General features: G+C 41.0%; 3 protein-coding genes and 2 long non-coding RNA genes across 6 annotated transcripts; all 5 read left to right on the forward strand.

Moving 5' to 3' along the window:
- Positions 1-624: 624 nt before the first annotated feature.
- Positions 625-23,179, forward strand: casq1b (calsequestrin 1b). Of its 2 annotated transcripts, XM_070993234.1 has the most exons (12): positions 625-1,010; positions 15,819-15,851; positions 18,281-18,374; positions 20,268-20,368; positions 20,492-20,603; positions 20,698-20,771; positions 20,861-20,991; positions 21,167-21,212; positions 21,308-21,362; positions 21,439-21,539; positions 22,160-22,234; positions 22,471-23,179. In XM_070993234.1, exons 1-12 carry the CDS (start codon positions 774-776, stop codon positions 22,738-22,740), a joined length of 1,329 nt encoding a protein of 442 aa, XP_070849335.1. In that variant the 5' UTR covers positions 625-773; the 3' UTR covers positions 22,741-23,179. The 2 variants fall into 2 exon arrangements, with proteins under 2 accessions (XP_070849335.1, XP_070849336.1); XM_070993235.1 differs by lacking the exon at positions 15,819-15,851.
- A 2,164-nt stretch (positions 23,180-25,343) lies between these two features.
- LOC139351731 (uncharacterized) lies at positions 25,344-26,165 on the forward strand. Its single transcript, XR_011603589.1, has 3 exons — positions 25,344-25,401; positions 25,508-25,598; positions 26,111-26,165. It is a non-coding gene; the product is annotated as an uncharacterized lncRNA (long non-coding RNA).
- A 3,310-nt stretch (positions 26,166-29,475) lies between these two features.
- Positions 29,476-30,811, forward strand: LOC139351391 (complement C1q tumor necrosis factor-related protein 3-like). Its single transcript, XM_070993267.1, has 3 exons — positions 29,476-29,635; positions 29,731-29,859; positions 30,175-30,811. The coding sequence occupies exons 1-3, from the start codon at positions 29,497-29,499 to the stop codon at positions 30,453-30,455; spliced, it is 549 nt and encodes a 182-aa protein (XP_070849368.1). The 5' UTR covers positions 29,476-29,496; the 3' UTR covers positions 30,456-30,811.
- A 10,219-nt stretch (positions 30,812-41,030) lies between these two features.
- LOC139351763 (aggrecan core protein-like) lies at positions 41,031-51,421 on the forward strand. The gene is made up of 12 exons (XM_070993769.1): positions 41,031-41,094; positions 41,201-41,291; positions 41,779-41,946; positions 42,042-42,170; positions 49,120-49,161; positions 49,278-49,319; positions 49,762-49,791; positions 50,118-50,150; positions 50,257-50,366; positions 50,525-50,644; positions 50,727-50,838; positions 51,136-51,421. The coding sequence occupies exons 2-12, from the start codon at positions 41,219-41,221 to the stop codon at positions 51,201-51,203; spliced, it is 927 nt and encodes a 308-aa protein (XP_070849870.1). The 5' UTR covers positions 41,031-41,094; positions 41,201-41,218; the 3' UTR covers positions 51,204-51,421.
- Positions 48,556-49,010, forward strand: LOC139351394 (uncharacterized). The gene is made up of 3 exons (XR_011603576.1): positions 48,556-48,627; positions 48,734-48,824; positions 48,972-49,010. It is a non-coding gene; the product is annotated as an uncharacterized lncRNA (long non-coding RNA).
- Positions 51,422-62,776: the final 11,355 nt, after the last annotated feature.

Consider the following 62,776-nt stretch of genomic DNA (forward strand, 5'->3'; position numbering starts at 1 on the left):
CACAAGCGAGTGTGTGCATGACTCTGCGTCTCCATTTGTCTCCATCCATCTGTGCCCACAGAGAACATCTACCCTTTGACCCTCTGCGTGGACGCCATCTTGTCCACAGAGCTGTCCCGCAGAGGCCTTATTTTTAGCGAGAGTCCGACTCCTCCGCAAAACTTAATATGGGAATGGCATCTTGGAGCTCTTCTTTCCTCAAGCTCTCGTCGTACGTCGGTCCATGCCGTCTGTCCTCCAAGACACTGAGCTGGTATCTGCAGCTTTCCAAACACCCAACACAACCGCTGTCCCTTTTCATGGCCACGACTTCAAACAGGTGGTCGCATGACCTAAACACAGCTCCTCCCATGTTACCACCCATTTGCTATTTTTCTGACGGCTGCTCGGGAGCCCCCACCCCCACCCCTCTCACTGTAAGTCCTACTTTTTTGGCAGCCTGTCTGGTTTGTACATGGCTCTTGCATGAGTGGGATCGGTGTCTCGCTTACTCACATACCGATTTGCGTCCTGAAAAAGGGACCCTCCCCCTTTCTGTGTCGTCAGCAAAACCACGTGCATCTCTTTTTTAAAGGGAGGGTGTCACTGTCAGACCTGCTCCTCTCTAGCCGGTGGGGAAAGGAAGCAGACTTTGTTCCTAACTCCCTGCTTGACACCAACTTGCAGTAGGGACAACGTTAAACCTTCAAAGTGTATTTTTTCCCCGTCTACCCCACGTCAACAGTTAAGGCTGTGAGAAGAGGTGTTCTTGCGACCACCAGGTGACAATAGCCATGAAGTGGGGCTGGGTGTTTTTGGGGGTCTTCCTATCTTTAGGAACCCTGTCCTGGGGGGAGAAGGGCTTGGAGATCCCCGAGTACGATGGCAAAGACCGTGTCCATAGCCTCAGCGCCAAGAACTACAAGTCCATCATGAAGAAGTACGACGTGATGGTGATCTACTACCACAAAAATGTGGATGGGAAACGCAGTGCCATGAAGCAGTTTCAGATAGAGGAGCTGGCTTTGGAGGTGGGTCTCCGCCAAAGCATGACAGTGGATGGATCTGTGGCCCATGTGGGGGAAGGGTCACAGTGGGAAGAGGGGAAGGAAGGTAAGGGTTTCACATGGAGAATTTGGCTCCAGTTGGGGAATCCTGGATGCTGTCATGGCTGTCGTACTTTAGGGTTGAGAAGGAAGGCGAGCGGAACAGGTGGAAATGATGGGATGAGGTCAAGTTGAGGGATTCGTGGACCCTTCAAGCGTGGCATCCTGCCAAGTATGACTGGACAGATGCTGCCTTGAAGGAGGCAGGCTGGAGAATGAGCGAAGCACTGATGGGTGAATACATATTCAAACACTTGCTGTCTGGTTATCAATTAAGTTGTTATTTAGTTGGCTTGTCTTGACCCAGTTTACCTGAAGAACACAACCTGTTCAGCATAGCAGCACATGTATTTATGCCAAACCATTTGCTCCAAGGCCGGGGCTTTAGTGCAATCCCACAAAGTGGAAAATCACACAATCGCCTCCTGTGGTGATTTGCCAGGTGTGTAAAGGTGAAACAATAGGCAGGGCTTGAAATTCTCTTTCTCTTGTACAAATGACTGTTTCCCCTCTATAGGATGGCAAGCGTTTGGCATTGCTTTGAGTGCGGCCATTCAGAATAAACACTTTTGTTCTTTGATGTTGCCCGACAGCACTTTGTGGTGCCCAGTTTATCAAGAAATCCCCGGCCTTTAGCCACATCATGCTGGGCAGGACACCCAGCATACAGAGCTACAGTCAGCCAGAGCACAAAGAGCCTGCACATCATTTTATTTTGAAGCTTTGTGGTTTCTCATTAAATTGTTGAATTGGACAGAAAGTCAAACCCAAGTCACACGACAGCTACAGCAAACATGCTAACCCATTTAAGACTGCATCACTTAAGAGTGTCTATTGTGCAAGTCCTTCACTCAATGGCTCTCACTGCAGGTTTAGACCAGGCCAAACACTCTTGTCATGATCATCACTAACCGAAGTCTAAAATTCAATGCATGAGTGTATTTCTGTGTTTCTGTGACTTTACTTCATTGACACATTTGTCATTCATCATACTTTATTACACCATTAGCATGGTACATTAATCAGAGCGCATGTAGACCGAACAGAACATTTTCAAATGATCCACTGTTGTTCTGTCATGCTTTGTTAAAGACCAGAACAACCGTTTTTTTTGTACTCCCTCAGTGTTGATTCTGCCCGCAGATATGGTGCATCACATTTCCAGCTTGGTTTAGCTGCCAGTTAACCAGAGGCTCTATTAGTAAATAGAGGCTTGTGACCAGTGGGCCTGCAAAATCACACTTGTGGGGGTCGGGGGGGTGGGTGCCTGCTTAAATTGCTCCAGTGGTGCTACTAAACAGTTGGCAATAGAAAAAGTTTGCATCTTCAGAAGCTCTTATTGGATAAAAACGTATAAGCGACTCTCTACCAGCCGGCCCACAGTTGATGCACCTGGGCCCCACTGTCAGCCAGTGTATTCACCACAGCAACCCTCTGCCCGTCAACGCAGCAGTGTCTTCTTACAGAGACGCAGTGTACCTTACACCAGCCTCCATAAGTCACCTCTGTAAATAGCCCAGCACAGCCCTGCATGCTTAGCAAGAGGCTAAAAGCCCTCCTGGGATGGACGGAGAGTTTAGGGCCATATCTCACCTCAGCTACTGCTCCCACTGCTCTGTCAGTTCTCTCAGGCAACACAATCTATTCTGCTCTGTGTTACTACACACCCTCTGGGTGCAGGCTGAAGTCCTAAACCATCATTTACACACACAAGTCACTGGATCTGATCAATTTCCTCTCGGTGCTGCCAAGTTGTGCTTCTTGGCTTGAGAAAGAGATGCTTACCGGAGCAGGTCCCTGCTGGACTGCTACTCCGTTACTGACTTCCTGCCAGTTGTGACCAGTCAGCCAATCAGGATAGAGCACAAGAGGTGCTCAGAGGGGATGCTTAAAATAGCTGGTCATTACCACCTATGAATCAGGAAGTATGAATTATTAAAGTGCAGAGCTCAGGGCATCAAATCTAAACTGCCTTTGTTTCAAGCTTGGACCATACATTGTTTGATAGGATGTGTTGATGTATGCTTCTAGTTGCTGTGTTTTCATAAAAAAGTAATGTCAAAAGGTTTATTACACATTACATTTGGCTGTATTAATTTGAGCAAAAGGTGCTTAGAGCCATTTCTTCGGCTTTTCTCTTATAAATACAGGAAAATAAATGGTCTTCCTTAATTATTCAAATCACAGCTTCCTCTTTGACGCCCAGCACATGAACAGAAACAGAATAAGTTATATTTAGCAAATTAGTCTGGAGAATAATCTGCCAGGGGCTGCCAAAAGTAGATCACTGATGATGAGTGATGATGCATGAAAGCATCAGATGGTTGCTATCAAATTAAATCCTTGTCACTGTAAAGATTTCTTACTCCATTGTGGGTGGACAAACTTATTGAGCTTGAGGTTTTTCTTTTCCTGAGAAGGTATGGAGATATGATGATAGCGGCAACATCTTTGGTGTGCTGAAAGCTTGCAAAAAGGCTTATGTCGACGTGTAGCCTGTAAAGAACTTGCTGAAGTCAGAGGTAACAGTTTAAAAAGAGCGATGAGAAGGCGAAAATGCAGACACGACAGAAATCCTGACAGCTTTAGGACAGGTAGCAAAACCTCCAAGTGTAGCGATACTCTGACACACGTCACCAACAAACTCCCCACTCACCCTGTCCCTCTTAAAATATGTCCAACATGCCACCTTTGACCCCAGCTGGACTTGACTTAGTCTGTGAAAAATAATCCAGTGTATCCTCGCTGCTTCCCACCGTTAGCGTGACATCTGTGGAAAATGGGCACCATGTAAATATGGTCTACGGTAGAAATCTGTTCAGCAATATCATAAATATCATTGTCCAAATTCAAGAAAACTGTCTTTCCTGCAAATTTGAGGTCTTAGTTTGAAGGAGTATAGCATCGGGTGGCTTTAGGCTAAGCTGTAGGTGGGTGATTTCAACATTCAAAAAACATGGCTGAGAACATAAAAGCCTGTTGAGCTTGAATATGAAGCTAGAACCCTGGGAACATATACCCTCCTCCAGATAAGGAGCTGCAGGAGCAAACAGAGTTGGCATGAACCTCCCTGCGGTGCAATCAAAGTGTCAGGCTATAATGGTGCACCTGATTGAATCTGATTGGATGTTACTGGTCAAATGACAGCCACACTGCTGCTGGAAGAGCCAGTGATTGTGGAGCATGAATGAAACAGCTGATGGCGATCAGTTAAGAGAAGCTTGGCTTCAGCGTCTGCCTCGGCTAATTCAATGTTTCGTTTGGTGAGACAAAGCTGAATCAATGGACCACGGACAGTATTTCACATTGACTATGATGCATTAATACAAAATAAGGATTACCGCCATTATTATGGGTCAAAATCTTTGGGTCTATCACAGAGTGCAAATTTACTGAGACTGACAAAAGCAGCAAGGTCTCAAATTCCAGAAGCTGGAAGCATCAAATTTGGGGAATTTTCTTGAAAATAACTCCAAAAAATAATTGCTAATTAATTGCCGACTTGATTAATCGACCGATCATTGCAACTCTACACCAAACTCCATCTGCGCCACTTAGGGTTCCAAGTTACCATCTCATCAAATCTGTGTGTTTTTTGGCTTCACCAAATGAAGTTTCTTTAAATAAATGAGATAACTTTTCCCTCCAGAGAAAGTCAGTCTTGAAGAAAGTTTAACTTGTAGGTTGTTGCAGTCAGACAGTTTGTGTGCTTGAACCTGAAAACAGGGTCACATGTTGATAAATTAGACAGAAAGACACGAAGATTTAAAAGCTTTCATCATGTTTTGAATGTTAAAAATATGCATCTTAATGGGAGTCGCAACAGCAATCTTCTGCTGCTTTTTCCCTTCTACGTCTGTCGAAGTTTTCACATGCAGCATAGCAACAGGGTTTAACATAGCTCTCGCCGTGCAGTTTTTCATTCCCATTTCAAATCTAGCGGAGTAATCACATGCAATCTGTGCAAAGCAACAACAGCAATCTGTTTAATAAACTGGAAGCACGTTCGGGAGGCACGAGGTAGATTTGACAGCTCCGATGAGTCGGTCTTAAGATAAGCCCGCCTCACCTGCAGCACTTTAGCCAAAAATATCTTCCATCAATATGACTCAGGCCAAATATTATGAAGCAGAAGTCATCCGCAGACATGATTAAAGACTAACAAGCAGGGGGCAGAATTAGCAACCATGTGCCAAAGGCTGTGATTAAATGAATTTCTAATTTTGAGAATGCTGGTCTGCATATTCATTCATCCTCTCTCTCTCTCTCTCTCTCTATTCAATTCAATATGCTTTATTGGCATGAATGTCAAGCGAACAACATTGCCAAAGCATCAAGGTTAATACAATTGAATAATGAGACAGAGAGAAAAAAAAAGCACAATTCATTGAGTGAAATTAACCAAATGAGTAAAAAGAAGAGGAAAATGTCAGACAACAGCAAAAGTGAGTGTAATTAGAGGATATAAGAGGAAGTGCGTCTCTGTCTCGCCTGTCAATCGGTGACCACAGACAGGACTTCTTGTGGTCGCTGAGTCTGTGTTGGGATCAGGGTCTGCCTCTGCTTTGTATCTCTAACAGTAAGGAAAACAAAGCCTAATTCTGCCTCGCATGCATCTCTCTGTCCCTCTCTCCCTGTCTGGACTCTGACCTTTGGCATACTGCGCACTGTAAATACCCATGCTCTTCAATCACTGCACTCCACACAGTTCAGATTGCACTGATCTTTTTCTTGCCACCATCTTCACCAGCATGCCACCACTCTCGCACTCACACTATGTTATGTCACCCTGTGCACCATTCAGTAAAAACTGCATGAGTGAATAGCAGAAAGCACCTTGTTGACCCTCTCTTTAAAGTCTCACCACTCTATCTGCAACCCCCAGTTGATTAGACAGTTGAAGAAAAACACGAAAAAGAAGAAACAAGCACAGAAGCACAAAATCTACCCAAAGATGCAAGTTAAAGAATATATATATATAGCACCACACGATTGCTCAATTATGGCAAAAGGCATTATCACCACATACTGAAGGCTCATTCAAGATTACTTCTGACACGCTTTGAGTAGAAAAACCCATTTTCCAACACTGCAGGGTTTCATCTGGATGTTAACGCCATCAGAGAACTTTTCTGTACTGGAGAAACGGGCTGAAAAGAGCACTGCAGAGAATGCTAGTAGGGATGGCAATGCTGGTGTGCGGATGAAATGTCTCAACAGGTGTGCAGATATTCACGGTTGAAGCCCACTAACTTTGGTGATCTCTGGACTTTTCCTCTAGTGCCACCATGAGGTTGACTTTTTGGGTTTTTGAACCATTTTTATATCGCTTACTGTTCTCACTGCATTTCGGTTTTTCTGAGCAATGAAACTCTTTGCTCTCACAGGACTTAACAACGCTCATGTTCATGTTAATGAGTTGCACACTGATACGTTCATTACAAACACGAGCACGTTCGATGAATTTGAGTGGAGGTGCGCAGAGACCACCCTCTCCGGTCTCTGATGGTGGCCCACTTATTTTGCCTTGCACCCGTGCGTGATTGCCTTGTTCACGCGTCCCCAAAAGAACTGAACGTGGGAGTGAAACACTCAAGGTTTAGAAACAACTGGTTCAAACGAGCCAGCTGTGAATACGCCCTGAGACAGATTCTGGATTTCTGTAGCACATTTTCACAGCAATATGAAACAAGATATTTGATTTTTCATATCTACCAGACACATAGAGAACAGAGCAGCAGTGAAATGAGCCTTTATCTGTGGATCATTTTATTGCTATAAAATGAAGAGAGAGAGTGAAAATTACAGGGCTCTGAACATATTCCTGCAAGGAAACAGATGAAAGAAAAGATGATTCGAGGGCTGTTTTTTCTCCCTTTACCCCCTCGGTCGCAGTGACATAGGCGCACACAAGGCGAGCCAACAGGTCTCATGATGTGCAGGGAATCTTCATGGTTTGAAGGAGGCTTCTGCCTTGTCTTTTCTAATCTCCTTCCATCTACTCAGAGATCTGGGAAAAGGTCAGACCGTCGCTGTGGTAACCGCTATCCAAACTGACTGTCTGAGCCCTCCTCCTTTCTTCCGGCACAATAAATTTCATGCCTACATTTTTAATGGCGGTGGAAAGTCTTGATGGAAAGAGAGGAGGAGTGGGGCTAATAGTTTATGTGCTATTTTAGGCAATGCACCTTAGTCCACTGAATCTCCTCAGTTTCTCAAAGCTATGCCGCTGTTAGATGTCCCTCTGGCATAAAAAAACACAACCTTGACTCGACAAAGAATCATATATCCGAATTACTTTTGCTTAGTTATTAGTAACATTTATGAGAGAGTACTTCTTGATTTTGATAATACATTGTGTGGTTGTGACAGATGCTCGGTACTTGAAATGGATCATTTCCTACACAACTAAATCATGTCTACAGTCATCATGTGTGCATTCAAGACCCCTTTGACAGTATTCTTGTTTTTTAAAGAGTCAAATGACAGGAAACAACCAACTGACTGACCTATAGTTAGCTTAATTAGCTAACTGGTTACACCTGATAAAATTTGGTGTCATGCTAGCCACCAAAGTTTACGGTTTACTAGCCGTTGGGCTAGAAATGAAAAGCCTGCCATTCTGGAATCAAGGATCCATTGCAAAAAAATTTGAGCTGCAAATATGCATTTATGCTATGCTAGTACAGTAAGCTAACAGAGGCAGGAGTTGGTGGTCAGTTGGCTCATGTTGTTAGCAACCAGGCTATTAGCTGATGCTACTGTAAACAGAACAAACTGGCCAGCTTTGCAATTCTCTTAAGTGTAATTCTTCTAAATCAGGGTCAGAATTAACCAGTGTCCTCTGCCACTCGTCCTTCCCGTGCATGTGAACTTGACAGCCAGCCGGCAACTATTACTGACTCTGATTTTAGGCGACAGACATTGTCACCCCGCATCCAGAATGCATAAGTAGGATCGGATCTCGTTACCGCAAGTTATCTTGGAAGCAGGCTGGGCCAACAGGCCATGTCGCCAATGGCCCCTTTACCTCATGAACTCCACATCAGGTACTTCAGCTTCAAGCCACTTCATTTCCTCCAGGATATACTTTCAGACTGTCCAGCATCATAGAGCTCCCCTCGCTCCTCAGCTGCACGTGTCAGACCTGTTTCACTTTTACTGATTCAAATAGCACAGCTGTCACCACTTAACATTTCTCCATTATGCGACACTGTTGTCAAGTGTGAGAGCATCACATCTTGGTAGATCTCCCGCATTCGCTGCAACTCGGCGGCCCAATTCACAGTGTGAAAGACGTGCTAAATTAAGACTAATTTGTCAGATGTGATGTCATTAAATGTGACGGGAGTTATGTTTAGATAAAGTACCCTTGGTGTTATTCTTCAATGACACCTCATCAGTGTTGATGGGTAGAGATGTTTGTTTTCGGACTGGACTACCGTTTAGGCCTGTCCAGTTCGGTCCGTGGCAAAAGCCACCTGTTGTTTGTAGAGGATTAATAATAGAAGCGTTAGCCTTTTGATTTTGAGGGTCTCAGCTGTTGGTGAAACAATATATTTTGCTGCCTGATGCATGTCACAATATGGATCATTGTAGAATATCTTATTAGATAGTGCTAAGCTATCCCTAAGATTGGTTAGTACGCCTTTTTTTTCTTCCTTTTTCCTTTCAAAATAAAGGTATAACACTCATTAATCACAGGAATTACTGTGCATCTGTGCACAAAGAAACATACATGACCAGCACAATATGAAACGAGAGGTTTTTTGTACTGAATATGATGAACTGCAGTTCTCAAGTCGCTTTATTGTACCAAACCTTTACTGTGCATCTCTTCACCCTTTCTGCGGTGCATGAATTGAGACATTTTGTGTGATTCTTTAAAATCTATTTTAGAGCATAATCATAGTGGAACCAAGCCCCTTGCTGCAGATGAATAGCCTCCACAGAGCACATCTGCAATCTCGCTTGGTAAAAACACTTAATGGCTTTATCATCGCTAGTGCTACATCAAGAAGCATTTGACTGCAGTAGGCCTGGATTTTAGGTGTGGCTGTCACAGTATCAGTACTCCCAGAAATTCTACTTATTAGCATATACACCTCTCTGTAGCGTCCACAGAGAGTGAAAGACGTTTCAAATTCTATCAAAATGGTATAAAGCAGACAATGTGCTCAACATGAACATATTGTGTGCTGTTCACTGCCGTCATGTGGCAGTGTAAACTGTTACTGCTGTCATCCATTGCTTATATAAGCTGAAGTGAGCAAAAGCGAGTCAGTAAACCTGAACTGTATGTTTGCTACTCTGCCAGATGGCTCACCAGCAGCTTTAGTGCAAAACTTCATGTGATACTGAGCGTTTTCGCTGCATGAGCTTCGCCTGTGAAGGATCGCCAACCTTACAACTCACGTCATGAAAAAAGTGAGATTAAACCAGGTGAAAGTTTCATGAATACTCCAGGGACAGCAGATGCAACAAAAACAAAATTTTCTAAAAAATCTTTCAATATAATAACCGGGGATATTTTGTAAATATCAATAAAAACACATCTGTAGAGAATGCGTACTCATAAAGAAAGAAATAAAACTGTAAAATAGATGAAAATGTAGTCAACCAAATGTTGACAAAGAGAATGTGTGCTGCTGTAGATTTTCCACATTTCTTCAGTGTTAGCTGAGGTGAGACTCAGTGTGGGACCGTCAGCAGCTCCCAACAACCATCCGAAATAGTTCCCATGGTGCATGGCAGACAGCCCACATGCTGTTTCTGTCATGCTAAATTTACCCCCGCCACCCCCCTCCCTCATCTCCACCCCTGACTGACTGTTCTCATTAAAACCCAACAAAGCTTGTTCAAGAACCAATATGTTCTGACGTAGAAATAGCAGATATAAACATTTCAGTGGATGGCTGCCAGTTGAAAATGGAGGGGATGATTGCTTGAAGTTATTGTGAACCCAAAATACAGTTGTAGTAAACAGCCCATACACTATATTTGCACATGGTGATATGCAGTGCGTTACAGTATGTGTACTTTCTTGCTGTACATAATGATTTATAAATGATCCTGCTGTGCTCACTTACTCCATCAGCATTACACTTTTTTTGCTTTTCTTTACTGAATGTTCTTTTCTGCTTCCCTCCTCCTCCCTGATCTGTATCAGGGATCACTTATTCATGGGAGAAAAATGTCAAGGAAAAGCAGCGGCTTGAGGTGCGATATGAAAAATTTAAATGTGCATTTTGTGACGTTGAAACCTTGACTTACATCTTCAGTCCACAAAGTGATGGACCTGAATAAAGATAGCACAGATAGTACAGTCCATAAGTACTTTACATCGTGTGTAACTGATCTCATCGTATCTGCTTCCTGGTACTTTATGACCTCATTTACTGTAGTCATCCAATATTCTTCCTACTTCCTGCAAAGATAACATCATGCTATATATACATATACTGTATATATACGCTGTATAGAAATGTGCATATAAATGCTGAAATGTTAAGATAAAAGCATGCTAACACACTCACTCACAGGCAATGTTAATATGCTTTTATTATTGTCATTTTTTTCTCTGGTAAACTGACGGTTTGATAGCAATTTAGTTAAACGTTGTGATTTTGTGGTGCATATTCCCACAAACAACAGTGAAAAAAAAATTGCCACAAACCAAGCACATCATGCCACCTCATCTGATCCAAATAACTTCTGTCAAACCTTTCTCCGTTACTCACAAAAAAACAGCTTGACAAACACAGGAGGGACTCTGAGTTTATCAGATGAGATTATTTATTCTAACATGGCTTATTGCTGTCACAGTGAGTCATTCGCAGATGGTCTCAGACACTTTGCTCCTCACAATTTGATGTAGTGAATCAGCTCTGTGAGTTCTAAAAGCTTTCCGTGCGTTTCATCATATCTCCCATGAGACCTTGTTGTGCCATGAAAAAGTGAAAATGGTAAACTCAAGATTTTCTCTGGATTCAGTCTCACACATTAGATCAGAGCATCTTATCTCTGTGCAAAATCCTCGATGGTCTCCTTCCAAAGAGTGCAGTTCCACTCGCTGGTGGCAAGTCAGAGTGTGTGTTGACTGTTGTATCTGAATCTTTCATGACCACCCCGGCGCAGTGTTATGTAACAGCCTGGTGTAGAACGTCCTGATGTGTTACAGCAGCCATTACTAATTTACTATCTGGCTGGGGGGAAAAGCTGGCTGAACTTCTACTTCTGCACAGATCCCGGGACAGATGCTCATACTGGATGATGGGAAACCTTACTGCTTTGAAAAACTCTTAATGTTCCTTTGTTTTGCAGATACAGCTATTTTTCAGGTAGTAGACCAGATGTTGGAGTAAATGTAGGAAAGATGATAATGTTGTTACCGACTGGTTTGTGTTTGAGCTATGGGCTAACATGTTAAAGCACCATAGCAGTGTTTTTGTAGATCATCACACATACTTTTTGGTATATAATTCCAAGCATACTGTTGGGTTTTGACCTTTTTAATGCTCTTCCCACTCAGCGGCCATTGGCTTCCACTATTTTTATTCCAGGGTAAAAATTGATTGCTTAAATCTCAGCTCACAGGACTGTTGATTTGTCCAAACAATAGATTTTCATGAACTATATTTCAAACAGGTCAGGTCAAGTCTGTGCAAGTGATTTTTATTCAAGGTCAGAGATCCAGAATGGTGATTAACAAAATGACATTTAACATCACATCTCTTGTGATTGGCCAGCACAAAACTGAGACAGACAAGCTCAGACAGTTCGTCCATATTTAATCCTGACTCAGACATTCTTACAACTACATTTACACATTGGTTGTGGAAATTGTGTACAAGACAAAACGAGACATATTCTGTGATTTAGGAGCTGATAGGAAATTGTCCTCTGTAACGTTTGTGTGAGCTCAGCAGCAACAACTCACAAAACTCTCTGCTGCAGTGAATGCAGCCAGGACGACGATGTCAACAAAATAAGCCGCATTAAAACCACATTTAACTGGGAACGGGAACACTGTGAACGATCTCCAGCTACACTGAATATTCAATGTGAATTTATTTATTCAAGGGACAACTTGTTTCAAAGTAGAAAACCTTGTAATTAATAACATATTGCAGCCTATTATGGGCTGGTCCTGCCTGACTTGCCGCTTGGCTGTGGATTGTTTTACAATAATTGGTAATAAGAGGATTAAACTTGCAATATACATGGTCATTGGTTCACCTATATTTATGGCATAAACCAACCATTTCAGCACACATGCACACTGTATCTGTACATTCACAGATGTGCAGTACATGCACTCAAATATTAATGAGAGCATGCTAACAGCAGAGCTAGCTGTCTCTGCAGCTGGTGTGGAAGCTCTTACAGTGTGTTCGTGTCCTCTGGGTTCTCACTGAGTGACTTACATCATAAGGTGACGCGCACAAACAGAAACATGTTACTCACCATCAATTGCTCACTTAAGAGGCGCACAAGGCCTGCATGGGTACGACCGAACAAAAAAGACCCAGTCTCAGTCAGAGGCTCAGATTTAGACCAATGAGAGAAGAGGGAACAACAAGGCAAATTCTTACTTTAATGGTTTATTCAGCCCTTTTCAATGTCTCAGGGCTGGAGGGGCGAATGACACACAGGGCAGAGAGAGGGAAGAAGGACAGTGCTGGGTGGATGGATGAATAAATAAAGATCAGGCTTTTGTCAAATCAGGAAAAGGCCCAGTTCTACAGGATCTGCAGGCATTGTTACACAGATATATAAAATCAAAGCCTGAGTGGTTGTTTCCACATAACTCTCAATGCTCGTAACGCTGTGATGAAAGAGTCCAGAGTGTCTCCTGCTATCCAAACAGACTAAGCTCCACCTTTCGCTGGTAATGGAAAGAAATAAGCAGGTATGGAAATTACATAGGGGATGGATGGATGGTTGCTGGTTGCATAGCTGTTATGAATGTATGGATGAATCACATGCAAATTACTGTGTTACCTACTGATTTCCTGTTGCACTGACCCATATCTGTGTCGGACAAAAAGCCAGTTGTGTGTGAGGAGAATGGAAATGCCTTGAAAGAAGTCTGTGTGACAGATCAGGGGCCAGAGGGTGACTTTTGAAGTCCCGAAATCTTGGCATCTCTGAAATCTTGGCAACTGGTGAAGGACTTATTGATCCAACCTAATCAAATGCCAACAAATACAATACTGTCATCTTGTGGAATAGACCAGCGCTGTCAAAGGAACATTATCGAACGTTACTAACCTCCCTGCTGATCCTGGTCCCAAACATCACATCATGTTACTGACAAATGGAAGGAGTGTATTTGGGTGCATGTTTGGATATTTTTGCATGTTTTTTTGAATGTACTGGGTACACAAATGGACAAAGGGGAGGTGGATTATGTTTTGGGGGTGATTCAGTCATTCATACAAACTTTTGTTGCCATTAAACTGGATCACTGATGGAATTTTTTGTAACTTGTGTCAGGAGGAATTTGCTACTTTTTACTCTTTTGTCAGGAGGAATTTGAGACTTTGTAAAACGTGTGTCAGGTGGAATTTGAACCCGAGTGCTGTGGCTCTTATTCCGAAGGCTTTGTATTGAACTTCTGTGGTTCGGTTTGTGTTGCTTTGAACTAAAGTATCTCCAAAATGAATACACGTAAAGCAAAAGAAATTGGTGAAAATCCAAGTTGGCTTCAACTAATGTCCTTTGATTCTCCAAGAACAGGTTTTCAGTGGAGTATCGCTTTAAGTCCAACAGATGCAGCAAAGAGAGGACAAGTGGATGGTACAAGCTTAAAACAATTTAACAAGCGTGTCTACCCATAGCAATAACATCTGCTGCTCAAGTACAGTTAAACCAAAGTGATCTGTAGGCTAACCTGCAGTGAGCAGAGGAGAGGAAGCATGTGGGTGGCTATATTACAAGAAATGTGACCCCTCTGCTGCACTGTGAACCTGCCACCTTCTCCTAGCTCATCGTTTGGTGCCACAGCCAAGTGCAGCAGAGACCCAGAGCACGTTTCTGACAACTCACCATGGCACTCTGCCCTCATCTTGTGTCACCTGACGAGCTGACACTGACTGGGCATTTGGAGAGAAAGCCAAGCGATTACACTGCTCACCCCTCCCTTGGCTCTGTGCACTAAGACTGCATGGGTCGGGTGGTAGCATGGGAACAGATGAGGAAGGGTGAAGCGGTGTCAGGAGAGTAGGCTAAGACAAACTATGCACGGGCACAAAGGATGGGAAAGAAAGGTGATCAAGGGAAGGAAAACTCCAGAAATCAGGAATGAAAGACGTTTTCAATGAGGTTAAAAATGACCAGCATGTCAGAGGGAGAAGGCGGCTGTGAAGTGCGAACGTGTGTCTCGAGTGTCTTCTTCCACTCATCAACCCTGCTGGCCTTCCCTCCTCCCCCCATCCACACCCATTTCTATATGTAACGGATCTCAGCCTTCTTTGCTGCTCCTCTACATACTTTTGTACACACCCTTATATAGCTGTGAAGTCCCTGCTTCACTTTCCACCCCACTGCAAGCACCCACAACTTCACCTCTCTTATAAATACCCCAGTGTCACTAATATGGCCCTGTGGTCATGGGGAGGGGGATATAGGATGAGCTTTGGGGAACAAACAAGTTGCACTATTCAATCACCAGTGCACTCAAAATGATTCAATAATCGTTTGATTTCTTGTGTTAAGCCCAATTCACACTGAGCATTACCTCAGGACCTCATGTGATGGATCATCTGACCTGTGATAGGGTGTACAGCAAAAACAAAGTCCCTCTTTGGACATGATGGAAATGAAACTATCCCCAAGACGTTTGTATTGTCTCTGTTAGAAGTAAAGGAGGGGCGCATGTTGAAAAAACAACAATATTAGAATACTAGAAGAAGATTATATTTTAATAACAAGAAAGGATCCATGGCAAATTCAGCACAAATAGCATGAAGTCCTCAGGTAATGATAGTCCTGTAACACTGTATATTAAGTCCCCCCTATTTAACATTCATAAGCAGTCTATAGATATAATAAATGCTTAATAACCCATCATAATGCAAGCAGATATGTCTTTACTAAAGTAATTCATTAAAATGTCCTTGTAGGTCTGTATAACTACACTATAGTGTGTTATACTAATGTATTAAATACATGAAAACTGCTTAGAAATGATAGATTAGGGACTTAAGGCCTGAATATACTGGAAAAGGACGCATATTATGTGGACAGCTGCGGACACCCGAGACGTGTAGTAGGTCTGTTTATAATACTTTCTGGGGTCCATCAGGAGGACACGTCACAACAAATTGGAGGTACGTGGACATTTGCACTGAGACTACGCATACACCCTCTAAAGAGGAAACTTATACTGAAGCAGACTCTCATGCATGCGTCGTTATACAACATTCTAGAGTCTGCATGGTTCCAGACATGTGCAGACATATTCTGTAGGTTGGATGTCCACACAGGGTGTATGCATGTACAGAAATGTATGTCTTGAGGACCCTTGCGCGCTCATGGATGCCTAAAGTATAACTTTGGCTTTAAAGTGTTACCGGTAGTCCTGTGTGAGTTGGGCTTTAATCACCCAAGTACAATGTCAGTGTTTAAGTTTGGACCTATTTTGTCTCCCGTGAAGGCCACTCCGATTTGTTGTAAACCTGGAGGCTGTGACTATTGTGCTTTGCCCTAAAGCGTTACCTCTTCTTGCAGTTGATCACAAGTCAAGCAGCAAATATTTTTCAGGTATGTTAAGGTCTGCCTTTTGTGTCTGTAAAGCTGGGCTGCGAAACACAAGATTCCTCTGCTGCTGCAGTATCTGCTGATTGTTCTCTTCAAATCCTTGACTGCAGTTTAGTTTAAAACCGATGAAAGCAACAAGCAGACATCACAGAGACTGAACTGCTTTCAAAGTCCAGCAACAGCAGCTTGGGCTGTGCCAGTTTAGAGCCTTTACTTTGACTGTACTTTGTGTGACAAAACAAGGCAATGTAGTTGTCAAAGAGAAAGAGAAATTGTTTGAAAAAGGCTCCCATTAATCTGTTAATCATACTCTATCATGTCCATCCATGACATGATAGTCCATCTTCAATTACACCCATTCATCCATGCAACCATCAATGATTGCAAATGGTCACTCAACCCAAATCACAAAAATCATATTTTCTCACTTACTGCTAGCAATGCCTTGTCTTACCTTGCAGATAAGTTTGGGTCTTGTGTATAGTCCAATTTTTTGGGAAATGCGCAATTGATACCATTCTCACGTCTGTCCTTTCATTAAGCTATAACCAGCAAGAAGTTAGCTTATCTTAGTACATGTGTAGTTTTCTGGTAACACTGTGAGAAAATCAGTGTCTGTAGACCAGAATACCCCCTCCCAAATTCAGACACATTTCTCCTTGACATCTGTGAAAATGTACTAATTTCGCCAACGTTTCCGAAATTTTCCAACGTATTCTCATTCCCAACTTGCTCGATGAGGACCCCTTGGCGTCAATTTTTAAGGCACTAGATACCCCTTTAGTATTGGTTAGGTTTATGAAATCAACCCTCATTTTCTGGTTTCACTCAGGACATGAACCATGGGTGAAGGTCCTGCGATTGACCCATTCAACCACACCAACCTCCTCCAAATGTGGACTTTTCTTGCTCTTTACACTATGTCATTTGATGCTTTGGGAGTGAACACGGGTCAATCAGGCAACCCTGCGTGTTGAAAAGTGACACCAAGGGGTCCTGACCAAATAGCCGTATGTGACAAATTCGGACTGAGAACAGGTTGAATGGTCGGCATTCACTTTTCGGTTCGGCGTGTTTAACTTCATCAAACTCTGGTAATTGTTTCCATTGACTGATAATCATTGATGACATCTAGTGTATAAACTAGGATATGCAATGTACATAGCAGTTTATTAGACATATACTCGAGCCATATTCTTGTTTATTTTAAAGTAAATCACAGCGAACCATTGAGGTTGGCCAGCCCTGACCTAAAGTCTTGTTTGCCTGGCAACAGCATGGCAATGACAGGACATCAGGTGAATTCTCTCTTGTGGCTTTGTAATGAATGGACAGATATGACAATAACACTCATTCAATGTTCTGTAATGAAACGTAAATTGGAAAATATGCTACTTTTCGTGATTTGGGTGAACTTACCCTTTAAAATAAAAGAAACCTTACTCCGAATGCAACCTGTCCCATTTACATGGCGATTATTTTGTTTCAGTGTTTCAAAGGAAATAAGGCACTGTTCCAAACAAGAATAGGCAAAAATTGGCCCGGGGTCCACTCATCAGCTACTATGTCTGGACTCTAGAGACCCAAAGAATGGATGGCTTTAAAGATGAGCCTGTGAAGAGCAGCACATACGATACCATACTATACATACTGTACAAGCTAACTGTGCTTGTGCTTTGGGGCATTTGGCCGCTTATGAATGTTATCTATTTTGCAATTGCTGCTTTGCAAGCCGCTACATAATGCTTTTGACTCACTTCGCAGAAAGTGCAGTCTCACATTTGAAGGGGCTGTCGTCCTTTTATCATCTGCGAGCGCTAAACTGAGCGACACAGCAATAAGACGGAGAGCAAAGTAGCATTTAAAAAAAGAAAATGGTAATGTGTATTTCTATACAGCTGTGAGAAATGTATGCTTAAATCTGCGTACACTATGTGTAAATATGTACGCGCATGTCTGCAGCCGCTTCACTCTGGCAAAGTGTGAGCTCCTCTCCTTTCCACCACACCTGTTGCAGTGTCTCTTCCGCTCGACATAGTTGGCTCAAGTTCTGCCCCTCTTGTTCTTCTGGAGGCCCGCTGTCCGTGCTCCTCTCAGGCCGGCTATGAAGGCTGTCAATTGTTGGCTTCAGTTTCACTCAGATTTAGAAAGTGCAAGGCAGCAATCCAAAGCTTTTGCTTTTAAGGCCGTGAAATTAATCTGAAATGCCAACGGGTTACTCGTGTAAATGAAACTGAAAGTATGTTTTCAATGGCATTCTGAGATTAGGAGATGTCAATAATGGACAGAGGGGTGAACCGCTAAGACCAGTCAGAGATAGAATCAGACCTCATATGATACTAAATACAACCTTCTCTTTATCTCCCGTCTTTACCCCCACTCTCGTCCAACTCCCCTGTCTCTCCTGTCTCTGCCTGTGCTGCTCCGTCCAGCTTGCAGCCCAAGTCCTGGACGATCTTGACGATGAGGACATTGGATTCGGCCTGGTCGATGAAAAGAAGGACTCTGCTGTTGCCAAGAAGCTGGGTGAGCTTGCCAGTCACTGACAGAGACCTTGCTGGTGAAAACGTTGCCTAATTGTCAATGAGAAAAAAGAAAAGAGAGCTTTGGCTCAGTGTAAATCGTCTTTCAATCGAATCCCACCGCTTTTCTCATGGCCTCTCCTGGTGTTTTCACTGGATGTGGCCGATTAAGTGTGACACATCTCACAACTCAGCAAATACTGCAGATTTTACGAGGACCTGTTTATTCCTGTTATTAACATATAAATGAATGAACCAAACCTGTTTCTAGTCATGTAATCGGAAACTTTTGGGCTCAGTTTTCATTGGAATCTGGATTTTTATTTGTGTTTGGCACCTGATTTTTGATTCATCACCTTTGTATTTCATTACCAATTTACACAGCAAAGAAAAAAAATCTTTAATCTGCTACTTTAGAGTATGTGTGCGTTTTAATACGTTTGAACTTAAAGTGACACCTCTCCAGTGAATGCATAACTGACAAAATTAAAGATGGATGGAATAAAAATCCAAATGTGTTAATAATAAATGTCAAATCTCAACATGGGATTCATACTGTACTGAGCCATAAGGTTGATGTCTGAGGTCTCGTGTAGGCAATAAATGGAAGAACTCTGCCCTCAAGTGTTGACTTGATGTCATAGCTTCCTTTTAACAAAAGGTGCGGCAACTGTAAACTGCTGAAAAACCCAAACAAAACATGCCAGCACTAAAACCAGAGGTATAGAAATGTTACATACTGTACAGCTCTGGCATTTCTGATACAGTTCTTATTATGTTTATAGTCTGTACATTTGTGTTGACAGACCCAAGCAATAAAAAGCTCTGTGATAAGCTCTGTGATAACTCTATTACATCAGCACGAGTACTCCTACTGAAGTGAGCGAGACTGTATACAGTGTACTTTTACTGACAAGCTATTTCTGTGGTTCACTGTAGCTTTATGAGCCTGTGATGGATTTTTAAAGTTACATAGATGAACTGTTGCTATGTTAAGTCAACAAGCTGTAGAGAACATGATGATCATGGAAGACATTATTCCTACATTATTTTCATTACAGTTAATGGAAAGGCATGCATTGTCATCCCCTATATATCAAGAAAATATGTCACAATTCTAGACTGAACTGTAATGTAGATGCAGACAAGCAGGTAAGGTGAAAACTGTCTGGATGGTGTTGAGCTCGGGTTCAGGGAAATCCAGAAGTAGGCGTAGCAGAGGGAATCCCAGTGATGTGAGCTGGCCGGCGGGCTTAACAGACCGGCAGGGCTGGCAGGTAGGCAGGGAAGCCTGGAGATAAGGAGAAGAGGTGTGATGACAAACAATAAATCTAAACATGCGGGCAGGTTAGCTGGCGTTCAGAGCGAGACGTGTGACACATCAACAACCACACAACAATCCAGCGGGGACTGGCACTCGCTCAGGGTTCTTGTAGTGAGGTAGTGATGGCTTGATGGCAGGCAGGTGTGCTGGTTCTCAATGATGAGCAGGTGTGCAGAGAGAGAGACAAAATGAAAACACACCAAGCACATCGCATTCATAGGAAAAGATTGAAAATAAGAAAAAACACATTCACAATGGCCAGGCAGGTGTGGCAGAAGTGAGCAAACATTGCTCACTATTACAGTGTTATCCATAGTATTTTTTAAATTTTCCAATAGCAAACTTATTTATAATACAGAGCAAAGAGTTGCTCTTCGAGGGTATGCAACATTACAGCAACAGAGCAGGAAATCAATCTATAAGGCTTTAGGATCAACAACATTGTATCATGAGCTGCAATTAAAGAATCAATCACTGCGGTTTTACAGTATGTATCAATATATGCACTAATCCTCATGGTGTAATGGTGGAGAGAGTTTAGACGTAACCCCCTACCCCCTTTCCTCTACCCAGGTCTGGATGAGGTGGAGAGCATCTACATCTTTGCTGACAATGAGATCATTGAGTATGACGGAGAGCTGGCCTCCGACACCTTGGTTGAGTTCCTCTATGACGTAAGTGATTTAAGGTCAATGGTGAGGGTTATGTTCAGTTGTGATGCATTTATGGTGTGTGAATGCAGTAACATTGTGTCCACTCTCAGTTTAGATCTCTTAAACATTGCTGTCTCCTGTCAGGTGATTGAAGACCCTGTGGAGATCATTGACAACGAGCGTGAGCTAAAGGGTTTCCACAACATTGATGAAGTCATCAAGCTGGTTGGCTATTTCAAGAGCGAGAAATCTCCTCGTAGGTTGAAGATTATGATCTAAAGCAAATCATTTACAACAGAAAATTCTCCTATGAACTCACTAATTTGTTTTTCCCGATCGTCTCCATCCAGACTTCATTGAATATGATGATGCTGCTGAAGAGTTCCACCCCTTCGTCAAATTCTTTGCCACATTTGACCCCAAGGTTTGAATTGTTTGAGCACTTGTGCACACAAAGACGTGAGTTTATGTTCTTGGGTTAATTTCCTGTCTTTTCTCTTAACATTATTTCAGATTGCCAAAAAGCTGAAGCTGAAGTTGAATGAAGTTGATTTCTATGAGCCATTCATGGAGGAACCCGTCACCATTCCAGGAAAACCCTACATTGAGTCTGAGCTGGTTGATTACATTGAACAGCATGACAGGTGAGACCCTGTGTGATAGTAAGGTAACATTAATCACATCCATAATGAAAGACCCATAAACCCTTTTTAGGTTACATAATTGACATAATCTAATGCTGAGAATGATTGCTGGATCTTAATCAATACAGCCATTTAATCATAAAGTCACTGGAATATGCCAATTTGATTGTTTCAGGCCCACTCTGAGGAAGCTTGAGCCACACAGCATGTATGAGATCTGGGTGAGACATTTGATCTTACATGTGTTAAATTTTCTGTCCAGTGTGTTTCTTGTCAGTGGAAATTATAAGACATCCTCATATTTTTGTGTTCGCAGGAGGATGACATTGATGGAGAGCACATTGTTGCCTTTGCTGAGGAAGATGATCCAGGTAAATTTGTGCCTCAGTGCCGCTGCTTTAGGTTACCGGGCACACCACTGTACCTGACTTCTCAACTTTCCCTCAGACGGTTTTGAATTCCTGGAAATCCTGAAGGAGGTGGCACGTGAGAACACCGATAACCCCAACCTCAGCATTATCTGGATCGACCCTGACAATTTCCCCCTGGTACGAATACCTGTGCTCACACTGTATATCAGCAAGTTTACGTATAACAATGCAGTTATCCTATCCTTTTGTCGTCTTATGTCTCTTGTAACTGAAAAATCATTTAGTGAGTTAGTGTTTTATCTTAACAAACACAGTTTTACAGTATCTAAAATTATCGATGGTAACGTTCACTCGGGAAGAAGTTCAAGGCGGAGTTATAAAACAGGTAATCAGTCAGAGAGGGCAAACAAAACAAGCAAGGGACAGGCAGGGAGCACCAGGAACAGACTTTGGTCAGGAACATGCAGGCATGAACCAGGAAAAGCAAAAGCATGACTGCTCAGCCTGGGTAGTACATGAGACAACCCGGCAAAGGACTGAGGAAGATGGCTGATATATATGCAGGGAGCTAATGAGGGAATAGAGAACAGGTGTGCTGGTAAGTGAGGGGATCAGATGACTGGGAATGCTGGGAACACACTGAGGGCACCTACAGGGCAGGTGGGAAATGGCAGATCACAGAAAATGAGCAAAAATATCCAAAAAAGGATAAAGCTACTGCTCAGGATGTCATTGATAATCGTATCAGGATACATGAGCTTGACCACATGCTTCCCCGGTCTGTATCTCACTTTCAGCTGGTGCCTTACTGGGAGAAGACCTTCCACATCGACCTCTCTTCTCCTCAGATCGGTGTGGTTGATGTCGAGGATGTAAGCAACCGTTCTCACTGCAAAAACTTAAAATGAAAAACAGAAGGAAACGTCATCCAAAATTCACTGAAGTTGAAATCCATTCAATTATTTGAACTATACTATAAAAACATATTGGATTGCAATCAATATCTAAAGTATATTTCGATTCCCATCATCACTCTTAATGTAATATGTGCAGTCTGAGATGACAAAATTGCGTGATTTCCTAACATTGTGTGTCGACGCTCTGACAGGCCGACAGCGTGTGGATGGAGATGGATGACCAAGACGACATGCCCACAGCTGACGAGCTCGAGCAGTGGATCGAGGACGTTCTGTCTGGGAAGATCGACCCGGATGATGACGATGAGGAGGAGGACGACGATGATGACGATGACGATGATGACGACGATGATGATGACGACGATGATGATGAAGATGATGATGATGATGATGACGATGACGATGACGATGACGATGAGGATGACGATGATGATGATGATGATGACGACGATGATGAATAAATGCTCACTTCCATCTTTCACTTCACTATGATTCAGCCAATAATGGCAAAACCCAAAAGTAGCACCATTTTTCTAACACCTTGCAGCAAACACACTTTGTGTCTGTTTGCTTCCTGTATGGTTTCCTGTAAGGGACAAATATAACGATCCAATGGGAAGCTTTTGCTGTCAACCAGGGAAGGAGATTTTCAAAGAAGTAGAGGACTTGCATCTCTGTTGATGAACAGGGGTGCATCTTAAAATCCTTTGTTACTGTATTTACGTGCTAATCTCTCACCTTGCAGGTTCACAGTGAAAGTGAGCAAAGAGGCTAACAGAGGCTGACTTCCCATCATTTTCTACCTTATGTCACAGACCGGTTTCAATGACGTGTTTTCTACTTGATGAAGAGAAGAAACAAACACTTTCTTGTACTATTTTTAAAGAGAATAAACCTGAACTCACTGGACAGTCTTAAGATTATTACAATCTTGGAAAACTATTAAAGAACCGGAAAATAAAAATCTACAAAACAATTTGTTTCTGCTCTCACAATAAATTATTATTATTAATGCATTGAAAATGACGTCATTAAAGAGTCATGCGTTGTGCTCCCCAAAAAATGTTTTGACAGATAACAGGATACAATTTTGTGATGATATGGATGTACTTTTTAATCTCACTAAAGCAGAGACAACCAAGTGAAAAGTAAAATGCAGGCCCACACACATCAGTAATCTCAGTAAACAGGAGGTGTGTTTTATTTGAATAAATCTATATTTGAAATATATATACACATACATTTGATAAAATATATGTGCTGAATATGCCATACATATATGTTCCACATATATGTTTCATAATAAAAAGGGCCATTTTTGTAATATTTTAAAATATACACTACTGCTCAAAAGTTTGGGATCACTTGCAAATCTCTTTGTTTTCCAAAGAAAAACACATTTTCATGCATTTCACACACACTTTTTTCCATTTCACAAACATTTTTATCCATTTCACAAACAAACTGGGTCTAACAAGGACAGAAAAAGGAGTGGGAGGCCACGATGCACAACTGTGCAAGTAGACAAATATCTGAGAGAAAAAACAGTTTAAGACAAAGATGCCTCACAGGTCGTCAACTGGCAGCTGCACTAAATAGTACCCGTCAAACACCAGTGTCAGTATCAACAGTGAAGCGGTGACTTCAGGATCCTGGACTTCATGGCAGGATTGCCAAGAAAAAGCCATATCTCAGACTGGCCAATAAAAAGAAAAGACTGAGATGGGCAAATGAGCACAGGCATTGGACACTGGAAGAGTGGAAGAAGGTGTTGTAGACAGATGAGTCCAAGTTGGTGGTCTTTGGATCAAACAGAAGAACATTTGTGAGACGCAGAACAAATGAAAAGATGCAAGAACAGTGCTTAATACCATCGGTCAAGCATGGTGGAGGCAGTGTGATGGTCTGGGGGTGCTTTGGAAGTGGTAAAATAGGAGATTTGAACAGGGTGGAAGGGACCTTGAGGAAGGAAAGCTATCACAAGATTTTGCAAAGCCATGCCATACCCTGTGGACAGCACTTGATTGGGGCCAATTTCATCCTACAACAGGATAATGACCCAAAACACACCTCCAAAATGTGTCAGCAATATTTAAAGAATAAGCAGTCAGCCAGAATTCTGACTGTAATGGAGTGGCCAGCACATTCTCCAGATCTGAACCCTATTGAGCTGTTGTGGGAGCAGCTTGACCGTAAGGTACGGATGAAGACCCCATCAAGCCAAGCCATCTTGTGGGAGATGCTCCAGGAAGCATGGGGTGAAATCTCATCAGATTACCTTGAAAAATTGACAGCTAGAATGCCTGAGGTCTGCCAGGCTGTAATTGCTGCAAAAGGTCGTTTTTTTGAGGAAAGCAAAGTCTGAAGTACACATTCATCATTTACATTAAAATCATTATTTCTAACTCTGACAATGTCATCATGTCCTGTTCATTTGTTATATTTCCTATTCAGACTAATCTCATGTATGCTTCCATGGAAAACAAGAAAATTTCCATCCCAAACTTTTGAGCGGTAGTGTATGTTCCAAATATATAGACATATATGTTCACATATTGGTTAAAGACATATATGAACACTGATATTATATATGTTATTTACAAATATGGCCATATATCAGATTTATGTATGCAAGATCTCGTGTGGCACCATCCAAGCTATTTCAAGGAACAATGAAGCTGTTCTAGAGGCTCATGGCTTCAGTTTTATAAACGCATATATTCTTTTAATTTGACATCTATCATAATGTTCTCAGTAACTGTATGTTAATAAACTTGTACTGCCTCTTCCCTGAGTGCACTGCTGATAAAACTTTTGTTCCTGGACTTACAAAGAGCTGGAAGAATTTTTGCTTCACTAGACTTAGCAAACACGCTCACTGGACAAATATGAAATTGTCTCTGAAAGTGTTGTCTTGTGCATTCAGGTTTACATTTTGTGTGTGCAGTGTCAGTATGTGTGTCCATGTGTGTCCATGTGTGTCCATGTGCGTCCATGGTTCCTGGTTCTGACGTGCAGGATGGCGCAATAAGAAACTGTATTTAAGAGCTACGCTTTCACCTGCTGAACACTTTGCTGAGGAAGGACACAGAGAAGAAGAGGAGAAGATAATTCTGCAACAGGTTTGCGATTAAATTTTTCTGTCCTATCTTTAGTTGATTGACAGTCACAAGGAGTCATAGTGTCCCCTGCACGTCTAATTAACATGTCTGTGTCTTTTTATCGAAGGTCAGCTTTAACACCTGCATGAACTTCACCATGAAGATGCTAACTGTGTCTGTGCTTCTTGTTGCCTTGATGGTTCTGACTCAGGCTACTAGTGAGTATGAGTTTTCAGGCAGGGTTTGTATACGAGCCTTCTGAATATTGTGTTTAAGGGAGAAAAGGCAAAGATAGAGAGGCAGAGATCCAGTTTGTTGCACAAACAATCAAGAGAAGTCAATTTCTGTTGTGTCAAACTGTCCATCTTAACTCTGATTTATAATTGCCAATGCAGCCTCCATAACAGTCAATACTCACATGGGACTAATATGATCACATGACCTCTGTGTTTGGTGAAATATGGTCCATAATTTGTGGTGGAATTTTTACTTTACAAACTATGTGCATTGCACATCCACAGAGGGTTATGATAACAGGTGACCTCTGAAATTATTACTGGGGGTCCCCAACGAATGAACGTTTGCAATTAATCAAAGTGTGTAAGATCAAAAATATCAAAATCAAAACCATCTTAATGTTTCTGTCTTTGTCTGTCTGTCTGTCTGTCTGTCTGTCTGTCTGTCTGTCTGTCTGTCTGTCTGTCTGTCTGTGGCCTGATGATGGCAGAAGATGGTGTTAAGGCTCCTGAAACAGGAAACATCAATAAAATACACTCATGCTGTCCTGACATTTGTGGGCTCCAGAGAGACTCTTGTATCATGAAACATCAACTGGGAGTTTTGGAAACCAGGCTGAAGAACAGTAAAAACCAGATCCTTGAACTGAAGAACAAAGGAAAAGTGAGATTTTTGCTCTGATTGATTCAAGACTTCACTGTATGGAAATACGTCTACAAAATAATGACATTAAATGTTTTGCTTTACATAGAAACACCCATGGTCGTACTCAGTGCAGCAACGTGTGGGAGTGGACACATTGGACCCTTCAACATAGACGCAACTTTAATCTACAGAACAGTGAAAAGGAACATTAGCAACGCTTACAATGAATTCACAGGCGAGTACAGTTGCAATGACATTTTCTGCTTTATATTTAGAAATAAATAAGTAAAATGTTTGCAGTGATGTTGATGTGCCAAAATGTAATTAAAATTTGAAGGTTTTAAGTTCAAAGCTGTCAGACTCTCTGAGAGCTGCTCTGCTGCATTGAACTATGTGTATCACTAATCACGCAGTCCAATCAGCCTTCATCATTAACAACATACAGAAATTCATGGACGTACTTTTTAACCTCACTAAAGCAGAGACAACCAAGTGAAAAGTAAAATGCAGGCTCACACACATCAGTAATCTCAGTAAACAGGAGGTGTGTTTTATTTGAATAAACCTGTAATGATTGGTTTATCACTGTTTCATTTTGTAATCCTGTGATGGTGCTGGCTGAGTATACATGCCCTGCTTCAGTGACACTGATTCAACTCCCATGTTTGACTGAGGTACACCTGGTCAGTACAAGTACAGCCAAAGTAAACTTTATTGTCTCCAGACAGAAACACAAGTTTGACAGAACGCCACGCCAGTTGGCTGTAACACACCATTAAGGCTTCATTTACAGATATGAATTGTTGCTTAGTAAAGAGCAGCAGACATGGATCACATGTCTTTATTAGCAAACAGTGATAACCCCTTATAAGTTCCTGAGAACTTAAGGTCCATCAGTATTACTGTAACAACACAAGAATCACAAACACAGAGCAGACACAGTGGCATCTCTCATTTATGTGCCAGTTTATTCTGACAATATGTTCACTTGTATAGTAAATATTTCTGTGAACTCACACATAAAATAGTGAAACTTACTTTCATCGCAATCAGCTCTGCTCCACTGTTATAACATAACAACTTGCTTGATATAATTCATTTGGTAAACAGATGTTTTCCACTTCATAGTATGTATAACAGGCATTAGCCAATTCAAAGAAATCAGGAAAGAAAGAGGCCAATCATAACTCTACACTGTGACTCACTGAGCCAATCAGCAAACAATCAAGTTTTGTGCACACTTTCATGCAAATATGCAAATGTGCATGTTCCACTAGACGGTCAAAGGGCTCCGTGCACAGTTGTTATGTGTTGCCATGTTTGTTCCACACTGGCTAGCTAAGAAATAAAACTCTCAAGAGCTAATATTCACATACAGGCTCTTCCAACTGTTGAGATTGACAGGACAGAGTCCTGAGTTCAGGGCGAGAAAGGACCTTGTAGTCCACGTACATCAGAGCTTCTCTCCATGTTTTTTGAGCGTTGGTACACTGCAACCAAAACAACCACCATGTCCAACATTGATGAGGTATGTTCCTGCTACATCCTCATCAGGGACACATTAGCTTTTATACTACAAATGACATGTGGTCACATGTGGTCCCAGACCACCTCAGCACGTGGTTTGAGTGACTGGATCCCAATGTGTCTTGGTGGTTGCTGTGCACTTGTGATCTGGTCAACACTCCACTTTCTGTGGGAACCTGGTAGAACATTTCCTATACCAGTTGGTGATGCTCTCTTTTAGGATGTTTTCCACAGAGGTCCCCCCAAAAGAGCCTACATTTCTGGAACTGTTTGAGGTGGAAAGGGAGTTACCTCACCTTTCTTGCCTCCCAAGTGTCCCATTGATCCTCAGGGGTGTGCTGTTCAGTTATAGGTTGTTAGCCTTGCACCATAATGACAGGTCCCCCACCTTTTCCAGATAGGCCTTCAATGTATTCTCTTCAAGTGTGCAAGATCTTGTGTGGCACCATCCAAGAAATTTCAAGGAACAATGAAGCTGTTCTAGAAGCTCACAGCTTCCATTTTATAAACACACATATTCTTTTAATTTGCCATCTATCTTAATGTTCTCAGTTACTGTATTTTAATAAACTTGTACTGCTTCTTCCCTGAGTGCACTGCTGATAAAACTTTTGCTCCTGGACTTACAAAGAGCTGGAAGAAAGGAAAAGTATCGTTTGGAAATTGATATCTAATCCCTTTTTGCTTCGCTAGACTTAGCAAACACGCTCACTGGACAAATATGAAATTGTACCTGAAAGTGTTGTCATGTCATTCAGGTTTGCATTTTGTGTGTGCAGTGTCAGTATGTGTGTCCGTGGTTCCTGGTTCTGTCACGCAGGATGATGCAATACGAAACTGTATTTAAGAGCTACGCTTTCTCCTGCTTAACACTTTGCCAAGGAAGGACACCGAGAAGAAGAAGAGAAGATAATTCTGCAACAGGTTTGCGATTAAACTTTTCTGTCCTATCTTTAGTTGATTGACAGTCACAAGGAGTCATAGTTAGTGCAGTGCACGTCTAATTAACATATCTGTGTCTTTTTATCGAAGGTCAGCTTTAACTCCTGCATGAACTTCACCATGAAGATGCTAACTGTGTCTGTGCTTCTTGTTGCCTTGATGGTTCTGACTCAGGCTACTAGTGAGTATGAGTTTTCAGGCAGGGTTTGTATACGAGCGTTCTGAATATTGTGTTTAAGGGAGAAAAGGCAAAGCTAGAGAGGCAGAGATCCAGTTTGTTGCACAAACAATCAAGAAAAGTCACTTTCTGTTGTGTCAAACTCTCCAGCTGAACTCTGATTTATAATTGCCAATGCAGCCTCCATAACAGTCAATACTTACATGGGACTAATATGATCACATGACCTCTGTGTTTGGTGCAATATGGTCCATAATTTGTGGTGGAATTTTTACTTTGCAAACTATGTGCATTGCACATCCACAGAGGGTTATGATAACAGGCGACCTCTGAAATTATTACTAGAGGTCCCCAACGAGTGAACGTTTGCAATTATTCTAAGTGTGTAAGATCAAAAATATCAAAATGGTCAAACATTGAATGAACTTGGAAGATGAATTTCACCATCTTAATGTTTCTGTCTTTGTCTGTCTGTCTGTGCCCTGATGATGGCAGAAGATTGTGTTGAGGCTCCTGAAACAGGAAACACCAGTGAAATACACTTTTGCTGTCCTGACATTTGTGGGCTCCAGAGAGACTCTGGTATCATGAAACATCAACTGGAAGTTTTGGAAACCAGGCTGAAGAACAGTGAAAGCAGGGTGAAGGAGAGTGAAACCAGGCTGAAGAACAGTGAAACCAGGCTGAAGAACAGTGAAAACCAGATCACTGAACTGAAGAACAAAGGTAAAGTGAAATTTTTGCTCTGATCAATTCAAAGACTTCACTGTATGGAAATACGTCTTCAAAATAATGACATTACAACGTTTTGCTTTACATAGAAACACCCATGGTCGTATTCAGTGCAGCAATAGGTGGTAGTGGAGCCATTGGACCCTTCAACAAAGACACAACTTTAATCTACAAAACAGTGAAAACGAACATTGGCAATGCTTACAATCAATTAACGGGTGAGTACAGCTGTAATGACATTTTCGTTTTCTATTTACAAATAAATAAGTAAAATGTTTGCAGTGATGTAGATGTGCCAAAATGTCATGAAAATATAAAGGTTCTAAGTTCAAAGCATGATTTCCAGACAGGTGAACTCTTCATCTTCAATGACTTTTCAATAGTTTTCACCAGATGTTTTGTGCAATGAAGGAAAACCTTTTTCTCTAATCTATCCTTTACTGCAAGATCTGACACTTACAGTGTGATCCACCCAGTTTCAGAAACACTCCTCAGGATTGAATAAATGCTGGAGTAAAATACTGTTTCCACAGGTATCTTCACTGCACCTGTCAAAGGCATGTACTACTTCACTTTCTTTTATCACGCTGGAGGAGCTCACGATGTGGTTCTACTCCTCATGAGGAACAATCAGGAGGTTGCACAGGCCTCTGACCATGACACTTCCTCTGATGGGGCTGATAATGGAGGAAATGCAGTGTTCCTGCAGCTGCAGCGTGGGGACCAAGTGTATGTGCGCATGCATGCAAATTCACATGTTTGGCAAGATGATTCACGTACCACCTTCAGTGGTTTTTTGGTCGGCCATGTTTGAAAAACAGTGAATAAAGTTGTGACTCACCTGGATTTACAAATATGATTTTACTTTTAAAAGATCTGAAATTATTGACATATTTGAAATTCTATCGTGTGTGTTCACTTTAATTTCTTTCAATTATTAAAGTTGCTCTTGAGGCTACTGCAGGTTAAAAAGTGCACTTACTTAACGTACAATTTGGACATGTACAATGCAATAGACTTCAGACTTCAGACTGGAAAGTTACATCAGAATTAACAACAACACCTCATCTGTGAGCTAATAGTTTATCTAAATCAAATGAATCAAACTTCTGTTGTGTCTCATCATAGAAGCATTTCTATTGTCCTTCCTCTACACCTGTGAAGTTTTCAACTTTTTGTGGTTTTCTTTCCAATTAACTCTCAAAAGAAAGAATGCAAAAGTGGTGTGTAGACTATGTGGTTTGCTATCTTTTGATTAAACCAATAAAATTTCTTCATTCATCCAATGTGTTTGCATCATTTCCAGTATGAGTTACAAAACCGGAACAGTGACACAGTGCTCCAGTTTACATAATGCATTAAAATCATATACAGTATAAAAACATTAAAATACATAATATCCAAGTTTGCTGTCATTATGGTTTCTTATAAGGGACAAATATAACGATCCTATGGGAAGCTTTTGCTGTCAACCAGGGAGGAGATTTTCTTTTTTTTGTTTTTTCTCAATTCAATTCAATTCAATATTCCTTTATTCGTCCCTCGAGGGGAAATTCCGAATTTCACAGCAGCATCAATAATAGAATAGAATATTAAAAGACAAAGTGCATGCAGTTAACACAAAGTATATACAAAAGGGTGTACCGGGAATAGTATTTACAAACCTAAAATATTGCACAGTTTACAGAAAAAAAATATTGCACAGATTACAGGCTTTTATGTACTGAAATATTGCACAGATTATTGCCCAGGTTATTGCACAGATTGTTTTCCAAAAAAAATGTTCAGTTCAGTTATTGCACAGAATGTTATGCAGATTATTGTACCGCCTACTTGGAGCAGTTTCTATTGTAAAGTCTGATGGCTGCAGGAAGGAAAGACCTGCGATACCGCTCCTTCACACACTTTGGATGTAGCATCCTGTCACTGATGGAGCTCCTCAGTGCAGTGAGTGTGTGTTGGAGGGGGTGGGAGTCATTGTCTGTCATGGAGGATGAGCTTGGCTGTCATCCTCCTTTCCCCCACCTCCTCCACCTGTTCCAGAGGGCATCCCAGGACAGAGCTGGCCTTTCTGATGAGTTTGTCCAGCCTCTTCCTGTCAGCTGACTACACCATAGAACAAGGCAGAGGCCACAACAGAGTCATAGAAGGTCTTCAGGAGTGCCCCCTGCACCCCAAAAGACCTCAGCCTCCTGAGCAGATAGAGTCTGCTCTGTCCTTTTTTATAAAGTGCAGTGGTGTTATGAGTCCAGTCCAGTTTGTTGTTCAGATGAACACCCAGGTACTTATAAGATGTCACCATCTCAATGTCCCTTCCCTGGATGTTCACTGGTGATGGGGAGAGTGCGGGCGGCGGAAGTCCACAACCAACTCCTTGGTTTTATCCGCATTGATCAGCAGGTGGTTCTGCTGACACCAGTCCACAAAATCCTGAATGAGTCCTCTGTATGACCTGTCATCCCCATCTGTGATGAGGCCGACAATGGCAGAGTCATCAGAGAACTTCTGCAGGTGGCAGGTGGGTGACAGGTGGGAAAAGTCCGCTGTATAGAGGGTGAAGAGGAACGGTGCCAGCACCGTTCCCTGGGGGGCCCCCACACTGCAGTGGACAGTCCCTGACACACAGTCCCGTGTCCTCACATACTGAGGGCGGTTGGAGAGGTAATCCACTATCCAGCATGTGAGGTGTTGGTCCACTCCTGAAAGCTCCAACTTGTTCCTCAGGATGGCTGGCCTGATGGTGTTGAAAGCACTGCTGAGGTCCAGGAAAAGGACCTGAACAGAGCTCCCCGGCAGCTCCAGGTGAGACAGGGCTCGATGGAGGAGGAAGATGAGGGCATCGTCCACTCCGATGCCAGGCTGGTACGCGAACTGCAGCGGGTCCATGGACGAGCTCACCAGGGGGCGCAGGTGAGTAAGGACCAGCCGCTCCAAGGCCTTCATGAGGCGTGATGTTAGTGCCACTGGCCTGTAGGAGCTAGGGTCCTTAGGATGTAGGGTCTTTGGCATAGGTACCACGCAGGACGTCTTCTAGAGTCGCGGCACCCTTCCCAGCCTCAGACTCAGGTTGAACAGATGTCCAATGATCCCGCTCAGCTGATCAGAGCAGGATCTGAGGAGTCTGGGACTGAGGCCATCCGGTCCTGCAGCCTTCCTGGTCTTTAACCTCCTCAGCTGATTTCTCACCTGGAGAGGTGTGAGAGACAAGTCGGAGCAGGGGGGCTGAGTGTCTTGTGAAGTGGCTGGGGGGCTGGGAGGAACAGTGGGGGGTGGCGTTGGAGGTGCTTTTTCACAATCATATCACAATAACAATACAAGACAAAAAACAAGGGGGGGGGGGGGGGGGGTAGCTGCTGTTAAGTACATTTAAACATACATTAAGGTTCTCATAAAGTCCGAGGGGCCTTGCAGAACACTCAGCCTCTCCAGTGGATTGAGAGACAAGGCAGCCTGTTCCATAGCAAGAATGTCCATAAAATTGTTTCGCTAGAGATCTATACTGAAGCAGTTGTTTTAGCATTCCTTCCAGTTGATAAGGATAGTCCTTTTTGCCACCAAGAAAGCAAGTGAGAAAATATGTTGCATCAGTGCCCTGATCCAATTCATGATCATTGGGCCAAGCCATACTTGGGTAGAGCATTAAACAGGTATTTACATTCTACTTGGTCAAAGGTCTTCTCAGCATCCAGCGATAGCTGTGTCACTGGATGCTGAGAGGTCTCCGCCGCGTACATGATCTGAAACAGCCTTCTCATATTGTTGGACGCATAGCAGCCTTTTATAAATCCAGCTTGGTCAACATGGATCATTGAGGAAATGACCTTTTCAATTCTCATGGCGAGAGTCTTGGTGAATACTTTGCAATCTGTGTTTAGGATGCTCAGTGGTCTATAATTACCCATTTGGAGGTGGTCTTTGCCTGGCTTTGGTATCAGAGATATAGACGCCTGCTGCATTGTTAATGGCATGGATTGATTTGATATAATGTCATTAAATAACAGTTTCAAGATGGGGTTAGAGCGCCATGGAAGCACTTAAAGAATTCGCTACTATAACCATCATCTCCACAGCATTTTCCAGTAGATAATGATTTAATAGCCAGTTGGATTTTGTTTTCTGCAATTGGAATATCTAGTGAGTCTTTTTCATGCGCAGAAAAAGTTGGAAGTTCAGTATCTTTGAAAAAATGCTCCATTTCCTCTTCACTCCCACAACATTCTGTTTGACGTAAAGTACTCTAGAAATCAGTGAAAGCTTCATTAATGTTTAGCTGATCACTAACTAATGCTCCATTTATATTGTAAATGCTTGACATTGCCTGGCGGTTTTCTTGTTGTTTTAGTCTAAGCGCAAGCATTTTACCTGCCTTATCACCAGATTCATAATATTACGACGCAGCTGGAATAATGCGTTTTCTTCATGTAGAATAGCTTTAAGTTCTGTTTTGGTAACACCAACAGCTTTTTTAACTGAGTGTTAGTGGGGTCCATCATGTGTTTAGATTCTATCTCTTTAAGTTTGTTAATTAGACATTGTTTCTTGGCTATTTTCTCCTTTTTCTTAGCTGAAGCATAGCCTATAATCCAACCCCTACACGTTGCCTTATAGGCCTCCCATACAGTCTGAATAGAAACAACTGATGTAAGATTAATGCTGAAAATCTCTTGCGTTCTTTCCTCAATCATAGATACAAAGTCTTGTTCCCTTAGTAGAGAACTGTTAAGTCTCCATTGTTCTGTTTTGCTATGAGTTACATTTGGAACAAAAAGAGCAGACAGGGAGCATGATCAGATAAAATAATAGAGTGAATCTTACAATCAATTACATTGCTGACCAAACGTTGTGAAAATAAAATATAATCAATCCTTGAATAAGAAAGGTGCGCAGATGAGCAAAAGTATATTCATGTTTGTCAGGGTTAACTGTGCGCCATACATCCATTAATGCAAATGATTCTTGTAATTCTTTTAGTGTACTAGACGAGGTTCTGTCTACAGGAAGAGGGCGTCCAGACCTGTCCACAACAGCATTACTAACTAAATTGAAATCGCCAGCCATGACGATGGGATAGTCTGCAAATTCAGCCAGCAAGAGATTCAGTTCAGACAGGAATGTGCTTTGTCCCATGTAGATGTTTACCAAAACACATTTTTCCTTTTGCAACAGACAAAACAGGATTAAGTACCTACCATCCTTATCAGATATTTGTTTTATTAATTGAAATGACATTCTCTTAGAAATCAAAGTCGATACTCCTCTGGAAGCGCCATTGCCTGGTGCCGAATAAACCTGGCCCACCCATCCTTGTCTCAACTTGGCTAATTCTAATGCGTTCGTGTGGGTCTCTTGGATCATCGCCAAGTCACATGACAAAGATTTCAAATGGAACGTGTCTTTTAGTTTTATTGGAAGTGCCAGTTACGTTCCAGCTCATCAGTTGGACACCATTAGTACCCATTATACCTGTGCAACTCAGCTAAATTGTCCATACTGCAGCTACATAGAAGGATAAGTGGGGAAAACACAAACACAAAATACCTACAGACACCACAAGTGCCATAAGGCAAAAAACAACAAAAAAAGTGCAATGGATACAGAGTCCATCACCAGACCGTGAGCATAACAAAAGGGCATCGCTGTGTTCCAACCCACTACACTCAATCCTCAAAATATAATGACCTGCGGAAAATCCGCTTTAGCACCAGCGATATTATTTATGAAGTTCTGTGTTCAATGTAGGGTCTGAATGAGTAGACTAGCCTGCAAAAATTCGCACTTCACACTGATGTTATTAATAAACCAAACCCCTCATTCCCCCCTGATTCTAGACCTTCGGGCAGGCCCATGAACATCAGATTTCTCTTCCGAATCTCAGTTTCCATATTTTAATCCATTTTTGTTTGTAGAACGCTCAAATTCTTGGTCGGCGCGTTCAACTTTTCGCGATCGGATTTGGTATCAGTCTCGAGAGTTCCAATCCTAGTTTCCACATTTGAGATTCTATATATCTATATATATATATATATATATATATATATATATATATATATATATATATATATATATATATATATATATATATATATATATATATATGTATCTTTCTTCAGATCTTTAATTGAGTTGGTTACCTCAGTCATTTTAGTATCAAACGAAGATCTGAAGTTTGTAAACTCAGTCAGCAGGTGCTGCGCCCATGCAGGTGTCTCTTCGTTGTCCATGATTTGATTGATTGCAGCACGCCGCTGGTTAGTTTTCGCTGTAGATCTTGTTTCACGAGAAGGCACAACATTAGACATGCAGCCAGGTCTTATGTCTATGCTTTTATCGTCATGAATCTCGAACTTAAGTTGGTTAAATGACCATTTAATTGCAGAATCAAACATTTTGAGGAGAGGGGTGTGTGGGTATGTATCCTCTCAGTCACGTGACCTCCTATACTGTTTTGTTCAGGGGAGGAGATTTTCAAAGAAGCAGAGGATTTGCATCTCTGATGATGAACAGGGGTGCATCTTAAAATCCTATGTTACTGTATTTACACGCTAATCTCTCACCTCGTAGGTTCACAGTGAAAGTGAGCAAAGAGGCTAACAGAGGCTGACTTCCCATCATTTTCTACCTTATGTCACAGACTGGTTTCAATGACGTGTTTTCTACTTGATGAAGAAAAGAAACAAACACTTTCTTGTACTATTTTTAAAGAGAATAAACCTGAACTGACTGGACAGTCTTGAGATGATGACAATCTTGGAAAACTATTAAGGAACCGGAAAATAAAAATCTACAAAACAATTTGTTTCTGCTCTCATAATAAAATATTATTATTATTAATGCATTGAAAATGACGTCATTAAAGAGTCATGTGTTGTGCACGACACATGACTATTGACAGAAAACAGGATACTATTTTCTGATGATATTGATGTACTTTTGAAGAGACAACCAAGTGAAAAGTAAAATGCAGGCCCACACACATCAGTAATCTCAGTAAACAAGAGGTGTGTTTTATTTAAATAAATCTATATTTGAAATATATATATACACATACATTTGATAAAATATATGTGCTGAATATGCCATACATATATGTTCCACATATATGTTTCATATATAAAAAGGGCCATTTTTGTAATATTTTAAAATATATGTTCTAAATATGTAGACATATATGTTCACATATTGGTCAAAGACATATATGAACACTGATATTATATATATTATTTACAAATATGGCCATATATCAGATTTATGTATGCAAGATCTCGTGTGGCACCATCCAAGCTATTTCAAGGAACAATGAAGCTGTTCTAGAGGCTCATGGCTTCAGTTTTATAAATGCATATATTTTTTTAATTTGACATCTATCATAATGTTCTCAGTAACTGTATGTTAATAAACTTGTACTGCCTCTTCCCTGAGTGCACTGCTGATAAAACTTTTGTTCCTGGACTTACAAAGAGCTGGAAGAATTTTTGCTTCACTAGACTTAGCAAACACGCTCACTGGACAAATATGAAATTGTCTCTGAAAGTGTTGTCTTGTGCATTCAGGTTTACATTTTGTGTGTGCAGTGTCAGTATGTGTGTCCATGTGTGTCCATGTGTGTCCATGTGTGTCCATGTGTGTCCATGGTTCCTGGTTCTGACGTGCAGGATGCCGCAATAAGAAACTGTATTTAAGAGCTACGCTTTCTCCTGCTGAACACTTTGCTGAGGAAGGACACAGAGAAGAAGAGGAGAAGATAATTCTGCAACAGGTTTGCTATTTAATTTTTCTGTCCTATCTTTAATTGATTGACAGTCACAAGGAGTCATAGTGTCCCCTGCACGTCTAATTAACATGTCTGTGTCATTTTATCGAAGGTCAGCTTTAACACCTGCATGAACTTCACCATGAAGATGCTAACTGTGTCTGTGCTTCTTGTTGTCTTGATGGTTCTGACTCAGGCTACTGGTGAGTATGAGTTTTCAGGCAGGGTTTGTATACAAGCCTTCTAAATATTGTGTTTAATGGAGAAAAGGCAAAGATAGAGAGACAGAGATCCAGTTTGTTGCACAAACAATCAAGAAAAGTCACTTTCTATTGTGTCAAACTGTCCAGCTGAACTCTGATTTATAATTGCCAATGCAGCCTCCATAACACTCAATACTCACATGGGACTAATATGATCACATGACCTCTGTGTTTGGTGAAATATGGTCCATAATTTGTGGTGGAATTTTTACTTTACAAACTATGTGCATTGCACATCCACAGAGGGTTATGATAACAGATGACCTCTGAAATTATTACCGGGGGTCCCCAACGAATGAACGTTTGCAATTAATCAAAGTGTGTCAGATCAAAAATATCATATGATTGATTCAAAGACTTCACTGTATGGAAATACGTCTACAAAATAATGACATTAAATGTTTTGCTTTACATAGAAACACCCATGGTCGTATTCAGTGCAGCAACGTGTGGGAGTGGGCACATTGGACCCTTCAACATAGACGCAACTTTAATCTACAGAACAGTGAAAACGAACAACGAACAATGAATTCACAGGCGAGTACAGTTGCAATGACATTTTCTGCTTTATATTTAGAAATAAATAAGTAAAATGTTTGCAGTGATGTTGATGTGCCAAAATGTAATTAAAATTTGAAGGTTTTAAGTTCAAAGCTGTCAGACTCGCTGAGAGCTGCTCTGCTGCATTGAACTATGTGTATCACTAATCACGCAGTCCAATCAGCCTTCATCATTAACAACATACAGAAATTCATGGATGTACTTTTTAAACTCACTAAAGCAGAGACAACCAAGTGAAAAGTAAAATGCAGGCTCACACACATCAGTAATCTCAGTAAACAAGAGATGTGTTTTATTTGTATAAACCTGTAATGATTGGTTTATCACTGTTTCATTTTGTAATCCTGTAACTTTGTAACTTTTTCTGTTATGACATTATGTTCTTTACAAGTGTATGTAAACTTTTGACCACAACTGTATATATGTGTGTGTGTATTATATATGATAGATAGATAGATAGATAGATAGATAGATAGATAGATAGATAGATAGATAGATATTAATTCATAGTGTTTATTCATTGCACACAGAGACAAAACTCACCCATTGTAACCTTAGCAAGTGCAATGCATAACTGAAATTAAAAATGTGATTCAGAAGAAAAAGAGTCACATTAATGCATTGAAAATGATGTTGTTAAACAGTCATGTGTTGAGAACGAAAAAAATGTTTTGACAAAAAAACATTATACCTATTTCTGATGATATGATCACATGTTGCAAAGTAATGTGCTACTAAGTAATTAGAGGTTCAAAGTAAGTAAAGAGTGACTCACTAACAGCTGTCAGACTCGCTGAGAGCTGCTCTGCTGCATTGAACTATGTGTCACTAATCACTCAGTCAATCAGCATTCATCATTAACAACATACAGAAATTCATGGATGTACTTTTTAACCTCACTAAAGCAGAGACAACCAAGTGAAAAGTAAAATGCAGGCTCACACACATCAGTAATCTCAGTAAACAAGAGGTGTGTTTTATTTGTATAAACCTGTAATGATTGGTTTATCACTGTTTCATTTTGTAATCCTGTGATGGTGCTGGCTGAGTATACATGCCCCGCTTCAGTGACACTGATTCAGCTCCCATGTTTGACTGAGGTACACCTGGTCAGTACAAGTACAGCCAAAGTAAACTTTATTGTCTCCAGACAGAAACACAAGTTTGACAGAACGCCACGCCAGTTGGCTGTAACACACCATTAAGGCTTCATTTACAGATATGAATTGTTAGTTAGTAAAGAGCTGCAGACATGGATCACATGTCTTTATTAGCAAACAGTGATAACCCCTCATAAGTTCCTGAGAACTTAAGGTACATCAGTATTACTGTAACAATACAAGAATCACAAACACAGAGCAGACACAGTGGCATCTCTCATTTATGTGCCAGTTTATTCTGACAATATGTTCACTTGTATAGTAAATATTTCTGTGAAATCACACATAAAATAGTGAAACTTACTTTCATCGCAATCAGCTCTGCTCCACTGTTATAACAAAACAACTTGCTTGATATAATTCATTTGGTAAACAGATGTTTTCCACTTCATAGTATGTATAACAGGCATTAGCCAATTCAAAGAAATCAGGAAAGAAAGAGGCCAATCATAACTCTACACTGTGACTCGCTGAGCCAATCAGCAAATAATCAAGTTTTGTGCATACTTTCATGCAAATATGCAAATGTGCATGTTCCACTAGACGGTCAAAGGGCTCCGTGCACAGTTGTTATGTGTTGCCATGTTTGTTCCACACTGGCTAGCTAAGAAATAAAACTCTGAAGAGCTAATATTCACATACAGGCTCTTCCAACTGTTGAGATTGACAGGACAGAGTCCTGAGTTCAGGGCGAGAAAGGACCTGGTAGTCCACGTACATCAGAGCTCCTCTCCATGTTTTTTGAGCGTTGGTTCACTGCAACCAAAACAACCACCATGTCCAACATTGATGAGGTATGTTCCTGCTACATCCTCATCAGGGACACATTAGCTTTTATACTACAAATGACATGTGGTCACATGTGGTCCCAGACCACCTCAGCACGTGGTTTGAGTGACTGGATCCCAATGTGTCTTGGTGGTTGCTGTGCACTTGTGATCTGGTCAACACTCCACTTTCTGTGGGAACCTGGTAGAACATTTCCTATACCAGTTGGTGATGCTCTCTTTTAGGATGTTTTCCACAAAGGTCCCCCCAAAAGAGCCTACATTTCTGGAGCTGTTTGAGGTGGAAAGGGAGTTACCTCACCTTTCTTGCCTCCAAAGTGTCCCATTGATCCTCAGGGGTGTGCTGTTCAGTTAGAGGTTGTTAGCCTTGCACCATAATGACAGGTCCCCCACCTTTTCCAGATAGGCCTTCAATGTATTCTCTTCAAGTGTGCAAGATCTCGTGTGGCACCATCCAAGCTATTTCAAGGAATAATGAAGCTGTTCTAGAGGCTCATGGCTTCAGTTTTATAAACACACATATTCTTTTAATTTGCCATCTATCTTAATGTTCTCAGTTACTGTATGTTAATAAACTTGTACTGCTTCTTCCCTGAGTGCACTGCTGATAAAACTTTTGTTCCTGGACTTACAAAGAGCTGGAAGAATGGAAAGTTAATATATGTGGAAATGGATATCTAATCCATTTTTGCTTCACTAGACTTAGCAAACACCCTCCCTGGACAAATATGAAATTGTACCTGAAAGTGTTGTCATGTCATTCAGGTTTGCATTTTGTGTGTGCAGTGTCAGTATGTGTGTCCGTGGTTCCTGGTTCTGTCACGCAGGATGGTGCAATACGAAACTGTATTTAAGAGCTACGCTTTCTCCTGCTTAACACTTCACCGAGGAAGGACACCGAGACGAAGAAGAGAAGATAATTCTGCAACAGGTTTGCGATTAAATTTTTCTGTCCTATCTTTAATTGATTGACAGTCACAAGGAGTCATAGTGTCCCCTGCACGTCTAATTAACATGTCTGTGTCTTTTTATCGAAGGTCAGCTTTAACACCTGCATGAACTTCACCATGAAGATGCTAACTGTGTCTGTGCTTCTTGTTGCCTTGATGGCTCTGACTCAGGCTACTGGTAAGTATGAGTTTTCAGGCAGGGTTTGTATATGAGTGTTCTGAATATTATGTTTAAGGGAGAAAAGGCAAAGATAGAGAGGCAGAGATCCAGTTTGTTGCACAAACAATCAAGAAAAGTCACTTACTGTTGTGTCAAACTGTCCAGCTGAACTCTGATTTATAATTGCAGCCTCCATAACACTCAATACTCACATGGGACTAATATGATCACATGACCTCTGTGTTTGGTTAAATATGGTCCATAATTTGTGTTTGAATTTTTATTTTACAAACTATGTGCATTGCACATCCACAGAGGGTTATGATAACAGGTGACCTCTGAAATTGTTACTGGGGGTCCCCAACGAGTGAACGTCTGCAATTAATCAAAGTGTGTAAGATCAAAAATATCAAAATGGTCAATACATTGAATCGACTTGGAAGATGAATTTCACCATCTTAATGTTTCTGTCTCTGTCTGTCTGGCTGTGGCCTGATGATGGCAGAAGATGGTGTTAAGGCTCCTGAAACGGGAACCATCAATAAAATACAGTCATGCTGTCCTGACATTTGTGGGCTCCAGAGAGACTCTGGTATCATGAAACATCAACTGGAAGTTTTGGAAACCAGGCTGAAGAACAGTGAAAACCAGATCCTTGAACTGAAGAACAAAGGTAAAGTGAAATTTTTGCTCTCATTGATTCAAGGACTTCACTGTATGGAAATACATCTACAAAATAATGACATTACAATGTTTTGCTTTACATAGAAACACCCATGGTTGTATTCAGTGCAGCAATAGGTGGTAGTGGAGCCATTGGACCCTTCAACAAAGACACAACTTTAATCTACAGAACAGTGAAAACGAACATTGGCAATGCTTACAATCGATTCACGGGTGAGTACAGCTGTTATGACATTTTCTGTTTTCTATTTACAAACAAATAAGTAAAATGTTTGAAGTGATGTAGATGTGCCAAAATGTAATGAAAATATAAAGGTTTTGTGCAATGAAGGAAAACCTTTTTCTCTAATATATCCTTTACCGCAAGATCTGACACTTACAGTGTGATCCACCCAGTTTCAGAAACACTCCTCAGGATGGAATAAAATGCTGGAGTAAAATACTGTTTCCACAGGTATCTTCGCTGCACCTGTCAAAGGCATTTACTGCTTCACCATATTTTATCACGCTGGAGGAGCTCAACGTGTGAATTTAGTCCTCATGAAAAACAATCAGATGGTTGTCGGTACCTCTGACCACCGTACACCCTCTGATGGGGCTGATAATGGAGGAAATGCAGTGTTCCTGCAGCTGCAGCGAGGGGACCAAGTGTATGTGCGCATGCTTGCAAATACACATGTTTGGCAAGATGATACAGCTACCACCTTCAGTGGCTTTCTGGTCGGCCATGTTTGAAAAACAGTGAATAAAGTTGTGACTCACCTGGATTTACAAATACGATTTTATTTTTAAAAGATCTGAAATTATCTACATATTTGAAATTCTATCGCATGTGTTCACTTTCATTTCTTTCAGGTATTAAAGTTGTTCTTGAGGCTACTGCAGGTTAAAAAGTGCACTTACTTAACGTACAATTTGGATGTGTACAATGCAATAGACTTCAGACTTTCAGACTGGAAAGGTACATCAGAATTAACAACAACACCTCATCTGTGAGCTAATAGTTTATCTAATTCAAATGAATCAAACTTCTGTTGTGTCTCATCATAGAAGCATTTCTATTGTCCTTCCTCTACACCTGTGAAGTTTCCAACTTTTTGTGGTTTTCTTTCCAATTAACTCTCAAAAGAAAGAATGCAAAAGTGGTGTGTAGACTATGTGGTTTGCTATCTTTTGATTAAATCAATAAAATTTCTTCATTCATTCAACGTATTTGCATCATTTCCAGTATGAGTTACAAAACCGGAGCAGTGACGCAGTGCTCCAGTTTACATAATGCATTAAAAACATTCATATACAGTATATAAACATTAAAATACATAATATCCAAGTTTGCTGTCATCTGTTTTTTCTATGAATCATCTGTTTGATATAAAGTACTCCGTGATCCGTGAAAGCTTCATTAATGTTTAGCTGATCACTAACTAATGCTCCATTTATATTGTAAATGCTTGAAATTGCCTGGTGGTTTTCTTGTTGTTTTAGTCTAAGCGCAAGCATTTTACCTGCCTTATCACCAGATTCATAATACTTACGACGCAGCTGGAATAATGCGTTTTCTTCATGTAGAATAGCTTTAAGTTCTGTTTTGGAAACATCAACAGCTTTTTTAACTGAGTGTTAGTGGGGTCCATCATGTGTTTAGATTCTAGCTCTGTGAGTTTGTTAATTAGACATTGTTTCTTGGCTATTTTCTCCTTTTTCTTAGCTGAAGCATAGCCTATAATCCAACCCCTACACGTTGCCTTATAGGCCTCCCATACAGTCTGAATAGAAACAACTGATGTAAGATTAATGCTGAAAATCTCTTGCGTTCTTTCCTCAATCATAGATACAAAGTCTTGCTCCCTTCGTAGAGAACTGTTAAGTCTCCATTGTTCTGTTTTGCTATGAGTTACATTTGGAACAAAAAGAGCAGACGGAGCACGATCAGATAAAATAATAGAGTGAATCTTACAATCAATTACATTGCTGACCAAACGTTGTGAAAATAATTATATAATCAATCCTTGAATAAGAAAGGTGCGCAGATGAGCAAAAGTATATTCATGTTTGTCGGGTTAACTGTGCGCCATACATCCATTAATGCAAATGAAGGAAGTGGGCGTCCAGACCTGTCCACAACAGCATTACTAACTAAATTGAAATCGCCAGCCATGAAGATGGGATAGTCTGCAATTTCAGCCAGCAAGAGATTCAGTTCAGACAGGAATGTGCTTTGTCCCATGTAGATGTTTACCAAAACACATTTTTCCTTTTGCAACAGACAAAACAGGATTAAGTACCTACCATCCTTATCAGATATTTGTTTTATTAATTGAAATGACATTCTCTTAGAAATCAAAGTCGATACTCCTCTGGAAGCGCCATTGCCTGGTGCCGAATAAATCTGGCCCACGCATCCTTGTCTCAACTTGGCTGATTCTAATGCATTCGTGTGTGTCTCTTGGATCATCGCCAAGTCACATGACAAAGATTTCAAATGGAACGTGTCTTTTAGTTTTATTTGAAATGCCAGTTACAATCCAGCTCATCAGTTGGACACCATTAGTACCCATTATACCTGTGCAACTCAGCTAAATTGTCCCTACTGCAGCTACATAGAAGGATAAGTGGGGAAAACACAAACACCTGCAAGCCTGCAAAAAGTCGCACTTCACACTGATGTTATTCATAAACCAAACCCCTCACGTCTTCCCATCCCTTTTTCTTTTTCAAGTCTTCAGCAGCCTCCACCGCGTTCTTGTATATGCTTGTCACACCCTCGATAATGACAATGAAGCATGCAGTATGCAGGATGCCATAACGCACAGACTTATCCGTTTGGAGCCCCTTTCTAAAGTTGTCATACTTCGCATGATTTTCCTAATCTCGACTGGTAAGTCCTGTTGTATCCGGAATGCTTTCCCTTTCCAGGAGAGCTGCTTTTTCTTGGCCGCTGACTCTAGGATCTTCTGTCTGTCTCAGGATTGGCATCTTAGAATGCGTACGATGTAAGGACAGGGAGGTTTACTGGGATCCGCGAGGGGTCGCAGGGTACGCCATTGGCTCTCAACTTCAGGGGTCAGTTCACTGTCATTGAGATCTAGAATGTATCTCAAAATGCCATCCAGCATACCAGGAGTTGATTCTTGACCTTCGGGCAGGCCCATGAACATCAGATTTCTCTTGCAAATCTCAGTTTCCATATTTTATTCCAGTTTTGTTTGTAGAGCTCATATTCTTGGTCAGGGCTTTCACCTTTTGGTATCAGACTTCCGATCCTAGTTTACATTTGATATTCTAATGTTCGTAGCTCGTGTATCTTTCTTCAGATCTTTAATTGAGTTGGTTACCTCAGTCATTTTAGTATCAAACGAAGACCTGAAGTTTGTAAACTCAGTCAGCAGGTGCTGCGCCCATGCAGGTGTCTCTTCGTTGTCCATGATTTGATTGATTGCAGCACGTAGCACGTTCGCTGTAGATCTTGTTTCACAAGAAGGCACAACATTAGACATGCTGCCAGGTCTTATGTCTATGCTTTTATCGTCATGAATCTCGAACTTAAGGTGGTTAAATGACCATTAAATTGCGGAATCAAACATTTTGAGGAGAGAGGTATGTGGGTATTTATCCTCTCAGTCACGTGACTTCCTATACTGTTTTGTTCCAGGGAAGGAGATTTTCAAAGAAGTAGAGGATTTGCATCTCTGTTGATGAACAGGGGTGCATCTTAAAATCCTTTGTTACTGTATTTACACGCTAATCTCTCACCTCGCAGGTTCACCGTGAAAGTGAGCAAAGAGGCTAACAGAGGCTGACTTCCCATCATTTTCTACCTTATGTCACAGACCGGTTTGAATGACGTGTTTTCTACTTGATGAAGAGAAGAAACAAACACTTTCTTGTACTATTTTTAAAGAGAATAAACCTGAACTGACTGGACAGTCTTGAGATGATGACAATCTTGGAAAACTATTAAGGAACTGGAAAATAAAAATGGGCTGCACGGTGGCACAGCAGGTAGTGCGCGTGCCTCACAGCAAGAAGGTCGCCGGTTTGATTCCCAGGTCGGGCCTTTCTGTGTGAAGTTTTCATGTTCTTCCCGTGCATGCGTGGGTTCTCTCCTGGCACTCCGGCTTCCTCCCACAGACCAAAAACATGCTCATTAGGTTAAATGGTGAGTCTAAATTGCCCCTAGGTGTGAGTGTGAGCGTGAATGGTTGTTTGTGTATATATATTTTGCCCTGCGATCGGCTGCCGACCGGTCCAGGGTGTACCCCGCCTCCCGCCCGTTGACAGCTGAGATAGGCTCCAGCCCCCCATGACCCCGAAAGGGATAAGTGGCATAGAAAATGGATGGATGGATGGATGGATGGATGGATGGAAAATAAAAATCTACAAAACTTGTTTCTGCTCTCATAATAAATTATTATTATTAATGCATTGAAAATTATGTTGTTCAAGAATCATGCGTTACGACCAAAAACAATGTTTTGACAAATAACAGTTTACTTTTTTTCTGATGATGATATGATCACATGTTGCAAAGTAATGTGCTACTAAGTAATTAGAGGTACAACGTAAGTAAAGAGTGACTCACTCACAGCTGTCAGACTGTTTCACTAATCACGAAGTCAATCAGCCTTCATCATTAACAACATACAGAAATTCATGGATGTACTTTTTAACCTCACTAAAGCAGAGACAACCAAGTGAAAAGTAAAATGCAGGCTCACACACATCAGTAATCTCAGTAAACAAGAGGTGTGTTTTATTTGAATAAACCTGTAATGATTGGTTTATCACTGTTTCATTTTGTAATCCTGTGATGGTGCTGGCTGAGTATACATGCCCCGCTTCAGTGACACTGATTCAACTCCCATGTTTGACTGAGGTACACCTGGTCAGTACAAGTACAGCCAAAGTAAACTTTATTGTCTCCAGACAGAAACATACTGTAAGTTTGACAGAACACCACGCCAGTTGGCTGTAACACACCATTAAGGCTTCATTTACAGATATGAATTGTTGCTTAGTAAAGAGCTGAAGACATGGATCACATGTCTTTATTAGCAAACAGTGATAACCCCTCATAAGCTCCTGAGAACTTAAGGTACATCAGTATTACTGTAACAACACAAGAATCACAAACACAGAGCAGACACAGTGGCATCTCTCATTTATGTGCCAGTTTATTCTGACAATATGTTCACTTGTATAGTAAATATTTCTGTGAAATCACACATAAAATAGTGAAACTTACTTTCATCGCAATCAGCTCTGCTCCACTGTTATAACATAACAACTTGCTTGATATAATTCATTTGGTAAACAGATGTTTTCCACTTCATAGTATGTATAACAGGCATTAGACAATTCAAAGAAATCAGGAAAGAAAGAGGCCAATCATAACTCTACACTGTGACTCGCTGAGTCAATCAGCAAACAACCAAGTTTTGTGCACACTTTCATGCAAATATGCAAATGTGCATGTTTCACTAGACGGTCAAAGGGCTCCGTGCACAGTTGTTATGTGTTGCCATGTTTGTTCCACACTGGCTAGCTAAGAAATAAAATTCTCAAGAGCTAATATTCACATACAGGCTCTTCCAACTGTTGAGATTGACAGGACAGAGTCCTGAGTTCAGGGCGAGAAAGGACCTTGTAGTCCACATACATCAGAGCTCCTCTGCATGTTTTTTGAGCGTTGGTTCACTGCAACCAAAACAACCACCATGTCCTGCATTGATGAGGTATGTTCCTGCTACATCCTCATCAGGGACACATTAGCTTTTATACCACAAATGACATGTGGTCACATGAGATCCCAGACCACCTCAGCAAGTGGTTTGAGTGACTGGATCCCAATGTGTCTTGGTGGTTGCTGTGCACTTGTGATCTGGTCAACGCTCCACTTTCTGTGGGAACCTGGTAGAACATTTCCTATACCAGTTGGTGATGCTCTCTTTTAGGATGCTTTCCACAAAGGTCCCCCAGAAAGAGCCTACATTTCTGGAGCTGTTTGAGGTGGAAAGGGAGTTACCTCACCTTTCTTGCCTCCAAAGTGTCCCATTGATCCTCAGGGGTGTGCTGTTCAGTTAGAGGTTGTTAGCCTTGCACCATAATGACAGGTCCCCCACCTTTTCCAGATAGGCCTTCAATGTATTCTCTTCAAGTGTGTAAGATCTCATGTGGCACCATCCAAGAAATTTCAAGGAACAATGAAGCTGTTCTGGAGCCTCACGGCTTCAGTTTTATAAACACACATATTCTTTTATTTTGCCATCTATCTTAATGTTCTCAGTTACTGTATGTTAATAAACTTGTACTGCCTCTTCCCTGAGTGCACTGCTGATAAAACCTTTGTTCCTGGACTTACAAAGAGCTGGAAGAATGGAAAGTTAATATATGTGGAAATGGATATCTAATCCATTTTTGCTTCACTAGACTTAGCAAACACGCTCACTGGACAAATATGAAATTGTACCTGAAAGTGTTGTCATGTCATTCAGGTTTGCATTTTGTGTGTGCAGTGTCAGTATGTGTGTCCATGTGTGTCCATGGTTCCTGGTTCTGACGCGCAGGATGGCGTAATACAAAACTGTATTTAAGAGTTACGCTTTCTCCTGCTGAACACTTCGCCGAGGAAGGACACCGAGAAGAAGAGGAGAAGATAATTCTGCAACAGGTTTGCGATAAAACTTTTCTGTCCTATCTTTAGTTGATTGACAGTCACAAGGAGTCATAGTGTCCCCTACACGTCTAATTAACATGTCTGTGTGTTTTTATCAAAGGTCAACTTTAACACCTGCATGAACTTCACCATGAAGATGCTAACTGTGTCTGTGCTTCTTGTTGCCTTGATGGTTCTGACTCAGGCTACTGGTGAGTATGAGTTTTCAGGCAGGGTTTGTATATGAGCATTCTGAATATTGTGTTTAATGGAGAAAAGGCAAAGCTAGATAGACAAAGATCCAGTTTGTTGCACAAACAATCAAGAGAAGTCACTTTCTGTTGTGTCAAACTGTCCAGCTGACAAAACTGAGGCCTCTTCAGCAGCAGCTGCAGAAAGTAAGAGCATTTTTCTTCACATTTGTAGCAAAGCACACAATAAACATGTCTGCACACTGTGGCACAAAGCAGACTGAAAAACTTACTGGTGTGGTTAAACCTTTTTCAGAAGAAGAAGAAGAAGAAGAAGAAGAGCCTAAAGCTGGATCAAGTAAGTGTCTTTTTCTCAGATTTGTATTCAAGCACGTCACATTGTGTTATATATATTGTAGTTTTTCTTTTACTTTGACATGAGTGAAAAACTCACTGATATGTCAAACTGTCCAGCTGCTGACACTGAGGATGACGAGTCTGAGAGCGGATCAGAAGGTAATTCCAATGACACATTAGTGTTATGAGAAAAGGAGTCTTTCTGCTAACCTGTTACCACAAACTGACACAAAGAAACCAACAGCCTGCATCTCATTTAACTCTTTAACCTCTTCAAACACACTGACTCACTGCAAGGGAAGTTATTACAAACTCACACAGTCTTCAAAGAATAAATAGATGCAACATTTTGGAAATAAGTCTGTTCTTTTTTTTTGTAGATTTAGATGAGAAGATTGATGCTTCTACTTAGCTTAGCGTTCCTGGCTGGAAACAAGGGTTAATGATGTATAATGTGGCTTGTATAATGTGAGATATCTGTGTTCACTGTTTTAAAATACAACAAATTGTGCTGCAATAACCACAGTCTTTTCTTTGTTGTTCATTCTTCCTTCATCCACTGTCACCATCACTAACATGTCAAAGTGTCCGTGTCTTTCAGAGGATGAGGACGAATCAGAATCTGAAGAAAGTGAGTACAGTTAACAAGCTTCACGGGAAAGTCGGAGGCTGGAGTAAACTTGAACTTGAACTTGCTCTTCACTGTTGTCGTCTCGTGAAAGGATTTTTGCAGAAGTGAAATGATTCAGGAAGATAGCACCAATTACCAGATGCTATTTAATCAACATAATATGTGCACAGACATAAACAGAACATGACAAAAGTGCATTATTCTTTGTTATCATGCCTGCTCATACATATAGAGAGAAGCTCTATGCATTTATGTAAACAAATTGACAAGATGAACCAGCCAATAGCTGCTGTTGTCTGTGAAACTTTCTATCTTTCCATCTCCAGAGGCAGGAAGTGGAAATGAGACCGATACCCAGGGTCAGTAGATGTTACTTTTCAGATTCTTGCCACATTTAATACACTTATTTGGAATTCATTTTAAATTGAGACTTGACATCCCTTTGACTTATCTATTTGCCTTCAGGAAAACATACAGTTGCCAAGAGATCCCTTCGTTGCCGCTGTGGTTGGGCTCGGTACGGAAGACGCTGCTTCCGCTACTTTCCAGTAGCCAAGACTTGGGCTTTGGCTCAGGTAATCACGATGATCCGAGTGCAGAACACGTCTTCACCGTGTTTGTTCTGCTTGACTGGACTTGCACACTTTGCAAACACAATTTGCATTGTCCTCTCAGTCGGTTTATGTTTTTGTCCTCAGCAACTCCACTCTCTGTTTGTTTATCTCCATTGTAGAGAATCTGTCAGGCCAATGGTGGAAACCTTGCATCTGTGCATAATAGGTACGAGGATTTGTATCTTAGGCGTTTGACACGCAACAGAATAACCTGGATCGGATTCTCTGATGCACAACAGGTAAATCAAACAAGGTCTGAGAGATACTGAAGTAACACCTTTTCATTACATGTATAATACACTTCAACATTTTGTCTTCTAGGAGCGTTATTGGTTCTGGATTGATGGTACACGTGTCAACTATGCGTTCTGGGGTCCTGGACAGCCTAACAACTTCGGTGGCAGGGAGCACTGTGCACGAATCAACTGGTCAGGTAAATGACAATTGCCATTTAGTGTTGACCTTTGAAGCATAACGTGTGAGTGTTCTGGATGATTAAAGGCAAATATGAAAAGCTCTGAAAAATACATCCATTGATTTTTGGAAAAATGGCACATTTGTTGTTAAAACAATGAAGAGTGAATGACAAAGTGATAAACTGCTGAGCAAAGGATGTTTTCTGAGTCTTTTTGGATAAATCATCGTCTGCACAGTTTTAGGATCAAGGTCTCATTACCATGTCAGGTTTTGGTTTGTGTCTTGCTGACTGACTCTTGTCTCTGTGATACAGCTGCAAAGCGCTGGGATGACGGTCCATGTTCCTATCGTTATGGATTTGTCTGTGCAAAGAGGATGTGATTCCTGGACAAAGACAAAGGCATGAAGTAACCGTCAGGACCACAAACACTGGCTTTATATCTCAAATCAAATCTGCATTTCTTCTCTATTGCTGTAATGCTACTCAAGGAAAGGAGCGACAAGTGATGTAAACAGGAGCTGCCTCTTAGGCCTTGTGCTTTAAATAAGAGCAGACTGAATGGTGATGAAAATAAGGATTTTTGTGCAACTTTATTCTACAGTCTTTCTTGTATGACTCATAATTAATCATTAAAGTATTTGAGCATTGAAATGAGTTTGTTTGTGAGTTTGTGTGCCTGCTTTATTAGTATAAATCCTGTATCTCAAAGTGCTCCATAGCACCATTAAATAATACTGAACATCACAACTTTTTACAGTACCTTGTGGAAATGCTGATAGAATTCATCAAGATAAAGTTTTCAAACTCTGCACTCCCACTGAGATGTGACACAATTATCACAGGAGTATCACTGACGCTACTGTAGATCACCCACATCTCTCCAAAGTGTGGTAATATCTGATATAGCAATAAACATACTCACACAAAACAATTTCCCAATTTCAGCAGGTGGTATCAATCAGCTTCTAATTCTTATATTTTGCCAAATAAAATAATGTTTCACCCTCTTCTACAGTACTTACAGCAGTAATGTGAATTTAGATAGATGAATAGAATTAACAATAAGTGAGAGGAGATTGTCGACAGCTGTGTCCAATGCAAACAGCCAAATCACCCACACTGCAGTAACATTGATGAGACAGTCCTCCCAAGATGATGAACAGCATCACCTGCTGCCGCAAATTCCCAAAAGTGATATTTGTTTACGTTCAAGTGACATAGCCCCCAAGTTGAAGGAATTCTGGCTCTTTGCTGCTGGAATGAAGACGGGAATAGTGTTCACTTCCTGTTTTCTTCAACTGTGACTACGATTGTTCCTTGAGTTTATTATTGTGGCCATGATGACTGAGGTTCCCTAACCTTGTAAAGTGGATATTTTAACTCAAACCATAACTGTGTCAGAACAGAAAACATTAATTTTCGCCTCTGAAGATTCTCATTCATCAAGGTCATGGTACTTCTAGTGCTTGGTACTGTAAGGGCAACTGGACCTGGTTGTGGTTCTAGAAGATGTTTCACCTCTCATTCAAGAGGCTTCTTCAGTTCTAACTGTCTGGTGGGGAGTACCAGGCATTTATCCTCTTGCATGATCATTGACCCACGTAGCTATCATATGAGTCACATCATGGGTCATATGAGTGCTGGTGTTAATGGGTCAATGGGTTTTAATGGGCATGTCATGGTGTGAATGGGCAGGTCCTTGACCCACCTGACGATCATGTGCATCATTGGGGTCACTAGTGTCAATGACTGTGACTGATGCTCTCGCAATGTGAGGGATGATGATGTTATTCTATTCATGGTCCTTTCATACTTGCTCTGTTCTGTGTCTTTTTGCAGTCTTGATAAAGGCCCAGTTTGGGTAACCACATGCTCTAGGTGCTTCCCCGGTGTGTTTCTGCTCCTTCTCCTTGCCTTCTGTCTTTGTGGGCATGTGCTGAGAGAGAATCAGAAAGCAAATATTGATCTGTGCATGGGTTTTCTGTATGCTTCAATATTGAGTCTTCTGTCACAGCCCTGCTTCTGTCTGGTTGTTCTAGAAATAGGTGGTTGTTAGGCAGAGGTCTACCTGGGCACATATGTGATCTGGGGTGAGGTTGGTTCTGTTGGAGAGCGTGCTGTCCTGAATTTGATCTTCGCAGCCATTGACAAGTAAGAATCCTGTTGACAGACACCTGAGATAAGATGCCACTGGGGACATCCAAAGTCAGATCCAGGAGAATACTGCATGAACAATATAAATTTAGTCCAGTAGTTAAACTGTGGCAAGTAACTGGAGGCATGAGAAAATTGCTGAAATATCCTGTTTGCATAACCACTGTGTTCCAGAGAATTTTTTGAAATAGGAACCCCCTGAGTGTGCTCATTTGGATCAGAACTATAGGAATAAACCTTATCTTTAAGCAGACACAAGGCCAAACACACCACAGCAGGGACTCAACAACAACAAGGTGAATGTCCTTCAGCAGAAGAGAGACGTTTACTAACTGTCAAAGGCATTTCACTGTCTGCCAACTCAGTCAGGCATTTAAAATGTGTATGGCAAGTTGGAAGAACTGCTCCAGCTTGTATGGCTAAAGTCCTGTTCGCATGGGACAGAATAATCATAGTCCGCATTTTACTTGAATTTACTGACATTATCCTCCAGATATGATGTTATGACATCAAGACTCTGTGTAACATCTGCTTCCTGAACGACAAGAGTAATGAGCCCTCTGAACTTGAACCCAAATGCTGACAGAACTGTGAATTATAATTGCCAATGCGGCCTCCACAATACTCAATACTCACATGGGACTAATATTATCACATGGCCTCAGTGTTTCGTGAAATATGGTCGATAATTTGTGGTGGAAGTTTTACTTTACAAACTATATACATTGCAGATCCACAGAGGATTATGATAACAGGTGACCTGTTGGACAACATTTGCAATAGCTGCTTGCAATGGATCATATAAATGATCTCTTCCTGGTTTATAACCTGGACATAAATCCAGGGAAACGCAAGCTGACAAGCTCATACCCAATAAAAGTGCCCACTGAGATAGCAAACATGTAATTAAAGCCACATGTCAAATGGGATGTTAAAAATTAACTTCTGTCTTTAAACCACTTAAAAGCAGCAAGAGTTTAGGAGACTGGACGACGTTGAAACAACTTGGAAGATGAATTTCATTATCTTAATGTTTCTGTCTCTGTTCTGTGGCCTGATTATGGCAGAGGATGGTATTAATGGGAAAAGTCAGTAAAAAACACTCATGCTCTCCTGACATGTGTGAGGTCCTGAAAGAGTTTGGTATCATGAAACAAAAAGTGGGAGTTTTGGAATCCAGGCTGTGGAACAGTGAAACCAGGCTGAAGAACAGTGAAAACCAGATCCTTGAACTGAAGAACAAAGGTAAAGTGAAATTTTTGCTCTCATTGATTCAAAGACTTCACTGTATGGAAATACGTCTACAAAATAATGACATTACAATGTTTTGCTTTAATTCAATTCAATTCAATTCAATTCAATTTTATTTGTATAGCGCCAAATCACAACAGAAGTTGTCTTAGGACACTTTCCATATAGAGCTGGTACAGACCAAGCTCTTTTATCTACAAAGAAACCAACAATTCCCCCATGAGCAAGCACTTGGCGACAGTGGCGAGGAAAAACTTCCTTTTAACAGGCAGAAACCTCGAGCAGAACCAGACTCTGGGTGGGCAGCCATCTGCCTCGACCGGTTGGGTGAGAGAGGAAGAGCAAGAGAGGGAGAGTGAGACAGACAGACAGACAGACAGACAGACAGACAGACAGACAGACAGACAGACAGACAGAAAAGCAGTCAGAGAGAGAGAGAGAGAGACAGAGAGAGACAGAGACAGAGAGACAGACATGCAGTCACAGTAACAGTGACAGTGGATGTAATAATAGCAGTAGCAGTTGCAGTGGATGTCAGGCAGGGCCAAGGCAGGAGATGCAGCTGAAATCCACAATCCAGATTCAGCCACTGTCCATGGGAACCTGCAAGACGACAAAGCACAGAGACTCCGGGGAAGGAGCTAAGTTAGTAACACGCCGTGGTAGGACATGAGAGCGTGTGGATGGAGAGGGACAGAAGGACAGAGGAGCTCGGTGTATCTTTGGATGTCCCCCGACAGTCTAATCCTATAGCAGCATAACTAGGGGCTGGTCCAGGACAAGCCTGAGCCAGCCCTAACTATAAGCTTTATCAAAAAGGAAAGTTTTAAGCCTACTCTTAAATGTAGAGACAGTGTCTGCCTCCCGGACAAAGACTGGAAGATGGTTCCACAGGAGAGGGGCTTGATAGCTAAATGCTCTGACTCCTGTTCTGCTTTTTGAGACTTTAGGAACCATAAGTAGACCTGCATTCTGGGAACGCAGTGTTCGAGTAGGGCAATAAGGTACTATGAGCTCTTTAAGATGTAGTGTGTACTACCTTAATTTGATGTTGCATTCGTTGATAAAATGTCGGGGCACCACCTTCCTCAGCTAAGAAGGACTGCAGAGATTAACTGCTATAACGCTGATAAATACTAACGAATGAACTAACAGTAAACCAGTCTGATAACCTGAAGTGTAAATTCTGGATACAGGGATCGTAAATATTCAGTTCAAAAGGACACCGTCTAACCAGGACTTAAATCAAAATATCATTTATTAAGCAGAATTGTGGATAATGGGTAATGTACCATGAATAATAAGACAGAAGATGGGAGGTGATATGACAGAACACACAAGAAACTTATGGCAACACAAGGGTAAATAAATTGGCGATAGTGAGAGGCAGTCTAAAAGGAATAATGGGGACGCGAACGCAGAGTTAAGGGAAAGAACGATTAATGGAGAGAATTTGGATAAATTGACCTAATCTTAACCTCACGGACCAACTCTTATTCAAACCCGCTTAGCGTGCCTACTTGGTTGCTGGCGTCCCGTTGTGCTCTGCTCCGAACTGGCTCGAAGACGTTCCAGATGTTCGTCCGCGGCTCGATCTGCTTGGTGGTCTAGTGGAAGGCCCAGACCTCCAAGATGACAAACTGGTGCGGAACGGGGCGTCTCTGGAACTGGTTTGGCGGTCGGTTACAGATGATGGACTGCTCCGGATGGTTGTGAACCAGACCAAGGATCAACAGCTGGCCGCAGGGTTTGGTTCGGTTGAGTCCGTGACGGATTATTTTAGACTGATAGTACAAATTAAGAGTCTCTTCGATGGCCGGTCGAAGAAGGCTACAAAATTAGTATTACTTGCCTAAACTTACTAATGAAAACAAAACAAAACAAAACGTTGGGCTAAAGAGGAAGTTAACTTTGAAGTTTACGGCAAATTATAAGAATACGTCTTCTGAAGATTATTTACGCTACCCGGAATGGCTTGGAGTAGCTCGAAGACGAAAACTTAAGGAGCAAAACGACTGTGCAAAACTTAAGACAAAGGTAAAGAAAAGAACTCAGCTGAGGGTAACTAGACGTGAAAAAAACCAAAACTAACTAACTAACAAAAACTTAGACGGAACAAAAAAAACAAAATTAAAACTCTACTAAAAGGCTACTACTGTATCGCGCACTACACACAGTTTTTAAAGGTCGCTCCGGGGCGTGTCGAAAGGCAGGCCATTGAATCACGTGAGACTCTTTGTGACGCGCGGTGTAATCTCGCCGCATGGAGCTGAATTAATCAAAGAATCATACGAGGGGCTCATCTGCTTCTCACTATGGTCAATCACATATAATTTCAATGACCAATTTTCAATGGCATTTCAACATTGTTCACAGCATGCATTAGACACTTTCTATGGTTGGGTGAGAACATTAAATGATAATCATGGTACAGTTTTATCCCAACAGGAATAATAATTCAATGAATAACTAATACAAAAATAAAGATAGGAATAAAGAGAGGCAGATTATATTTGTCAAAATGATTATCACGATTATGGTTACTTATCGATAAATGTGCCAAGTCAAGCATATTCAACCTGACGGTTAGGAAACTCTGGATGGCAGTATGGTTTTGTGGTGACAATTCATACAAACTTTTATAAAACCGTTAAAATCAAAACTTGGTCATACTTCGGGTCAGAGATACGGGAAAAACATCAATATTATGCGTACCCCGAGTCCTGTAAGTTGAAAACATGAAAAGTTAAGTTTAACATAAAGTCTGGTTATCTTGGAGTGTTGAGGAAAACACACAAACGTGAGTCACTAGTTGCTTCAAGGGATGTCCGATTTACGACCATCAGCATTTGCTGATGTTTGCGGATGTTTGGGACATCCTGATTTAGAGATAGGCGTTGACCTTTTGGCTTTCTTTCTTCAGTGTGTGAGTAAAGTAGTTTACTGAACCAGACTTCCTGTCTCTCTTCGAAATCAGATTGCATTATAGGTAAACCTGACGGTCTATAATTCAATCGGTTGGCGGGTTTACACCTCCATTTCCCTTGAGTATCACCAGAAAAGGAGGGAAAGAAGGGGTCAGTTAAAGGCCGGTTCTGCTACAAAGATAAGAAGGTGCCTGGCCATTTATGGCTTTGTAAGTAAGGAGGAGAATTTTAAACTCTATTCTAAACTTTACAGGGAGCCAGTGCAAAGTGGCGAGTATTGGAGAAATATGATCTCGCTTCCTGGTTTTTGTCAGAACACGTGCTGCAGCGTTCTGGAGCAACTGGAGAATATTCAGCAGCGAATTTGGGCAGCCTGATAGTAAAGAATTGCAATAATCCAGCCTGGAAGTTACGAATGCATGGACTAGTTTTTCTGCATCATTTTGAGACAAAATATGCCTGATTTTTGCGATATTACGTAGGTGAAAAAAGGCAGTCCTTGAAATTTGTTTTACATGGGAGTGAAAGGACATGTCTTGGTCAAAGATAACTCCCAGATTCTTTACAGTGGTGCTGGAGGCCAGCGCAATGCCATCCATAACTGCTATGTCATCAGAAAGTGACTTTCTAAGATGTTTAGGGCCTACTACTATAACTTCAGTTTTGTCCGAGTTTAGCATCAGAAAATTGCAGGTCATCCAGGTCTTTATGTCATGAAGACATGCTTGTAGTCTAGTTAACTGACTGGTTTCTTCCGGTTTCATTGATAAATATAGCTGGGTATCATCTGCATAGCAATGAAAATTTATTGAGTGCTTCCTGATAATCTTACCTAAAGGAAGCATATATAAGGTGAATAGAATTGGTCCAAGCACAGAACCCTGTGGAACTCCATAGCTGACTTTAGTGAGCACAGAGGAGTCGTCATTAACGCGTACAAACTGAGAGCGATCTGACAAGTAGGATTTAAACCAGCTTAGCGCAGTTCCCTTAATGCCAATGAAATGTTCCAGTGTCTGCAATAGGATGCCATGGTCAATGGTGTCAAATGCAGCACTAAGATCCAGTAAGACTAGTACAGAGACAAATCCTTTATCAGATGCAATTAGAAGGTCATTTGTAACTTTAACCAGTGCTGTCTCTGTGCTATGATGCACTCTAAATCCTGACTGGAAATCCTCTAATAAACTATTATTGTTTAGAAAGTCGCACAACTGATTGGCAACTGCTTTCTCAAGAGTTTTTGAGAGAAAGGGAAGGTTGGATATCGGTCTATAGTTATACAGAAACACACATGGTCGTATTCAGTGCAGCAGGTGGGAGTGGAGCCATTGGACCCTTCAACAAAGACACAACTTTAGTCTACAGAACAGTGAAAACCAAAATTGGCAATGCTTACAATGGATTCACAGGTGAGTACAGCTGTAATGACATTTTCTGTTTTCTATTTACAAATAAATAAGTAAAATGTTTGCAGTGATGTAGATGTGCCAAAATGTAATTAAAATTTGAAGGTTTTAAGTTCAAAGCATGATTTCCAGACAGGTGAGGCCTTAATCTTCAATGACTTTTCAATAGTTTTCACCAGATGTTTTGTGCAGTGCAGGAAAAACCTTTTTCTCTTATCTATCCTTTACCACAAGATCTGACACTTACAGTGTGATCCACCCAGTTTCAGAAAGACTCCTCAGGATGGAATAAAATGGAGTAAAATACTGTTTCCACAGGTATCTTCACTGCACCTGTCAAAGGCATTTACTACTTCACCTTCTTTTATCACGCCGGAGGAGCTCATGATGTGAATTTAGCCCTCATGAGGAACAATTATCTACAGTACATATTTGAAACTTTATCGCATGTGTTCACTTTAATTTCTTTTAATTATTAAAGTTGTTCTTGAGGCTACTGCAGGTTAAAGAGTGCACACAGTACAATTTGGACATGTACAATGCAATAGACTTCAGACTTTCAGACTGGAAAGTAACATCAGAATTAACAATAACACCTCATCTGTGAGCTAACAGTTTATATACAGTAATTCAAACGAATTAAACTTTGTGTCTCATCATAGAAGCATTTCTATTGTCCTTCCTCTACACCTGTTGAAGTTTCCAACTTTTTGTGTTTTTTTTTTTCATTAACTCTGAAAAGTAAGAATGCAAAGTGGTGTGTAGACTATGTGGCTTGCTATCTTTTGATTAAACCAGCAAAATTTCTTCATTCATCCAATGCATTTGCATCTTTTCCAGTATGAGTCACAAAACCGGAGCAGTGACGCAGTGCTCCAGTTTACATAATGTATTAAAAACATTCATATACAGTATAAAAACATTAAAATACATAATATCCAAGTTTGCTGTCATTATGGTTTCTTATAAGGGGCAAATATAACGATCCTATGGGAGACTTTTGCTGTCAACCAGGGAGGAGATTTTCAAAGAATTCGAGGATTTGCATCTCTGTTGATGACCAGGGGTGCATCTTAAAATCCTTTGTTACTGTATTTAATCTCTCACAGGTTCACAGTGAAAGTGAGCAAAGAGGCTAACAGAGGCTGACTTTCCATCATTTTCTACCTTACGTCACAGACCGGTTTCAATGACGTGTTTTCTACTTGATAAAGAGAAGAAACAAACACTTTCTGGGACTATTTTTTTTAAAGAGAATGAACCTGAACTGACTGGACAGTCTTAAGATATTATTGCAATCTTGGAAAATATTCAGGTACCGGAAAATAAAGATCTACAAAACAATTTGTTTCTGCTCTCATATTAAAAACGAGAGACAAAAATATTTTACAACCAATTCTGCATGTTTTTTTTCATTGCTTTAGGAAAAGAACTAGTACATGTATGTCTGTGTATGTGTGTGTGTGTGTGTGTGTGTGTGTGTGTGTGTGTGTGTGTGTGTATATACAGTTGTGGTCAAAAGTTTACATACACTTGTAAAGAACATAATGTCATGGCTCTCTTGAGTTTCCAGTTATTTCTACAACTCTGATTTTTCTCTGATAGAGTGACTGAAACAGATACTTCTTTGTCACAAAAAACATTCATGAAGTTTGGTTCTTTTATGACTTTATTATGGGTTAACAGAAAAAGTGACCAAATCTGCTGGGTCAAAAATATAAATACAGCAACATGAATTAGCAATTTTGGTGACTTAGAAAGTTGTGTCAATGAAATGAGCTTCATAGCATGGCCTCTTAACTTCTTGTGAGTGATTATGAGTGACTACAGCTGGTGACTTCTCTGAGGCCATTTAAATAGGGCTCATTGGATACAAACGCCCACAAACGCGACAATGGGAAAGTCAAAGGAGCTCAGCAAGGATCTGAAAAAGCGAATTATTGACTTGAACAAGTCAGGAAAGTCACTTGAAGCCATTTCAAAGCAGCTGCAGGTCCCAAGAGCAACAGTGCAAACAGTTGTTTGTAAGTATAAAGTGCATGGCACTGTTTTGTCACTGCCATGATCAGGAAGAAAATGCAAGCTATCACCTGCTGCTGAGAGAAAATTGGTCAGGAGGGTGAAGAGTCAACCGAGAACCACCAAAAAGCAGATCTGCCAAGAATTAGAAACTGCTGGAACACAGGTGTCAGTGTCCACAGTCAAGCGTGTTTTGCAGCGCCGTGGACTGAGAGGCTGCCGTGCAAGAAGGAAGCCCTTGCTCCAAAAATGGCACCTTAAGGCTCGACTGAAGTTTGCTGCTGATCACATGGACAAAGGTAAGACCTTCTGGAGGAAAGTTCTGTGGTCAGACAAAACAAAAATCAAGCTGTTTGGCCACAATGCCCAGCAATATGTTTGGAGGAGAAAAGGTGAGGCCTTTAACCCCAAGAACAGCATGCCTACCGTCAAGCACGGTGGTGGTAGTATTATGCTGTGGGGCTGTTTTGCTGCCAGTGGAGCTGGTGCTTTACAGAAAGTAAATGGGATAATGAAGAAGGAGGATTACCTTCAAATTCTTCAAGATAACCTAAAATCATCAGCCCGGAGGTTGGGTCTTGGGCGCAGTTGGGTGTTCCAACAGGACAATGACCCCAAACACACATCAAAAGTGGTAATGGAATGGCTAAATCAGGCTAGAATTAAGGTTTTAGAATGGCCTTCCCAAAGTCCTGACTTAAACCCCATTGAGAACATGTAGAGAATGCTGAAGAAACAAGTCCATGTCAGAAAGCCAACAAATTTAACTGAACTGCACCAATTCTGTCAAGAGGAGTGGTCGAAGATTCAACCAGAAGCTTGCCAGAAGCTTGTGGATGGCTACCAAAAGCGCCTAATTGAAGTGAAAATGGCCAAGGGACATGTAATCAAATATTAGCATTGCTGTATGTATATTTTTGACCCAGCAGATTTGGTCACTTTTTCTGTTATGACATTATGTTCTTTACAAGTGTATGTAAACTTTTGACCACAACTGTATATATGTGTGTGTGTATTATATATAATAGATAGATAGATAGATAGATAGATAGATAGATAGATAGATAGATAGATAGATAGATAGATATTAATTCATAGTGTTTATTCATTGCACACAGAGACAAAACTCACCCATTGTAACCTTAGTAAGTGCAATGCATAACTGAAATTCAAAATGTGATTCAGAAGAAAAAGAGTCACATTAATGCATTGAAAATGATGTTGTTAAACAGTCATGTGTTGAGAACGAAAAAAATGTTTTGACAAAAAAACATTATACCTATTTCTGATGATATGATCACATGTTGCAAAGTAATGTGCTACTAAGTAATTAGAGGTTCAAAGTAAGTAAAGAATGACTCACTAACAGCTGTCAGACTCGCTGAGAGCTGCTCTGCTGCATTGAACTATGTGTCACTAATCACTCAGTCAATCAGCATTCATCATTAACAACATACAGAAATTCATGGATGTACTTTTTAACCTCACTAAAGCAGAGACAACCAAGTGAAAAGTAAAATGCAGGCTCACACACATCAGTAATCTCAGTAAACAAGAGGTGTGTTTTATTTGTATAAACCTGTAATGATTGGTTTATCACTGTTTCATTTTGTAATCCTGTGATGGTGCTGGCTGAGTATACATGCCCCGCTTCAGTGACACTGATTCAGCTCCCATGTTTGACTGAGGTACACCTGGTCAGTACAAGCACAGCCGAAGTAAATTTTGTTGTCTCCAGACAGAAACATAAGTTTGACAGAACGCCACGCCAGTTGGCTGTAACACACCCTGAAGGCTTCATTTACAGATATGAATTGTTGCTTAGTAAAGAGCTGCAGACATGGATCACATGTCTTTATTAGCAAACAGTGATAACCCCTTATAAGTTCCTGAGAACTTAAGAATCACAAACACAGAGCAGACACAGTGGCATCTCTCATTTATGTGCCAGTTTATTCTGACAATATGTTCACTTGTATAGTAAATATTTCTGTGAAATCACACATAAAATAGTGAAACTTACTTTCATAACAACTTGCTTGACATGATTCATTTGGTAAACAGATGTTTTCCACTTCATAGTATGTATAACAGGCATTAGACAATTCAAAGAAATCAGGAAAGAAAGAGGCCAATCATAACTCTACACTGTCAATCAAATCAATCAATCAAATTTTATTTATATAGCCCTTT

This window comes from Chaetodon trifascialis, chromosome 23 (genome assembly GCF_039877785.1).
Source record: "Chaetodon trifascialis isolate fChaTrf1 chromosome 23, fChaTrf1.hap1, whole genome shotgun sequence".
Taxonomy (NCBI): Eukaryota; Metazoa; Chordata; class Actinopteri; order Chaetodontiformes; family Chaetodontidae; genus Chaetodon; species Chaetodon trifascialis.

Excerpts from the sequence above, each read along its gene's own strand:
- casq1b (XM_070993234.1), top strand. The coding sequence starts at position 774 with ATGAAGTGGGGCTGGGTGTTTTTGGGGGTCTTCCTATCTTTAGGAACC. Across the intron at positions 20,369-20,491 it reads TGGTTGAGTTCCTCTATGAC|GTGATTGAAGACCCTGTGGA; the intron begins GTAAGTGATTTA and ends GTCTCCTGTCAG. Across the intron at positions 21,213-21,307 it reads ACAGCATGTATGAGATCTGG|GAGGATGACATTGATGGAGA; the intron begins GTGAGACATTTG and ends TTGTGTTCGCAG.
- LOC139351391 (XM_070993267.1), top strand. The coding sequence starts at position 29,497 with ATGAAACATCAACTGGAAGTTTTGGAAACCAGGCTGAAGAACAGTGAA. Across the intron at positions 29,636-29,730 it reads CACTGAACTGAAGAACAAAG|AAACACCCATGGTCGTATTC; the intron begins GTAAAGTGAAAT and ends TGCTTTACATAG. Across the intron at positions 29,860-30,174 it reads TGCTTACAATCAATTAACGG|GTATCTTCACTGCACCTGTC; the intron begins GTGAGTACAGCT and ends CTGTTTCCACAG.
- LOC139351763 (XM_070993769.1), top strand. The coding sequence starts at position 41,219 with ATGAACTTCACCATGAAGATGCTAACTGTGTCTGTGCTTCTTGTTGCC. Across the intron at positions 41,292-41,778 it reads GGCTCTGACTCAGGCTACTG|AAGATGGTGTTAAGGCTCCT; the intron begins GTAAGTATGAGT and ends TGATGATGGCAG. Across the intron at positions 49,320-49,761 it reads GTCTGAGAGCGGATCAGAAG|AGGATGAGGACGAATCAGAA; the intron begins GTAATTCCAATG and ends CGTGTCTTTCAG.